The sequence below is a fragment of the Mesoplodon mirus genome (genome assembly GCF_964341445.2).
Source record: "Mesoplodon mirus genome assembly, chromosome: 11".
Lineage (NCBI taxonomy): Eukaryota > Metazoa > Chordata > Mammalia > Artiodactyla > Ziphiidae > Mesoplodon > Mesoplodon mirus.
In genome coordinates, this window is record NC_138987.1 from 96,084,813 (window position 1) to 96,156,901 (window position 72,089).

The following is a 72,089-nucleotide window of genomic DNA, read 5'->3' on the forward strand; positions in this document are numbered from 1 at the left end:
TATGCCTACTTTCTGCAGGGTTTTTATCATAAATGGTGTTGAATTTTGTCGAAAGCTTTCTCTGCATCTATTCAGATGATCATATGGTTTTTCTCCTTCAATTTGTTAATATGGTGTATCACGTTGATTGATTTGCGTATATTGAAGAATCCTTGCATTCCTGGAATAAACCCCACTTGATCATGGTGTATGATCCTTTTAATGTGCTGTTGGATTCTGTTTGCTAGTATTTGGTTGAGGATTTTTGCATCTATGTTCATCAGTGATATTGGCCTGTAGTTTTCTTTCTTTGTGACATCCTTGTCTGGTTTTGGTATCAAGGTGATGGTGGCCTTGTAGAATGAGTTTGGGAGTGTTCCTCCCTCTGCTATATTTTGGAAGAGTTTGAGAAGGATAGGTGTTAGCTCTTCTCTAAATGCTTGATAGAATTCGCCTGTGAAGCCATCTGGTCCTGGGCTTTTGTTTGTTGGAAGATTTTTTATCACAGTTTCAATTTCAGTGCTTGTGATTGGTCTGTTCATATTTTCTATTTCTTCCTGATTCAGTCTCGGCAGGTTGTGCATTTCTAAGAATTTGTCCATTTCTTCCAGGTTGTCCATTTTATTGGCATAGAGTTGCTTATAGTAATCTCTCATGATCTTTTGTATTTCTGCAGTGTCAGTTGTTACTTCTCCTTTTTCATTTCTAATTCTATTGATTTGAGTCTTCTCCGTTTTTTTCTTGATGAGTCTGGCTAATGGTTTATCAATTTTGTTTATCTTCTCAAAGAACCAGCTTTTAGTTTTATTGATCTTTGCTATCGTTTCCTTCATTTCTTTTTCATTTATTTCTGATCTGATTTTTATGATTTCTTTCCTTCTGCTAACCTTGGGATGTTTTTGTTCTTCTTTCTCTAATTGCTTTAGGTGCAAGGTTAGGTTGTTTATTCGAGATGTTTCCTGTTTCTTAAGGTGGGATTGTATTGCTATAAACTTCCCTCTTAGAACTGCTTTTGCTGCATCCCATAGGTTTTGGGTTGTCATGTCTCCATTGTCATTTGTTTCTAGGTATTTTTTAATTTCCCCTTTGATTTCTTCAGTGATCACTTCGTTATTAAGTAGTGTATTGTTTAGCCTCCATGTGTTTGTATTTTTTACAGCTCTTTTCCTGTAATTGATATCTAGTCTCATAGCATTGTGGTCGGAAAAGATACTTGATACAATTTCAATTTTCTTAAATTTACCAAGGCTTGATTTGTGACCCAAGATATGATCTATCCTGGAGAATGTTCCATGAGCACTTGAGAAAAAAGTGTATTCTGTTGTTTTTGGATGGAATGTCCTATAAATATCAATTAAGTCCATCTTGTTTAATGTATCATTTAAAGCTTGTGTTTCCTTATTTATTTTCATTTTGGATGATCTGTCCATTGGTGAAAGTGGGGTGTTAAAGTCCCCTACTATGAGTGTGTTACTGTCGATTTCTCCTTTTATGGCTGTTAGTATTTGCCTTATGTATTGAGGTGCTCCTATGTTGGGTGCATAAATATTTACAATTGTTATATCTTCTTCTTGGATCGATCCCTTGATCATTATGTAGTGTCCTTCTTTGTCTCTTCTAGTAGTCTTTATTTTAAAGTCTATTTTGTCTGATATGAGAATTGCTACTCCAGCTTTCTTTTGGTTTCCATTTGCATGGAATATCTTTTTCCATCCCCTTACTTTCAGTCTGTATGTGTCTCTAGGTCTGAAGTGGGTCTCTTGTAGACAGCATATATATGGGTCTTGTTTTTGTATCCATTCAGCCAATCTGTATCTTTTGGTGGGAGCATTTAGTCCATTTATATTTAAGGTAATTATCGATATGTATGTTCCTATTCCCATTTTCTTAATTGTTTTGGGTTCGTTATTGTAGGTCTTTTCCTTCTGTTGTGTTTCTTGCCTAGAGAAGTTCCTTTAGCATTTGTTGTAAAGCTGGTTTGGTGGTGCTGAACTCTCTCAGTTTTTGCTTGTCTGTGAAGGTTTTAATTTCTCCATCAAATCTGAATGAGATCCTTGCTGGGTAGAGTAATCTTGGTTGCAGGTTTTTCTCCTTCATCACTTTAATTATGTCCTGCCACTCCCTTCTGGCTTGTAGAGTTTCTGCTGAGAGATCAGCTGTTAACCTGATGGGGATTCCCTTGTGTGTTATTTGTTGTTTTTCCCTTGCTGCTTTTAATATGATTTCTTTGTGTTTAATTTTTGAGTTTGATTAATATGTGTCTTGGCGTATTTCTCCTTGGATTTATTCTGTATGGGACTCTCTGTGCCTCCTGGACTTGATTAACTATTTCCTTTCCCATATTAGGGAAGTTTTCAACTATAATCTCTTCAAATATTTTCTCAGTCCCTTTCTTTTTCTCTTCTTCTTCTGGAACCCCTATAATTCGAATGTTGGTGCGTTTAATGTTGTCCCAGAGGTCTCTGAGACTGTCCTCTGTTCTTTTCATTCTTTTTTCTTTATTTTGCTCTGCAGCAGTTATTTCCACTATTTTATCTTCCACCTCACTTATCCGTTCTTCTGCCTCAGTTATTCTGCTATTGATCCCATCTAGAGTATTTTTTATTTCATGTATTGTGTTTTTAATCGATGCTTGATTCATCTTTAGTTCTTCTAGGTCCTTGTTAACTGTTTCTTGCATTTTGTCTATTCTATTTCCGAGATTTTGTATCTGGGAAATAGAATCTTGGATCATCTTTACCATCATTATTCTGAATTCTTTTTCAGGTAGAGTGCCTATTACCTCTTCATTTGTTAGGTCTGGTGGGTTTTTATCTTGCTCCTTCTCCTGCTGTGTGTTTTTCTGTCTTCTCATTTTGCTTATGTTACTGTGTTTGGGGTCTCCTTTTTGCAGGCTGCAGGTTCGTAGTTCCCGTTGTTTTTGGTGTCTGTCCCCAGTGGCTAAGGTTGGTTTAGTGGGTTGTGTAGGCTTCCTGGTGGAGGGGACTAGTGCCTTTGTTCTGGTGGATGAGGCTGGATCTTGTCTTTCTGGTGGGCAGGTCCACGTCTGGTGGTGTGTTTTGGGGTGTCTGCGGACTTTTTATGATTTTAGGCCACCTCTCTGCTAATGGGTGGCGTTGTGTTCCTGTCTTGCTAGTTGTTTGGCATAGGGTGTCCAGCACTGTAGCTTGCTGGTCGTTGAGTGAAGCTGGGTGCTGGTGTTGAGATGGAGATCTCTGGAAGATTTTCGCCGTTTGATATTATGTGGAGCTGGGAGGTCTCTTGTGGACCGGTGTCCTGAAGTTGGCTCTCCCACCTCAGAGGCACAGCACTGACTCCGGGCTCCTCAATTTGGGATGATGTGTTGTCTATTCATGTATTCCACAGATGCAGGGTACATCAAGTTGATTGTGGAGCTTTAATCCGCTGCTTTTGAGGCTGCTGGGAGAGGTTTCCCTTTCTCTTCTTTGTTCTCACAGCTCCTGTGTCTCAGCTTTGGATTTGGCCCCGCCTCTGCGTGTAGGTCGCCGGAGGGCGTCTGTTCTTCGCTCAGACAGGACAGGGTTAAAGGAGCAGCCTCTTCGGGGACTCTGGCTCACTCAGGCCGGGCGGAAGGGAGGGGCACGGAGTGCGGGGCGAGCCTGCAGCGGCAAAGGTCGGCGTGACGTTGCACCAGCCCGAGGCGCGCCGTGCGTTCTCCCAGGGAAGCCGCCCCTGGATCCCGGGACCCCGGCAGTGGCGGGCTGCACAGGCTCCCGGAAGGGCGGTGTGGGCAGTGACCTGCGCTCGCACACTGGCTTCTTGGAGGCCGCAGCAGCAGCCCCAGTGTCCCACGCCCGTCACTGGGCTCCGCGCTTTCAGTCGCGACTCGCGCCCGTCTGTGGAGCCCCTTTAAGCAGCGCTCTTAATCCCCTCTCCTCGCGCACCAGGAAACCAAGAGGGAAGAAAAAGTCTTTTGCCTCTTCGGCAGCTCCAGAGTTTTCCCAGACTCCCTCCCGGCTAGCTGTGGCACATTAGCCCCCTTCAGGCTGAGTTCTCGCCGCCGGCCCCAGTCCTCTCCCTGCGCTCTGACCGAAGCCCGAGCCTCAGCTTCCAGCGCCGCGCGCCCCGGCGGGCGAGCAGACAAGCCTCTCGGGCTGGTGAGTGCCGCTCGGCACCGATCCTCTGTGTGGGGATCTCTCCGCTTTGCCCTACCCAGGTATGTGGGGAGTTTCTTGCCTTTTGGGAGGTCTGGGGTCTTCTGCCAGCGTTCAGTAGGTGTTCTGTAGGAGTTGTTCCACGTGTAGCTGTATTTCTGGTGTATCCGTGGGGAGGAAGGTGATCTCCGCGTCTTACTCTTCCGCCATCTTACCCGGAAGTCTACAGAAGATATTATTGAGAAAATTAGCAAAATATGATTAAGGTTTGTAGATTAAATAAGAGAACTGTACCCATGTTAATCTCCTGATTTTGTACATTTCTCTTGATTTTCACAATTGTACTGTGGTTGTGAAAGAGAATGTTATTATTTTTAGAAAACACACACACACACAAAACAGGAAATACTTCTCTGTTTTATGGAGATATTTAGGAGAAAATGAACAGCATGTTTTCTACTTCACTTTCAGATGACTCAGAAAATAAAATGTGTGAGAATATATATACCCAACTGAAAACATGTAAATGTACATTCATTCTCCAATTTTTTGATAGAGGGCCAAGGCTATTCCTTTTTTATTGGTTTCACTGACTATAGTTATGCCTCCTTATTCTGGAATACTCTTACATCTATACAGTCTAAGATAACCAGTTTTAGATTCTTTCAAATAGAGTCAGAGCTTAAACACATTTTTCAAGCAATCTGTATGTAGGGTCTGTATAGATTTTTAGGTTTTTTGCTAATCTTTTTCAATTCCTATTCGCATTTAATCCAATAACATCTTTTTAGTCACTCACTTTTCCAAGATGATTCACTCTTATAGAAACAACTCTTCATTGAATTCATATTTTATCCATTAGTGAAATGTTTGTTAACTATGTAGAGAACGTAAGGGTACAGGGCCTAAAATGTATCGACTAGTGACAATGTCTCTAGATAAATATTTTTGGAAGAAAGTTCCAAGGGATATTACTACTAATAAAATGAAAATAATGACGTTCACACCCACCAGCGCTGTGACGTTTCCAAGGCTGACCATAAAAGGCCAAAAAGTGGGCAGTGGCCTAATTCCTGGAAATCTTGACCCCTTCTCCAAAACAGTTGGAATAATCCTCCAACTTATTACCTATGAAATTATCCAGCCCATAAAAACTAACCACCACATATTTCAGGGCCTCTCGCCTTCTGAGATGGTCAATACTCTGTGGAGTGTGTTTCTCCCAGGGCCTCTCTTACCTTTTGAGACGGACTGCATTCTGTCTATGGAATGTGTGTCTCTCTAAATAAATCCACTTCTTACCTATAAAAATTAATTAATTGATAATGTTCCAAAAATGAAGTAAGGTGCAATGTTACATGGATCTCCCCATCACTCCCAACCAAGTGATAATAACAATGAACAGCATCAGTTGTTTTGTATACTGGGCAGACTGTTATGAACAATACTAATTAGAATATTTGGCACTAACCTATTAAGAAAAAGTTATAATTGAATCTCATTAGTCTACTCAGAAAATGTACCAAGCAGTTTTCTTTTTTCTTTGTTGAAGTGTAGTTGATTTCCAATTCTGTGTTAGTTTAATGTGTACAGCAAAGTGATTCAGTTATATATATACATTTGTTTTCAGATTCTTTTCCATTATAGGTTATTACAAGATATTGAATATAGTTTTCTGTGCTATACAGTAGGTCCTTGTTTATCTATTTTGTATATAGTAATGTATATCTGTTAATCCCAAACTCCTAATTTATCCCTCCTTCTGCTCAAGTAGCTTTCTAAGTGCCGGGAATATATCAGAGAACAAATTCTCTCCTCATTATGGAGCATATATTCAGATGTGGCAAGTCGGGGAAGGGAGATAATGACAGCCAGGAAAAAATATGCCAAATAAATAAGTAAATTATACTGTATGTTAGGAAGTGAAAGTTATATAGATTAAAAGCAAAGTGAATCCAGCAGTGGAAATATAAGGATGGAAAACTATTTTTTAAATAATTATGGGAAAGACTCGCTGAGAAGCTGACTGAGTTGCGATTTGAAGAGGGTGAGGGAATTAATGTTCTAGACAAAGGAAACAGCTAGTACAGTGGTCCCAAGAAAAGACTATGTTTGGTGTGCTTGAGGAATAACAAGGTGGGTGAAGATTAATGAGTGGAGAAGGAATAGAAGTAGATTCAGTGAACTAAGGAGGGTGGTGGTGGTGGGAGCTGGTCAGCCCCCTGCAGACCACTTTAAGTAGTTCAACTTTTACTCTGAGTGAGATAGAGAGCATTTGGAGAATTTCAAGTAAATGAATGACACAATCTGATTTAAACTGTAAAAGATTTACTCTAGTTATCTTGTTTAGAATAGATACTAGGAAGGGGTAAAGAGAGTTAGAAGGCTGAGGCAGGATTCTAGGCATCAGATAATGATGACTCTGACCAGGGTCATTGTCACAGATGGTTTATTAGTTTATTTCTAAACTAATGCAAATAGGAATCCCCAAAGAACTGGGTATAAGATATGGGAGAAAGAGAGGAAACAAGGATGACTTCAAGAATTTTTGTCAGAAGAACTGAAAGTTAGTGGTGTTTCCATCAAATATCTTTACTGTGACAGTGAGTGCTTGCTTTGGCAGAACATATACTAAAATTGGAACGAAACAGAGAAGATTAGCATGGCCCCTGCACAAGGATGACACACAAATTTGTGAAGCATTCCATATTTTTGGTGAAAGACTTGTACTCAGAAAACTATTAAGCACTGATGAAAGAAATCAAAGGTGACATAAACAGATGGAGAAATATGCCATGTCCTTGGATTGGAGAATCAATATTGTGAAAATGACTATACTACCCAAAGCAATCTACAAATCCAATGCAATCCCTATCAAACCACCAATGGCATTCTTCAGAGAATTAGAACAAAAAATTTTACAATTTGTATGGAAACACAAAAGACCCCAAATAGCCAAAGCCATCTTGAGAATGAAAAATGGAGCTGGAGGAATCAGGCTCCCCAACTTCAAACTATAATACAAAGCTACAGTAATCAAGACAGTATGGCACTGGCACAAAAACAGAAATATAGATCAATGGTACAGGATAGAATGCCCAGAGATAAACCCACACACATATGGTCACCTAATTTATGACAAAGGAGGCAAGAACATACAATGGAGAAAAGACAGCCTCTTCAATAAGTGGTGCTGGGAAAACTGGACAGCTACATGTAAAAGAATGAAATTAGAACACTCCCTAACACCATACACAAAAATAAACTCCAAGTGGATTAAAGACCTAAATGTGAGACTGGATACTATAAAACTCTTAGAGGAAAACAGGAAAAACACTCTTTGACATAAACCACAGCTCTTTTTTGACTCACCTCCTAGAGTAATGAAAATAATAACAAAAATAAACAAATGGCACCTAATGAAACTTAAAATCTTTTGCATAATGAAGGAAACCATAAACAAGATGAAAAGACAACCCTCAGAATGGGAGAAAATATTTGCCAACGAAGGAACTGACAAAGGATTAATCTCCAAAATATACAAACAGCTCATGGAGCTCAATATCAAAGCAACAAACAACCCAATTAAAAAATGGGCAGAAGACCTACATAGACATTTCACCAAAGAAGACATACAGATGGGCAAGAGGCATATGAAAATCTGCTCAACATCACTAATTATTAGAGAAGTGAAAATCAAAACTACAATGAGGTATCATCTCACACTGGTCAGAATGGCCATTATCAAAAAATCTAGGCAATAAATGCTGGAGAGGGTGTGGTGAAAAGGGAACCCTCCTGCACTGTTGGTAGGAATGTAAATTGATACAACCACTATGGAAAGCAGTATGGAGGTTCCTTCAAAAACTAAAAACAAAACTACCATATGACCCAGCAATCCCACTACTGGGCATATACCCTGAGAAAACCATAATTCAAAAAGAGTCATGTGGGCTTCCCTGGTGTCATAGTGGTTGAGAGTCCACCTGCCGATGCAGGGGACACGGGTTCGTGTCCCAGTCCGGGAAGATCCCACATGCCGCAGAGAGGCTAAGCCCGTGAGCCATGTCCACTGAGCCTGCGTGTCCGGAGCCTGTGCTCTGCAACGGGAGAGGCCACAACAGTGAGAGGCCCACGTACCGCAAAAAAAAAAACCAAAACAAACAAACAAACTCATTTTTTTAATATAAAAATAAAATATTTAGTATAGATCAGTCATAAATTAAATACACTTCAATTTTTGTTTTATCACTTCAGAGCTTTAAGTATATGCATAGATGTATGTGTACAAATACAAGTATTTTCAGATATTTGTAAAATTTTATCCTATTGTATCATAATATTCCTGCTTCCCTCACTTATAAAATAGTATGGGTTTTCCCAGTCAGTACATAGAAAGTGAATTTTTATTTTTAACAGCTACATACAATTCCATTGAATGGATGTTCTAAATTTTATTGACAATTGTCTCTTGTTAGACATATGCTTATTTGAAAACTTTCACTATCCTAAATGACTATGCATATTTACATTTGCATACTTGTCCACTTGTTTCCTCTGCATCTATGCCTATGAGTGAATTCGTAAATATCTTGGACTTAAGTGTTTAATAGTAAACACAGGGGGAAAGTCTGTGCTGTGTACATTTTGTACCCTTCTTACGGATATAAAAGGCTGAGGTTTTCTGCAAGTAACTGGGTGTGATGTTCCTGGTTTTTGCAACAGCTGCTTTCAAAAAGGGAAGAACATTACACCCTTCCGAAAAGAATCCATTTATGAAAACATTCATCTCTATGCTGACAAAATATAAAGCAATTTTACCAGAATGAACTTAGCTCACATACCACTTTTGGAATTCAACAGGAAGAATAATTTTGGTTGTCACCTAACTTACTACTCTTTTTTTTTTCTAGAAAGAATAAGAGAAATGATTCTTTTAACCATAAATAAGTGACAACATCCTTACACAGGGAATATTAACAATACAAAAAGATACAGAGATCTCAGAACCCCACCAAGTTATATTTGCCCACTTGTACTGGCACTTTATTAAGGATTTAAGTTTTGTTTGAAATTCAAATTTTCCCTTCTTTCCAATTTCTTCATCCGAAATGCAAGTTTCTGGCCTCTGGGTTTATGTTCTTCATGATGGAAAGGCATTGTATGATTTGCTTTCCCTTAAGGATTTCTGGGATCTCTTGATAAAGAGTTCAAAGAGTTTTCTACCTCTGAAGTAGGATATGCTTAAATGGAAAGGAAAGTGGGCATGGAGTAAAAATGTCACTGTGTCAATCCTTGTTCTTCTACATAATAAACAATGTTGGGTAAACCATTTAACTTATTTAAGCCTCAGTATTCTTATCTTCAAGATGAAGAAATTATTAATTATTTCACAAGGTAGCGGGCAAGAGTAAATGAAATGTACAGCACATTACCTGAGTAAAGAATGAGTCGTTTGCGACTGTTAGTAGACGAGATTAGCTTGCCTTTCACAAAAGCCTTAGTTTCCTTCTCTTTGTTCTTTTGATGTCAGAATTCAGTATTTAGTATTCCTCTTTGTCCCTGGGAACAGGTTTTCCTTCCTCATGTTCAATATCTGGTTTTTAGGGTAACTTTTCCTTAATTTTAAAAGAAGAAGTCTAATTCTTTCCAATTTTGATACCCATTTCCCAGACCTTATGATTTTGCAGAAAGGAAAAATACTTCTGCAATGTCTGCTTTCTGTTCTGGATATCCTATTCTGTAGCCCCCTCATACTGGCAATCCTGCTATTTTGTGCATGTATAACAGCACCAGCAAAATTTAATAAACCAAAGGAAGTGCCCTCTTTCCTGCATTCTTGCCTAATGGCTACAACTGGACTCTACTCCTGCCTCATATCCTATGTTTCTGTTTTTAATACTCAAGGGAACGCTTGCTCTGTCCTGTGTCCTAATCCTCTCTCATTTGGTCAGCCTGCTATTTCTCCCCACTTTGATCATTCTTATACCTTCACTATTTATTGGACCTAATTTTTAAATGACCTACTTTTATATCCTGCTTTTTTATTCTTTTAAATTTAAATCGTATATGCCTGAGTTTATTATTGTGTGCAACTTGACCACAAAATAATCCAGCTGTGAAAGCCAAAGCATCCAGCTCAGAAGACACTTTAGAAATGCAGTGAAATTCTACTATCTGGGAGGGTCTCTGGGGTCAACTTCTAATATAATAATATCTTCAGCATAAATATTTTCCATTTTTTTCCATTTTATTACTTATGTACTCATATAATTATTTAAAATAGGGTTATCTTACATTATTGGACTGGAATTTGTTTTGAACCTCCAAGTAGAGTACCAAGAACAGAGTTAATAAGTTCTGCTTTTTTAATGCTCTCATAAAACTTTTTTTGGTAACTCTCTAAGTTCTAAATTAGATAGTAAATTCTTTGAGGGCAGGGATCATATTTATTTTTATTTTACACTTATGACAGATTCTGGCATACACTGAGCTGCATTAACTAAATTACATGGACTAATAGATCCATTAAATGAAAATTTTCTGCATGGTATACTCAGACATTATCTTAGAACAAGACTCAAATGAGAGACTGTATAAAAAAAAACTTTTGAACAAAATATTTTGAAACTGCAATATATTCTTTTATTCATTTACTCAGTAAACATATTTTCATTTCGTGCCCAGTATTATGTGCCAGGCTCAAAAAAATTACTTACACTGGAGTGGTTTTTAGCTTTATCCTGTGACTTGTTTTGTTAAACTAAACTTTGTTTTTGATAATTTATCCTAAGATTCATGTTCTACATGTCTATTGATATTTTTCTATCTCTTGCAATTTTCCTTATGGGCCTTAATGACACAGTTTTACCTAGTATTTCATTCCCAAATCTTGACATTTTTAGAACTATGTTTTCCTTTACCTTTCCTGGGAGTTCCACATGCTATTACCTATTTATTTGGTAAAGAAATTTCTGCTAGTTTGATTATTAACAGACCTTAACGAGCTCATATGCAATTACTCTCTGATATGATGTTTGCGTTTTTGTCTAAGAATCATCTCATTAAGTTTTTTCATCATAATAGTTCATAATTCAGATATAGTTTTCCCCTACGTCAAGTTGCTTTCTGTGCATACATATTTTACTCTTATGTTTGAAGAAGTAAATTTTGATACATATTTCAATAATCATTTGATCCAGATGGTTAAATTTTATAAATATCTTCTCACCCAAAGGTGAAATTTTCAACATCTGAAAGTAATTCTAGTAAAAACTGTTGAAATGTATTTCTTACATAGTCATAAAGTAAATTGTAGGAAATGCTTTGGCAAAAAGTGACTAGAAGGTAAAAATTCATGTATGATTGGAAACTTTTGAAAGGGGCTGAAATCAGAGAAAAAGCAAATAAAAATCAGTGGAACTATTTTTCTAAATTAAAAATAAAAGTAAACAGTCAAAACATTCTAGAATATGTTTCTCACATACTGAGAACTAAGATTTACAGTGTTGCAGTGCCAAGTATAAACCTCAAATATGCAGGAAGATTTAAAAAGGTGTTTTTTAAGATGCAAGAAACTTGAATGAACTTTCAGGTACTGTAGCAGGATAGCAGGGCTCACACTTCTCCTTTCTCCTCTTATCAGTTCAACCGAGAAGGTCCTGAATTCAAACTCATGTTGACGGTGATTCCCTTTACTTCTCAGAAAAGGAGATTGGTTAAATTCATAAATCGTTTCTTGTTTCTTGGAGCCATATATGCATGGGCTATGTCAATAGAGTACTGAAATTAACAACCCTGTAGGGCTTTCATCTGCTCTACATTGCTGTTTTTTTCTCTTCACTTGTCTAGTGTCAAGTTAAGTAAAAAATTATCTTTCTTGTCTAATTTCTAAGACATTACAATTTGAACTTTTTTATGTTCCTTCAAGATACATATTATTCCTGTTTTTGAAACCACTAACCTTTAACTCTCCTTTCAGTCAAACTTTTACTGTATCTATTACTGGAAATTGCAGTGGCCAGTTGCAGGATAAGAGAAGTGTCATCTATCACATTTCTTTAGGACATTTTACAGGGGCTAGAAGAAAATATTTACACAATGGTCTGGTGAAAAAAAAAAGTGGGATGGGAATAATGGGAAGTGGCCCCTTTCTTGTAGGATTGCAGTGTAATTGCTTCTGAGATTAGTAAGAATGATGAATTGTTACACAATGGTGGGGAAGTTCTGAGTGGGTGACCCAGAGAGACATTGTCATTGGATTTTGTTCTGCTCTAGCTTATCTCCCCTGGCAATGATCATTGCTAAAAAGAAAATGAACAGATAGGAACCATTTTAAATGATCTCAGTCCTCACCTGGGCCCTCAGTTCTGTCAGTAGGCTCATTCTACCACAATCTGTGCTATGTCACTTTCTCATATTTCACAGGAAAAAAAATCACTTCACTGAAGTGCTTCTCACCAAATTCCTTATCGCCCTCTACATCACAAATCAAAAACCTCTTGCCAGTCCTCATTTTATTTGATATGTCAACATTATTTGACACATGGACTATTTTCTTTTTGTTTGTTTGTTTCTAATATTTTATTTTCTTGAGTATAGTGTTTCATTCTCCAGGATTTTCTCGTATATACCTGAGCATTTCTCCTCCCTTTTTTTTTGAAAACTTTTTCTGCTTTATTTAACCACTCCATACTGGAGTTTCTTGTATGTTCATCATTACCCATACTCTCGTGGTAAATGACCTCTTTGATTTCTGTGTCTTCAATTGCCATCTGCATACTCCCAAGCTTACATCTCCAGTCCAGATTTCTCCTCCATGATTCTTAATTGCACATGTATTGTTTACTCATTGCCTCCTCTTGGATTTTTCAAAGAGATTTCAAATGTCACACGTGCCATTTTGAACTTGTTACCTTTCATTCCAAATCTGCCCTTTTTCCATCCAGTGTCTTTATCATAGTTAATGATAACCTTATCTGTTGTGCAATCCATAAGCTTGAATTCTTTCACCCCTTCACCATCAATCATCAAAGTTTATCTTTTAGACTACCAGAATGTATTTTGCCCATATCCACATGTTTTTTTTCTCCCTCTATTCTTGGATCTCAAGAAGACGTAATAGAATCACTGATATCCTTGAGCTATGGCACATTGTCATTATCCGTACATGTGTACACCTTATTTATTTAGTCAGTCAGTCGTTTATTTCTAGGAATAATGAAATGCTGTTGAACCCACCACTACATCCAACATCCATACCACATGTCATTTATTCCTGAGCATCATTAAAGCCTCCTATCTTGCATTATTACATCTACTTTTGCCCTTTTGCAAGCTCTTTTTATAATGTAGCCAGAGTAATTGTTGAAAACAGAAATTTGACCATATTACTATCTTGTTGGCTACCAATCAGGATCTTCTTTATGCCCTTAAGAAAAAGTTCTTAACATGGCTTTGAGTGTTCTGTGAGATCTGTCCCTGCTCTGCCTCTAAACTCATCAAATGCCAATCTCATCCTCAGTTTCTATGTTGCAGCCATACTGCATTTGTAACTCCTTCAGTGAAACAGTCTATTTCTTACCTCATGAACTAGAAACATGCTTTCCCTTCTGCCTGGAGAACGTTCTGTTCTCTTACGGTAGCTATATAACTCATCCTTCAGAGCTCACCTTATAGGACACTTTCCCTAGGATGTCATACAAACCCTCTAGAATTGGTTGTAAGAGGTTAAGTCCACTTGCTGTGTTCTTGCCCTCTATATCACGTAGAACAATTTATTTGCTTATGTTTATGTCTATCATCCCTCCTAGACTATATGCTCAATAAAATGAGAGGCCTTGAATGAATGAATTCCTACTGTATCCCAAGAAGCTAACAGCATTTAATACAAGTAGACATTTAAATATATTTGTTTATTAAATGTAAAAATATAAAATATGGAGTGGAAACCATATTGTATTGAGTTTAGCTGGGTGAAAGGAAAAGCAAATTGTGAACAAAAACTGCTTTCTCACAAAGAACTCTTAAAAAGGAAAAGCTGGAGTTGCAAGTCTTTGCTGAAGGATATTGGGAAACTCAAATATCAAATGCTGAGGAATGTCAAGTACGAACATGAAATCTCAGCTACCAGGAATAGATCAGAGTCTAGAGTTAAAGCAAAGAGTTTATATTACAGGATGTGTGGTGGGAAAAGAGCAAGAAAAGATTGAGAACAAGAAGAAAGGTCAGTGTCAGATTATCCATAACATATTCAATAATTGCTGTGTACAAAAAGTGTAGTTGTGTTTGACTAGCTTAAAGAACAAATGCGGGCTTCCCTGGTGGCGCAGTGGTTGAGAGTCTGCCTGCTGATGCAGGGGACACGGGTTCGTGCCCCGGTCAGGGAAGATCCCACATGCCGCGGAGCAGCTGCGCCCGTGAGCCATGGCCGCTGAGCCTGCGCGTCCGGAGCCTGTGCTTCGCAATGGGAGAGGCCACAGCAGTGAGAGGCCCGTGTACCGCAAAAAAAAAAAAAAAAGAACAAATGCAAGGCTAAGCAAATGATAATTTTCAAGGGGATAGTGAACATGGAGGGGCATCCATAACGTAATTTGGTAGAGAAAAATAATTCATACTCAATATGGGTGTAATCTAGGCCAGCTGTAAACCATAAAAGTGTGATATTAGGTAGGTTAGCCATGGCAATTGTTGGATGGAGTAGAGAGAAAGATATCCAGTCTGTGGCTGGTGATAAAATGGTACAAAGACAACATATTGCTTTTGTCTCATAAATATCTGTTGGAAGGCAGGACCCCCAGTTTTGAAGCACTCATTGATTTGGAGAGGAAATCAAGATAGTAAGTGAAGCATAAGTGGATCATCTGGAACCAATTACTGGAATTGGTACATGACAAAAACTATCACAAAGCATGAACAATAGCAGAAGTCCATTTACTAGAATTAGGGGAAAAGAAAACCGATGTATGATGGAATCAAAGCCAACTATTAGTCAGTAAGCAGCCTGTAATGAACTATTTGTACACAACAAGCATCACATTATGCCAACATCCACACTTTATATGTTCAATGTAAATGATGAGTTTACAAGTGTGAAGCTTAAATTTGTACTCAATGTGCTAGAATATTAGGGAAAATAATATGAGAAAAGGACAATATTGAGTTAATTAAGGTGAAGAGCACAAAGGAGTCAGAACACATTGCACTCTGGGGTTTTTAGGGGAAAAAAATCAGATATGAGGGGCAAAGAACTTTCAAGAAAAGTTGAAAAATAATAGCTGAAGAATTTGAAACCAAGGGAGTCCTGGCACTCTGTCACAAAGGATAGTTAGGTCTAGATGACCATTCTCCATGAACTGCAACAGAAGACTAGGTAATTAATGGACTGTTTATTCAGTTATTGGTAGTGCCTAAAAAAGGAAAAATTGATAAGCATTACAAAGAAACTATAACTCAGGCAAATTAGAAAGAGAACACAGATATTCTCAACAATTGGGTGGTGGAAAGCTGAGTAAGGCATGGGTGTGTTCCATGGTTTGTATAATAATACTATAAATTTGTAATTTGTATGTAGAGATTTTTTTAAACAGCAATACAGAAGTTTATTTCATTGTAAAAACACTAGGTGATTCTAACAAAGCTAATGACTTCATTTAGAGAAGGAATAAATGGGAGAAAGGACACAAGGACTTTGCTAACAAGCCCAAAATCTGTTCCAAAATCCAAAATGAGTTCCAAAATCTGGTACCACCTCTTTCTCTATTCCTGTTCCTTCTTCCCTTTGCCATGCACAAGCCCATATAAAAATATAAAAGTTTTCCTACCAAATTATCTTCTAACTTTCAGGTCCACTCAAAAATGTTCACATCTTCAGTTTTCCCCAAAATGGTTCTCATTGAAGGGTTTGCCTTGCACCATGTATTGCTGTAAACCTGAAAGATGGGGCTAATGCTAGAGTTTTCCCTTTTCTTTTTTTTTTTTTTTCTAAATATCCCAATAACCTGCACAGTAGGTATTAATCACACTGTTTTTTTGTTGTTGTTGTTGTTTTTTGTTTTTTTAAAGAAGATGTTGAGGGTAGGAGTTTATTAATTAATGTATTTATTTTTGCTGTGTTGGGTCTTCGTTTCTGTGCGAGGGCTTTCTCTAGTTGTGGTAAGCGGGGGCCACTCTTCATCGCGGCGCGGGGGCCTCTCACTATCGCGGCCTCTCTTGTTGCAGAGCACAGGCTCCAGACGCGCAGGCTCAGTAGTTGTGGCTCACAGGCCTAGCCGCTCCGCGGCATGTGGGATCTTCCCAGACCAGGGCTTGAACCTGTGTCCCCTGTATTAGCAGGCAGATTCTCAACCACTGCGCCACCAGGGAAGCCCAGTTTTCCCTTTTCTTTATCCTCCATCAAAAAGCATTCACTGCGACTTCTCTGTTGGTGTAGTGGTTAAGAATCCGCCTGCCAATGCAGGTGACGTGGGTCCGAGCACTGGTCCGGGAAGATCACACATGCCGCAAAGCAACTAATCCCGTGCGCCACAACTACTGAAGCCTGAGTGCCTCTTGCAGAACAACTAAGCCTGTGTGCCACAACTACTGAAGCCTGCGCGCCTAGAGCCCATGCTCCACAACGAGAGAAGCCACCACAATGAGAAGCCCGCGCACCGCAACAAAGACCCAATGCAGCCAAAAATAAATAAACAAACAAACAAACAAATAAATAAGTTTATTTTTTTAAAAAAGCTCACTAAGTTTTTCTAAACAGCTTTATTGAGGTAAAATTGATATACACTACTCTGCACATATTTAAAGTGTTCAGTTTTTTATTTTTGATAAACAAGTGTGTACCTGTGAAACTATCAACACAATCAAGACAATGAACATATCAATTACCCTCTGAAAGTTGTGTCATTTTTACCCCTTGGTGTAATCCCTCCTTTTCACCCTTCCCAATCTATCCCTAAGCAACCACTCCTTCCAGTCACAATAGATTAGTTTGCATTTTTCAGAATTCTATATAAATAAGATCGCAAAGTATAAGATTCATTGCTGTTATAACACGTATCAACAGTTCATTCCTTTGTAATGCTAAGTAGTAGTCCCACTGTTCGTTTACCCATTCACCAGTTGAAGGACATTTGGTTTGTTTCTAGTTTTTGTCCATTACAAATAAAAGTGGTGCAAACATTCATGTACAAGTCACTAAATGGGTATATGTTACCATTTTTCTTAAGTAAAACCTTAGAAGTTTGTTTAGTGTTCAAAAAATAATTGCCAAATTATTTTTGAAAGTGCTTACATCATTTAAATTCCATTAAGACTGTAGTATCTAGGAATCCTTTGCCTAGCCTAAGTTCACGAAGATTTTCTCCTCTGTTTTCTTTTAAAAGTTGTGTAGTTTTAGGTTTCATATTTATGTCTATGATCCCTTTTAAGTTAATTTTTGTATATGGCTTAAGGATTGAAATTTACATTACTGCATATGGATAGCCAATTGTTCAGCACCATTTGTTGACAATATTATATACTTTGTCAAAAATCAGTCATGGTTATGCTAATACAACAGTGTCTTTATTATGGCAGCTCTATAAATAAGTCTCAAAATAGGCTAGTGTTAATCCTCCAATGTGTTCATCACTTTCAAATTTGTTATGGCTATTCTAGACCCTTTGCAGTTCCAAATAAAATTTAAAATCAATTTTCCAGTTTTTATGAAAAAATGCCCACTGGGATATTGGTTCTGGTTACATTGAATTTAGAAATCAAATTGTGAAGCATTGAAATCTTAATAATATCTTCTAACCCAAGAATGCAGTATACCTCTCAAATTATTTAAGTCTTCTTTAATTTCCTTCAGGAATATTGTGTAGTTTAGAGTATATAGGACTTTCACATTTTTGGTCAAATTTATTCCTAAATATTTTGTATAATTTTGATACTACTACAAATGGAATTTATTTTTTCAATTTTAATTTCTGATTTTTTTGTTGCTTGATTTTTGTATATTGATCATGTATCCTGCAACCCTGCTAAACTCAATTACTAGTTCTAGTGGTCTTTTTGTAGATTCTATTAGATTCTTTTCTATTAGATTGTAATCATCCTACACAGACGATTGTGTCATCTGCAAAACAAGACTGTTTTACTTCCTTTTCAATATGGATGCTTTTATTTCTTTACCTTGACTGATTGTACTGGTTAGTATCTCCAGTACCATGTTGAATAGAAATGATTAAAATGAACATTTTTGTCTTTTGATCTTAAGGAGAAAGCATTCAGTCTTTCAGCATTAAGTATGATTTTAGCTGTAGGTTTTTCATAGGTGCCCTTTATGTACCTAGTTCACTATTATTCTTAATATTGGCAATTTATGCCTGTCTTTTTCCTAATCAGGCTAGTTTTAGTTTTAACCATTTTATTTGCATTCTCAGGGAACCAGGTTTGGGTTTCATTTATATTCTCTATTTTTCTGTTCTTTATTTCATTGATTTCAGCTTTGATCTTTAGTAATTTCTAACTTCTACTTACTGGGTTGAATTTTCTCTTCTTTTTTCTAGTTTCTTAAATTGATGCCATTAATTGAGACCTTTCTTCTTTTTTAATGTAGGTGTTTAGTGTCATAAATTTCCCCTTAAGTACTGTTTTAGTGACATCCCACAAATTTTGATGTGTTGTATTTTCATTATTATTCATTCCTAAATATTTTTAAATTTCTTTTTTGATTTTTTCTTTTTGAACCCAACAGCACATTAAAAGGATCATACACCATGATCACGTGGGGTTTATCCCAGGGATGCAAGGATTCTTCAATATATGCAAATCAATCAATGTGATACACCATATTAACAAACTGAAGAATAAAAACCATAAGATCATCTCAATAGATGCAGAAAAAGCTTTTGACAAAGTTCAGCACTGATTTATGATAAAAACCGACCAGAAAGGAGACATAGAGGGAACTTACCTCAACATAATAAATGTCACATATGACAAACCCACAGCCAAGATTGTTCTCAATGGTGAAAAACTGAAACCATTTCCACTAAGATCAGGAACAAGACAAGGTTGTCCACTCTCACCACTATTATTCAACATAGTTTTGGAAATTTTAGCCACAGCAGTCAGAGAAGAAAATGAAATAAAAGGAATCCAAATCAGAAAAGAAGAAGTAAAGCAGTCCCTATTTGCAGATTACATGATACTATACATAGAGAATCCTAAAGATGCTACCAGAAAACTACTAGAGCTAATCAATGAATTTGGAAAAGTAGCAGGATAAAAAATTAATGCACAGAAATCTCTTGTATTCCTATACACTAATGATGAAAAATCTGAAAGAGAAATGAAGGAAACACTCCCATTTACCACTGCAACAAAAAGAATAAAATACCTAGGAATAAACCTACTTAAGGAGACAAAAGACCTGTATGCAGAAAACTATAAGACACTGATGAAAGAAATCAAAGATGATACAAATAGATGGAGAGATATACCATGTTCTTGGATTGGAAAAATCAACATTGTGAAAATGACTATACTACCCAAAGCAGTCTACAGATTCAATGCAATCCCTATCAAACTACCACTGGCATTTTTCACAGAACTAGAACAAAAAATTTCACAATTTGTATAGGAAAACAAAAGACACCAAATAGCCAAAGCAATCTTGAGAAAGAAAAATGGAGCTGGAGGAATCATGCTTCCTGATTTCAGGCTATACTAAAAAGCTACAGTAATCAAGAGAGTATGGTACTGGAACAAAAACAGAAATGTAGATCAATGGAACAGGATAGAAAGCCCAGAGATAAACCCATGCACCTATGGTCACCTTATTTTTGATAAGGGAGGCAAGAATATACAATGGAGAAAAGACAGCCTCTTCAATAAGTGGTGCTGGGAAAACTGGACAGCTACATGTAAAAGAATGAAATTAGAACACTCCCTAACACCATACACAAAAATAAACTCAAAATGGATTTCTTCTTTGACCACTGGATTATTAAAAGTGAGCTATTTTGGCTTCCAAATATTTGAGGTTTTCCAAAGATATTACTGTTATTGATTTCTACTCCCATGTGATCAGAGAAGATATTTTGTATGATTTGAATTACTTTAATTTGTTGAGAATTCATTTATGCCCCCAAACATTATCTTAGGAAGTGTTCCATATGCACTTGAAAAGAATGTAAGTTCTGTTGTTATAGGAAGAAATATTCTATATATGTTGTTCAGGTTATGTTGATTGATAGTATTGTTCAGTTCTATTCCTACTGATTTTCTTCCTACTTGTTTTACAAATTGTTGAGAGACATTTTGAAATCTCCTACTATAATTCTGGATTTGCTATTTCTCCTTGCAGTTTTATAAGTTTTTGCTTCATGGATTTTGAAGCTCTGACGTTAATTTCACAAACATTTAGGATTGATACGCACTCTTGATAAATGCACCATTTATCATTATGAAATGATTTTCTTTATTTCTGGACATATTTATTCTCTGAAATCACTTTGTGCTAATTTTAACCTAGTTACTCTGTCTTCCTTTAAATTGGTGTTAGCATGGCATGTCTTTTTCCAACCTTTTACTTTTATTCTACTTTTTCTTTATATTATTTAGACATTATATAGTTGAATTTTGATTTTTAATCCAGTCTGCCAATTTCAGCTTTTTAAGTGGGTGTGCTCTATTTACATTTAATGTGATTATAGATACAGTTGGGTACAAATCTACTATCTTGCTCTTTATTTTCTACTTCTCCAATCTATTCTTTGTTCATTTTCCTTCCTTCCTTTTATGCCTTCTTTTGGATTAATTAAATACTTTTTATGATCTCATATTATCTACTTTATTGGCTTATTAGCTGTAACTCTTTGTTTTATTATCTTAGTGGCTGCTTTAGGTTTATAGTATACGATTTTAGCTCACCATAGTCTGCCTTTGACTACTTTACATAGAGTAAATAAACTTTATAATAATATTCTTTCATTTGTGTTTTCACCCTTTGTGTTATTTTCATACATTTTCCTTTTACATGTTATCAGCTCACCTTGTATAGCTGTTATTCTTGTTTAAACAATCAATTATTTTAAAAATAATAATGATAAAAACCACATATTTACCTATGTAGTTGCCATTTCTGGTGCTCTACATTCCTTGTGTTGAACCATATTTCTATCTAATGCCATTTTTATTCTGCCTGAAAGACTTCCATTAACATTTCTTGTGGTGTGGGTCTACTGGTGATGAATTATTTCAGCCTTTTAAAGTGAAACAAAAAATCTTAAAATTTGTATGGAAACACAAAAGACCCCGAATAGCAAAAGCAATCTTGAGAAAGAAAAATGCAGCTGGAGGAATCAGGCTCCCTGACTTCAGACTATACTATAAAGCTACTGTAATCAAAACAGTATGGTACTGGTACAAAAACAAGAAATGTAGATCAATGGAACAGGACAGAAAGCCCAGAAATAAACCCACACACCTATGATCAAGTAATCTATGACAAAGGAGGCAAGATTATACAATGGAGAAAAGACAGTCTCTTTAATAAGTGGTGCTGGGAAAACTGGACAGCTACATGTAAAAGAATAAAATTGGAATGCAGCTTCTTAACACATTGATTGAAAGTCTTACCTGAGCAGGTAACTTCTTGTAAAAGAATAAAATTAGAACACTCTCTAACACCATATATAAAAAATAAATTCAAAATTGATTAAAGACCTACATGTAAGACTGAATACTATAAAACTCTTAGAGAAAAATGTAGGCAGAACACTCTTTGATATAAATCGCAGCAATATCTTCTTTGATCCATCTCCTAAAGTAATGGAAATAAAAACATAAATAAACTAATGGGACCTAATTAAATTTAAAAGCTTTTGCATAGCCAAGGAAACCATCAACAAAACAAAAAGGCAACCTACTGAATGGGAGAAAATATTTGCAAATAATATGACCAACAAGTTGTTAATATCCAAAATATATAAACAGCTCATGCAGCTCAACATAAAAAAAAAACCAAAAAAAACCCCTTATTTAAAAATGGGCAGAAGACCTAAATAGATATTTCTCCAAAGAAGAAATACAGATGGCCAACAGGCACATGAAAAGATGCTCAACTTCACTAATTATTAGAGAAATGCAAATTAAAACCACAATGAAATATCACCTCACACCAGTCAGAATGGCCATCATCAAAAAGTCTACAGACAATAAATGCTGAAGAGGGTGTGGAGAAAGGGAACCCTCCTATGCTGTTGGTGGGAATGTAAATTGGTACAGCCACTATGGAGAACAGTATGGAGGTTCCTTAAAAAAATAGAGCCACCATGATCCAGCAATCCCACTCCTGGGCATATATCTGGAGAAAACCATGGTTCCAAAGTATACATGCACCCCAATATTCATTGCAATACTGTTTACAATAGCCAAGACATGGAAGCAACCTACATGTCCACCAACAGATGAATGGATAAAGAAGATGTGGTACTTATATACGATGGAATATTACTCAGCCATAAAAAAAGAATGAATTAATGCCATTTGCAGCAACATGGATGGACCTAGAGATTGTCATACTGAGTGAAGTAAGTCAGATAGAGAAAGACAAATATCATATGATATCACTTATTTGTGGAGTCTAAAAAAATGGTACAAATGAACTTATTTACAAAACAGAATAGAGTCACAGATGTAGAAAACAAACTTATGGTTACCAGGGGGGAAAGTGGGGGTGGGGGGAGGCGGAAGGACAAACTGGGGGATTGGGATTGACATATATACACTTATATAAAAAATAGATAACAAATAAGGACCTACTGTAGAGCACAGGGAACTTTTCTCAATACTCCATAATGACTTATACAGGAAAAGACTAAAAAAGAGTGGACATATGCATATTTATAACTTATTCACTTTGCTGTACACCTGAAACTAACACAACATTGTAAGTCAACTATACTCCAATAAAAATTTTGAAAAAGAAAAGAAATGCAAGTGCTGTCTGTAGGTAATCTGCACAAAATTATTCATTAGACACATTTGATTATGCAAATAATATTAAAAGTTGTTATAACAATCAAGCTTTAGTGATTTAATTATATTTTGCCTATTTTACTTTAATTTTGACATAATTTAACTACAAAACAATAGCTATTTTATGCTTCTAATATATTAGTCCAAAACAAAGTGCAGAAATTTAAAATATTCAATCCAATAACAACAGTATATGAGTCAATATTTCCCCTTTAATTTTTATAAATCTGTAGTGAATGTTTCTCAGTTTTCTTTGGTTGTTTCATGTCCCAAATGGAAGAAAACATCAGCACGAAAGAGAACATCCCTCTTTTGATTACTTCCCTTTTCTGGTTGACTCCACCTCCATTATGAAGTCTTTCTGTTTTTTTGTGGCTGTGAAATGATTTTTAGAATTCTTAGTGGTCCTCTTCTTTAGGAGACCATTCCTAGGGAATAATACAAGAAGATTTAAGTATCATAAAACTTTGGAATGGACAAACTCAGAATGGTGCTACATGAAAACTCTGGATGTGCTGGTAAAAGCTTCTCATTTGTTCTATTTACCCTTTAATGGAGTATAGCAATATTCTGGCAGTCAGTGGATCTGATTTTATAGTGATGGGCATCAGGAGGGTAAGTTATAGGAAAAGGGCAATAAGCCTATAAGGCAGTACGTTTTATCTTCCATAGATTCGAAATTGAAGATGTGAGATAAGGATTAGATTTGGCATCAAGTCTGTAAAACTGCTGAGGTGCAATTAAGTAAGGAACTAAAATTAACTGAATTGTATTGAGTTTGAAACTAACAGTCGTTAGAAAAATAGAACAAGTAGGAATGCATATTGATTGAAAGTTGACTCCCTAGAGAACATTTAGAATAACACACCTGAGTGTTGAAATCTACTTCGTAACCTATGTAGATGCATTAAACTTATTTAGCATTCTTACTCTTTTTTTTTTCAAGCTTTTAGACTGAGGTATAACATACCACATGAAAACATAGGTCATCAATGCACAGTTCAGTGAGTTATCGCAGAGAGGTGACTATCATAGCATTTTTACTTTTAAATTACTGTTGGGTGAGAGTAAGAAGGAGAATTGAGTGATAGAGCATTTTATGCTATTTTTGGAGATAAGGCCCAATAGTGGGGTTTTCAAATATGACCTTTGTCACTTTTTCCTCCAATGTATGGTTCAACTACTATTTAGCAGGCACTGTGCCTGGTACTGGTGAAACTGGTGAACATGATGGATATAATTCATTCCCTCATGGAACTTGTCATCTAATAATGTGGATCCGGTAGGCTTGGAGATGAGGGTGTCAGTGGTTGAATATTGCTCTGTGCCTGAAGGGAGAACTGCCCGCTTCTAAGTTTCATCAATGCCTTTTCCGTTTTCCAGGTTTTAAGGCTCAATCTTGCAATGCTTTTTCCATCCCCAACTCTCTTCTAATTCCTCACCCCTAGATTGCCTATAAACATGAACGTTTTCAAAGCTATTTCACTGAGGCTGTATGATCCTGGGTATGAATTTTTCCTGTCTGCCTTGCCATTTAGGGGGAAGGAGATTCTGTCTTGGTTTGATCTTCTTTGTTAACCTCAAACCTCTGAAACCATCTGTCTCCTCCAAAGCCTCTTTTTGGGAAGACTCTACTTTTGCTCTCTTTTGTCTTTTCACAGAATTTAGAAGATGTTCTGCCCACCTAAGTCCCTTCACTATTGCTGTGGTCTCAGTTCTCAGTGCCTGTTTGGTCACCAGTTCCCTTGGTGAGTACATGGTCAGATTTACTCACAACCTTAGCCCACTGTGGCAAGAGTCACTAAAAAGCAAATAATTCTCCTGAAGGCTAAATAGCATCTAAAAACATGCTTCATGGTTTCAAAGTAGAAGATAATAGGAAAATATCTCCATTTCACTTTCCATTTGAGTCAATAAGTTTCAGTCAGATTTTTAACTAGCATTTTTAAAATTCATGGTATTTCCCATATATGTGTGAAATAGGCACTAAGTGCCTTACAGCTGCTCTTTTCATCCTCACCCTCAGCCTTCTATCTACTGATCTTAGGATTCTGGAGAAACCTACATAGCTTATCCCTATAAAATTTTGTAATATCTTTTTTTATAGTAAACTATCCATGAGAATATATAAATTGACGTTATAAAGAATATCAGCCATTAAATAAAGATATCATACAGTATTGGATTACCCAGATTTACTGGTTTTATGTCATTGCTTAATTTGAAGCCTGTGATACTGATATTTGTTTTTTTAATTTCTATGAAATAATATTCTCCCATTTTACCATGGATAGGTCCAGAAATATTTCTTGAATCTGGCTTTGAAAAATAAATAAGTAATCTAAAGACTAATAGTTTTCTACTTGCTCTTTGGATCTTGATCAATTGCTGCCTTTACCTATTGTTACAGGAGGAACAGACAAGGAGCTGAGGCTGACAGCTGGTGAAAACAAGTGTTCTGGGCGAGTGGAGGTGAAAGTCCAGGAGGAGTGGGGAACTGTGTGTAATAATGGCTGGGACTTGGCCGCAGTCTCCGTTGTTTGTAGGCAGCTGGGATGTCCAACTGTTATCAAAGCCACTGGATGGGCTAATTCCAGTGCAGGCTCTGGACGCATTTGGATGGATCATGTTTCTTGTCGAGGGAATGAATCAACTCTCTGGGACTGCAAACATGATGGGTGGGGAAAGCATAACTGTACTCACCAACAGGATGTTGGAATCACCTGCTCAGGTAAGACTTGCATAAGTCAAGCCTTAACATGAAATGCTTTGTGAAAAAAAATCTATGGGTTAAAAATTAAAAGGAGCCAGTTTTCTGTAAGTAATCTAGTCCATGTATAAAATTACCCAATCCATTGCTAAAAGACCAGAAAACACATGACAAGGCCCATATTTAAAAAAAAATCAAAAGAGATTTTGAATACTACAATCAATGAGGAAGTGACTAGCTTCAATTTCATATTAAGTAATCCTACTATAACTTTCTACTTCTACATAAAAATATCATGATATCTAAGTTAATTCCTTATCCCCTTTCCCCATAAAATGATGCTTTCATGCATTGGCCCATAAATCATGACCCTTTTGCCCATTAATTGATAATCAACTTACTCTATCAGGAAATAAATATTCTTAGCACTAATCATTTTTTGTTGGAGGAAGGATGTTTTCCAAAGTAGAATTGCTTCTTCCACTGTACAATGCTATTCATTTACTATTACAAGGTAGTTTTAATTTATAAAACATTTTATAAGTTTCATCTCACTTGTCCTTACAATAGCCCAGACCTTTCTGCTGACAAATCCCAAGGTCATGTTTCTGACCCAGTTCAGATTCCTGGGCTTCCAATTTCTCTTTGCTCATGTCATTGACCTTTATGCAACTTTATCACCACCCAGCCTTTCTATTAGAGATCATCTCCTCCATAGGACTGATTTTAGAAAGGACTAATCTCTATCCAGGCATGGTGGTGTAATGGGAGCAACACAGGCTAGTATCTAGAAAATTGCTCAGCTGCTCATTAAAGCTATTATTTTGAGCAAGTTGCTAAATCTTTCTAAACTCCAGTTTCTGAGCACCCAATGATATAATACATGTAAAGCTGCTGGTACACTGGTAGGTAATAGGTGTTAAAAATTAACATTAGTTTCCTCGTGGCTCACTGCTTCTCATTACCTAGACAACTCATTTCTCTTTCTTCTTCCTTCTCTTCCTCCATTCTTCTCCTCTTCCTCCTTCTTCTTCTCTTCTTCTTGTCTTTTATTGTTAATCATTTTGCAGGGAAAGATAAGAAATAACAATTGTAACATCTACAGCAAAGTTAAAAATGATAATAAATCTTGCCAGGTTCTTACTATAACTATTGCTGTCTATAGAGTTGACTGTTTAAGCTAAGACATCAGTGTAGTACTTTTAACTCGTGTTCTGTTTTTCATACCTTTACATAAGGATCCTTTATATAAGGATGACGATAATCAAACTTGGTTTTTGAAGTTTATACACCTAAACCTCCAACCGATGTGTAATGATAGAAAGGAATGTGTAGCCACTCAGGGACTCATGAGTTTCATGAGGTTTCTGAATTCATATTTCTGAGGTTTCAGAGTCTGTATTTCTGAGATTCTCTACCCTGGTCAATGCTCAATCCTCAGAGCATCTACTTGGGAAATTCTATTATTGGGAAATTCTATTATTATCACATGCATAATAGTAAAGAGGATAGACTCTGGTGCTAGATTGTTTTTTTGTTTGTTTGGGTTTTTTTACATTGTCTCTACTGTTTTCTGGGTGTTTGATCCTGTGTCAATTATTTAACCTCAGTTTGCTTATCTGTGAAGTAGAGATAGTGGTAATGACACATAATGCTTAATGTTGTTAAGACTGAAGATAGCATATGTAATACATTTGGAACAGCATATGCACATTTTGATTGTAAGCTATTATTATTATTCATGATACAAAATCTTGTTGAGTGGAGGTCCTTGTCTGGAGTTCAGTGCTTTTAAAATTGAATTACTTTTTCAAAAAAGAACTTCTAAGCATTTTATTCAACCACAAACAGTTTCTGGTTTTTAGGTGTCCCAAAATTTCATCCCAAGTCTCTTTTTCTCAGGTATTTTAGTCATCATAGAAAATCTAAGGATAGCATATAGAGAGAATTTTCTTTATGAAAAAGCCATTCTTTGCTAAAAATGGTAACAGGAGCTTCGGGGGAGGGAAAATAAAGCTTTGATTCAGAAAAAAAATGGTAAGAAATAAATTATCTTGATTAATTTTTCCCCCAATTTTTAATGTTTTTTCTTTAAATTGTTTATTTATTTTTGGCTACATTGGGTCTTCATTGCTGTGCATGGGCTTTTCTCTACTTGGGGCGAGCAGGGGCTACTCTTTGTTGCAGTGCGCGGGCTTCTCATTACAGTGGCTTCTCTTGCTGTGGAGCACAGGCTCTAGGCACGCGGGCTTCAGTAGCTGTGGCATGCAGCTTCAGTAGTTGTGGCTCACGGGCTTAGTTGCTCCACAGCATGTGGAATCTTCCCGGACCAGAGCTCAAACCTGTGTCCCCTGCATTGGCAGGCGGGTTCTTAACAACTGTGCTACTAGAGAAGTCCTAATGTTTAATGTTTTTGTATACCATTTTGCAAACTATCATGCATGCTTATGCATTTTTTTTTGCTTTTTCCTGTTTTCTAATTTCAAATTCAACTTCAAGCAATCATTCATGCTCTAAACTGATGGTCATAAAAAAAGATTAAAATAAAAATTTTAACTGTTCAACAAATGACTGGTTTTTCATTTTTGCTTCTTTTTAGTATGAACAAATTTTATTTTTTCAAGCTTTTTAAATAAATACTTTGAGGCAAACATATCTATTTCTACATAGAAGTGTTTATTATGCCTCAGTAATGGAAGGAAATAAAACAAAACACAAAGTAAAGTTTAATCTGTAAAAGATTTTTTTACAGATTAATCGTTGGTTGGTTTTCAAAAGATTAAAATTCTCCAAAATGTGAACGGGGCAGCATCCAAAATGAAGCATCATTTTTAAGGATAAGATCAAATCTCAAGTGACTAGAGGAATATTATTTTCTAAAATCACTTCTGAATAAATATTACTTCTGAATTCTGGTCTTTTCTCCACTCTAGATGGATCTGATTTGGAGATGAGGCTGATGAATGGAGGAAACCGGTGCTCAGGAAGGGTAGAGGTCAAATTCCAAGGACAGTGGGGAACTGTGTGTGATGATAACTTCAACATAGATCATGCTTCTGTGGTTTGTAAACAACTTGAATGTGGAAGTGCTGTCAGTTTCTCTGGTTCAGCTAATTTTGGAGAAGGTTCTGGACCAATCTGGTTTGATGATCTTGTATGCAATGGAAATGAGTCAGCTCTCTGGAACTGCAAACATGAAGGATGGGGAAAGCATAATTGCGATCATGCTGAGGATGCTGCAGTGATTTGCTTAGGTAAGGACTGGCCTGTGTTTTTTTTGTTCTCCATGAGAGGACAAAAAAAGGGGATAAAAGTCTCAAAAGGCTGAACTCCTAATGAAGTCTGCTTCTTTTATCGCCTTATTATTACCTAATTTCAGGATGCAGTTCTGATACCTGTGGAATTTTTACCTTAACTGTAATTAGGATAAATAGGTTAGGGGGGAATGATGACAGTGAAATTGAGATCCAAGTCATGAGGGTAGAAGGAAGTGTTTAGAGAATAGTCCACTCCCCCCATCCCTCCAAAAAAAGGAAAAAAAGTTAACTGTTAAAAACAGGTTAAAATTTTGCTTTCTGAATGTTTTGAAGCACCCCCCTTATCACCCTCTACCTACAAAAGTCTCCTCTTTAGCCATTTTGACCCACCCTTTCTTAAACCCACCTTTTCTTAAATTCACAGAATCAAATGATTAAAAAAATGGGTTTCCTATTAAAACTTCATTTATACTAGTGCTATGTTGTGAGCAGGCACACTGTGTCTGTCTAGAAACTTTCATGTTTCACACTTGATTATGGGACAGGGACGTGGCTCTGTGTGTACAAGACTGTCACTCTCCTTTCTTCACTTGAGTGCCGAGTTTGAAGAAGACCTAGTAAGTCTTGAACCCCAGGAAATATTTAGGAAACTATAACTAGGGTAAAAATGTCCCTGTATTCACCAGGTATTTTTTTTTCAAATGAATGAAATTCAATTCAAACTAACTTTAAAATGAGAGAATACTGGCTCAGAAAACTGGGAAATCCAGGAGGTACAGTTGGCTCCATCCAAGCACTGTGCGGCTTGCAGGATCTTAGTTCCCCGACCAGGGATTGAAGCCCGGTCACAGCAGTGAAAGCATGGAGTCCTAACCACTGGACAGCCAGGGAATTCCCAAATTGGCTTTTTTCTTGTTGAATAATGTGACCATCTATAGTCTAAACCACAAAGAATGGGATTCCTACAGAAAAGATGGATTCTGTTAGCTGAAGAAAGTGAAAGGGATTTGGCGTAGAAAAAACACAGTATGTACCTTCTGTTTCCCTTTACCCATCAAAATCTTTCTAGGTCCCCAATCAGCATGTTTCTTCTCAGTGTGTTTTATACATGCTGAGTAATCACAATAAACAGCATTGTGACAACAAAAACCAAAACTGCCTGAGGAAAAAAACAATTTATTTATTATAGGATATTACTTAGAATCAAGTTCTGTTCTTTGAGGAATATGGATTGGGGGAAGTTGAAAGTAGTAATGGTGAGGTCCCTTTTCTCTTTGCTTTGCTTTTAAACTACAGAAGTGGTCAGAAAGGGGTCAGGCATGTAATACAAACAAGGTAGTCTGGGTAGGCAATGAAGTCAGAGGCAAAGGTGAGTATTGAGGCAAACAGGAGTGTTTAGGTCCCACCTAGACACCTGCCAATATATATTTAAAAGGGAAAAAAACCAAACAATTCCAACAAAAAATCTGTGGTGATCAAACAAGCAGATCTCTAGATAAATTTCAGTCCCTGGGCCTCCTGTTAGGAACTCTTCCTATAATGCATGCTCTCCATAGTGAAAAGCCATGTCTTCTTTTTTGTTTTTTAATTTTTATTGATTGATTGATCTTTTCCATTATGGCTTATTACAAGGTATTGAATATAGTTCTCTGTGCTATACAATAGGACCTTGTTGTTTATCCGTTCTATATATAATAGTTTGCATCTGCTAGTCCCAAACTTCCAATCCGTAAAAAGTCCTATCTTCTTGCCTGATCCACTCCTCCTTCCATCTTTAACGATTTTCAGTCGTAATATATCACTGTTTTCTCTATCTCTCCTTATATCTCCCCCCTTAACTCATCTCAGGTACAGCTGTTTAGAGTGCCTTCATTCTTGTTTCTTTATTACTGACTTGTTTTGTTTCCCTCTTACAGAGGGAGCAGACCTGAGCCTGAGACTGGTAGATGGAGTCACTGAATGTTCAGGAAGATTAGAAGTGAAATTCCAAGGAGAATGGGGGACAGTGTGTGATGATGGCTGGGATAGTAACGATGCCGCTGTGGCATGTAAGCAACTGGGATGTCCAACTGCCGTCACTGCCATTGGTCGAGTCAACGCCAGTGAAGGAATTGGACACATTTGGCTTGACAGTGTTTCCTGCCATGGACATGAGTCTGCTCTCTGGCAATGTAAACACCAAGAGTGGGGAAAGCATTATTGCAATCATAATGAAGATGCTGGTGTGACGTGTTCTGGTAAGTTAAAACAAAACAAAACAAAAAGAAAAACAGAGGAGGAAGGACCTGTATTCTTTAGGAGTAGGAATAGGTGTGACATGTGAGAGAGAGAAATATCTAATAATTTCCTTGTTGGGAATTCTTTTACAGTTGTGAGGAATCTTCAACACATTCTTTATATGACTAGTTTGGTGGGTTGTCTGACTCTATTTTCTATAATAATTTTTCCGGCTGCTGTTAGGGACCACACTTCAAATTCTAAATCTACCTGGAGCTCCAAAAGACAAAATGATATAGGTCTTTTCTTTATATCTGATTTGCTTGTATTTTTTTAGTCACTGACTAGTTTTATTAAGTTTTGAAACTGTAATCCCATTTCTAACCAAATTCATGGTCTATACTGACTCTTCAAAAAGCCAGGAGATGGGTAAGCCAGAATTTCCAGTGTCTCAGTATCTGGGAAGGAACAAGATTTAAAAAATACCCTTTGGGAGCTAACCTCCATATGTATCTATGGCCTAAGTTTATGTTTCTTTTGCAGATGGATCAGATCTGGAACTGAGACTTAAAGGTGGAGGCAGCCACTGTGCTGGGACAGTGGAGGTGGAAATTCAGAAATTGATAGGGAAAGTGTGTGACAGAGGCTGGGGACTGAAAGAAGCTGATGTGGTTTGCACACAGCTGGGATGTGGATCTGCACTCAAAACATCCTATCAAGTTTATTCCAAAATTAAGCCAACAAACACATGGCTGTTTTTAAGCAGCTGTAATGGAAATGAAACTTCTCTTTGGGACTGCAAGAATTGGCAATGGGGTGGACTTAGTTGTGATCACTATGATGAAGCCAAAGTTACCTGCTCAGGTAAGACTTCAATCAATGTGTTAAGAAGTTGCATTCCAATTTTATTCTTTTACATGTAGCTGTCCAGTTTTCCCAGCACCACTTATTGAAGAGACTGTCTTTTCTCCATTGTATATTCTTGCCTCCTTAGTCATAGATTAGATGATCATAGGTGCATGGATTTATTTCTGGGCTCTCTATCCTGTTCTGGTTATCTATGTGTCTGTTTTCTTGCCAGTACCATACTCTTTTGTTGACTGTAGCTTTGTAGTATAGCCTGAAGTCAAGGATCCTGATTTCTCCAGCTCCGTTCTTCTTTCTCAAGATTGTTTTTGGCTATTTGGGGTCTTCTGTGTTTCCATACAAATTTTAAGTTTATTGTTTGGTTCTGTGAAAAAACGCCATTGGTAATTTGATAGGGATTGCATTAAATTTGTAGATTGCTTTGGGTAGTATGGTCATTTTAACCATATTGATTCTTCCAGTCCAGAAACACAGTATATCTTTCCACCTGTTTGAGTCATCTTCAATTTCTTTCATCAGTGTCTTATAGTTTTCTGAGTACAGGTCTTTTGCTTCCTTAGGTAGGTTTATTCCTAGGTATTTTATTCTTTTTTATGTGATGGTAAATGGGATTGTTTCCTTAATTTCTCTTTCTGATAGTTCATTGTTAGTGCATAGAAATGCAACAGATTTCTGTATATTAATTTTGTATCCTGTAACTTTACTGAATTCGTTGATGAGTTCTAGTAGTTTTTTGGTGGCGTCTTTAGGGCTTTCTATATACAGTATCATGTCATCTGCAAACAGTGACAGTATTACTTCTTCCTTTCCAGTTTAGATTCCTTCTATTTCTTTCTCTTGTCTGATTGCTGTTCCTAGAACTTTAGATACTATGTTGAATAAAAATGGCAAGAGTGGGCATCCTTGCCTTTGTTCCTGATCCTAGAGGAAATGCTTTCAGCTTTTCACCATTGCGTTTGATATCAGGTAGATTGCCTATCTACACTTCACTTAGTTCTTATTCTGGGGTTTTATCTTGTTCCTTTGTTTGCAACATGTTCCTCTGTTGCCTCATTTTGCCTAACTTGCTGTTTTCAGTTCTACATATCTGGTAGATTGGTTACATTTCCCAAACTTAGAGAAATGGACTTTTGTGGGAAATGTCCTATGCTTTCAGCAGCACACTCCCCTCTGGTCACCAGAGCTATATGCTCTAGGGGTGCCCCCCATGTTGACTGTACAAGTCCTTCTGATGTGTTTGGCATGGGGTAGCTGGCTGCAGAGACCAGGGGTGTCCCAGGACTAGTGCTGTTTCACTGTGGGTTGAGCCAGGTTCTACAATGGGTGATTGCAGAGCCAGGGTTCTCAGATCGAGTGTCATACTGCTGGTGGGTGGAGCTTTTTCCTGACATAGCTGGCTGTGGGTTCCGGGATGTCCCAAAGCTAGTGTTGGCCTGCTGGTGAGTGGAGCTGGTTACTGGGGCAGATGGCTGAGGGGTCCAATATGTCTCAGGGTTGGTGTCCACCTGCTTATCAGTGGGACCAATGTCCAAGGGATCCTGGAGCTGGTGCCCACCTACTGGTGAATGAAGCCATGTCCTGGGGCTAATGCCAGCCACTGGAAGGCAGACAGGTCCTGGGGTCCCAGCTATAGGGCCCAGGAATCCCAGAGCTGGTGTTGGCCTGCTGATGGACAGGGCCAGGGTCCCAGAGGTGCTGGTACTGGCCTCCTGGTGGGTGGGCTGTGTCCTGACAAGGCAGGTTGTGGGGCTACAGTGGTCCTAGGGCTGGGGTCTGTCCACTGGGGGATAAGGCTTGTCCCAGAGCTAACACCAGCCCTCTGGTGGGTGGGGCTGGGTCCCAGGGTCTCTGGCTGCAGGGCCCAGGGGTCCAGGAGCTGATGTTGGCCTGCTGGTAGGCAGGGCCAAGGCCCAGGGTGTCCCCAGGCTAGTGTCAGCTCACTGCTGGGTGGAGCCGGGTCCCAGGGGCTCTGGCTGCAGGGCCCTGGGGATCCCAGGGTTGGTATGTCAGCCCTCTGATGGGCAGGGCTGGAGCCCAGGGATTCCTGGGGATGGTGCCTGCCCACTGTTGTGTGGGGCTGGCTCCTGGGCCCTCTGGTAGGCAGGGCCATGTTCCAGGGTAGCTGTGGGCTCAGGATGTCTCAAGGAAGCCTGCCTGCTGGTAGGGTCAGTAGTGGGCGAGGGGTGTCACTGCCTGATAAATTGGTTGGTCTCAGGTGTCTCAGTACTGGTGCTGACAGGCTGGTGAGTGGGTCTGGGTCCTGGTGCTAATAAGCTAAAAAGAGGATTCCAAAAATGACTTTTTCTAACACCAGTATCCTTGTGGTAGAATGAGCTCCCCAAAATGACTGCTGCCAGTGTCTGTGTTCTCAGGGTGAACTGCAGTCACCTCCTGCCTCTTCGGGGGGCTCTCCAAGATCAGCAGGTGCATCTGACCCAGGCTCCTTTCAAATTACTGCTTCTGCCCTGGGTCCCGGAGAGGGTGAGATTTTGTGTGTCCTTTATGAGTGGAGTCTCTATTTCCCACAACCCTCAGCTCTCCCAAAAGTAAGCCCTGCTGGCCTTCAAAACCAAAAGTTCTGGGGGTGCAGGACCCCTGCGCTTGTCTTCCTGGTGCAGGATCCCTGGGCTGGGGAGCCCGATATGAGACTTAACTTCTCAAGTTGGATGCTTAATTAATTTTGATTCTTTCCTGTTTATTAATATAACCATTTGAGGTTATAGGTTTTCCACTGAGTGTACCAGTAGCTGTATCGTATAATTGATGAATTGATGCTCTGTGAATCTGGGACACAGAACTTCCTATGATTGTTATGGGGTCACTGTGAATTGCTCTTTTTAGTATTATAAGGTTTCCATCTTTTATGGTTGTACAATTTTTTTTTCTGGCTATGCCACACAGCTTGTGGGATCTTAGTTCTCCAACCAGGGATTGAACCCGTGCCCTCGGCAATGAAAGCGAGGAGTCCTAACCACTGGACCGCCAGGAAATTCCCCAAAAATTTTTGTTCTGAATCAAGTTTGTCTGATATTAATATCTCACCTGTTGCTTTATTTTCTATTCTCTTACTTTCAATCTTTACAAATAATTTTGTTCCAGGTGCATCACTTGTACTCATAATAGAATTGGGATTCATGTTGAAAAGGACTCTGATAGAGTTACTTTTTTGGAATGGGAGATGCATTTGACCTTAACTTAGTCATATTATGCATTATTATGTTGTCATATTATATATACATAATATTTATTGTCGTGTAATATGCTACAACTGAAAACATATTTCACTCTATGACCTTTATGGGGCCTTTGCATGTGTTTGGGACTGTATAAGCATATTTGTATGTCTGATAATTTCCTTCTAAATTTAGAAAGGGTTGTCTATTTTCCTATTAATTTATTTTATTTAATTAGTTTGAAGTTCAGCTGCAACTACAAGAAAAACCACCTGAGTGGCTAAAGAGAAAAAAATTTTTTTTCCTCATTTAAAATAAGTCAAATAGGTAAGAAGTTTAAGGCTGTTTGGGTGGTGCTGTGGTCACCAAGAAACACCTCGAGTTGTTCTTCTGCAGTAATTATCAAATCCTACTGGACAAGGATAATGAGTTACCCTGCAAGTGATGAAATGTGTTGGTGAGCCAGTTTGATAGACCAGGTTCTGCCCTCTGAGAAGCTGCTGTCTGCGCACTGTCCTTCATGAGTCCAGGTGCTCTTCTCAGGGCAGTACTTCCTAGTGCATTTTTCTCATAGTCAATTCTAAGTTCAGTTTGGAGAGTATACCTGTCCGGGGGCTGCACAGCTTTCACAACCCACTTTCTGCTGATACTGATTTAGGGACCCTTGGATTGCTTTTAGGGTTGAGTAATCATTAGCTGATGTCGGCTGTCCTCAAAGTCAGCAAAACATTCTCTCCAAACTTAGTAGGCTTCTAGTCTGTTTGCTTTTTTTTTTTTTTTACAACTTTATTGGAGTATAATTGCTTTACAATGGTGTGTTAGTTTCTGCTTTATAACAAAGTGAATCAGTTATACATATACATCTGTTCCCATATCCCTTCCCTCTTGCATCTCCCTCCCTCCCACCCTCCCTATCCCACCCCTCCAGGCGGTCACAAAGCACTGAGCTGATCTCCCTGTGCTATGTGGCTGCTTCCCACTAGCTATCTACCTTATGTTTGGTAGTGTATATATGTCCATGCCTCTCTCTCGCTTTGTCACAGCTTACCCTTCCCCCTCCCCATATCCTCAAGTCCATTCTCAAGTAGGTCTGTCTTTATTCCTGTTTTACCCCTAGGTTCTTCATGACTTTTTTTCCTTTCTTAAATTCCATATATATGTGTTAGCATACGGTATTTGTCTTTCTCTTTCTGACTTACTTCACTCTGTATGACAAGACTCCAGGTCTATCCACCTCATCACAAATAGCTCAATTTCGTTTCTTTTTATGGCTGAGTAATATTCCATTGTATATATGTGGCACATCTTCTTTATCCATTCATCCGATGATGGACACTTAGTAGTCTGTTTGCTTTAATCCAATGCCATGTGAAAGTAACAAAAAAGAATAAATTACATACTTTGATCTATCCTGTGACCAGGCCCTTCCTCTTAATTTATTGGCCACTGCCCGAAGGTCACTTGAAACCCTGTGTTTGGAAAGGCAAGACCTAAATCCTGTCTCTGCTGGTAAGCTCATTGTCTTTGTATGCAGAGCATCAATTTTATTTTCTGCTAAATCCGCAGTTTTATCACCACCTTAATTTAGGGGACAGCATACGTAGGGGCTTTTCTTCTTCAATCCTGTTAAGTTCCAAATTATAGGACTCTCAATTAACTACCTATAGTAGCTGCAGGCAGAAGATGTCTCCCTCACGAAGTTAGTATTTATCCTTCCATTTCTTCTTGCAGTCTAGCTTCTTCTAGTCCGAGCTTATCTCTCTCTTAAGTGTTAAAAGTGGCAAGGAGGATTCATGCCATGTCAACATTCTGATATTTTTCTTTTTTTATACCTTGATAAAAGTATACTTTTCTTTTTTTACACTTTTCCCAATATGTTCTCAAATTTTCCAGCTTTAGTAAGCACATGGTTTTCTTTTCAAGGTGACATTTGTCCAAATATCTTACCATGGATAACATGACTTATTAGCTTTCCAGCCTACAATATCTGAGTCATTAGTATATTCTGCCCATGAATTCCATTCAACCACATCCAAAATTTAGGTTTTATTACTAGAGTACCTCACTTATGATAACACATTCTGAATTATTTAGGATTCTATTAAGCTGCCTATAATAGAAATCGCAAATAGCATAAATCTGCAACTTAAGGTGGGCCCCTCTCTTTACAAAATTATATTTTTGTTTGTTATCTGCCGTATGTGCACTTTGCTTCCTTTTGTAAACTCTCTTACTATATTTCTGTAGCTTTTTGGAAGCTCTTCTATTGATACTTATTTGGGGGCCTAGATTTTAGCTCTCTCCTTGTTTTTCTAGAAATAGAGTTTGTAATTTTATTTTTTGATTTACTTGATACTTTCAGAAGATTTCCAGGAAAAAAATTACAGAAATACTGTCTCTGTGCCTGTCAAGTTCAAATTACGAATTCCATAATCTGTTCAAATTCTTAGACTTTTATAAAGCACAAGGCTTTATGGCTGATAGGGGCCAGAACTCAGTAAACCTGGAAGACTAGAAAGACAAAGTAACAATTTATCCCTGACACGTAGTTTAGATAAGCCAGCTACAAAGAAGTCTAAGAATTTTGGCCACAAAATTGCTTTGAATCCCAGACATTTTGTTTGTGATGACTGTATATTTGCTGTAGAGGACATCTGAACCTAAGAAATGGTTCATTTGAGTTGTGTTTTATTTTACTAAAGTCTAAAAAATAATTTTGAGACTAGAATGATTTATACTTCTTCAGAGTCTGGAAAGGAATAAATGATGAAAATGTATCAATGCTTCTTTAAAGCATATTGTATATTTTATCTATGACTAAACTAAAGGAAGAAACTCTAATTAATTATTTCTTATATTTGTTCTTCATTTCTCCATTTCTTCATTTATTCAGTTCTACAGAAAGAAATGAATACAGATTTAGTTATTGATGTCAGGGAAAGTTTAACTTATTGATTAAAGGAGCTAAATCCAGGCACAAAAATTCAATTAATGGCTTTTATGTTAAAATGCACTCATAGGTTTAACAGGAAAAAAAATCCCTTAAAGGGGTAAATTACCAATATTCTAACCATGTGCACAGAGTAAATGGTATAAGGAAGCCAATCTGTGGTACAGATTAATGTGTTACAAGCAGATTCATGGAATAAAGGCTGAGGATACAGTCTCCAAGGCATTTCTGGGTGGAAGAATTTCTCTTTTGCCCTGGACTCAAATATTTTATGACAAAGGAAATAAGAGGAGACTTACAGAAGGGACTTGTTTTCAAGTGCTTCACAAGTTTTCACCATTAAAGAGAAAGTTATTTGTTTTTGCTTTTTTTTGGTTGGGGGGAGGTTGTTTTTTCACCTGTTGCGTTTTATTTTGTTTGAGATTGATCTAGATGAGAGAGCAAGAGGTTAAAAGAAAGCCAAATTTGGCTGAATCTAAGAAACTGTTTTTATTCAAAGGTTTAGGTCTGTCCAAAAGTGGAATAGGATTATATGAATATTAGCTAATGATATCGTGGAGGAATTTCATGCTCAAATAATGATTCAACAAGATTAAATCAAGGACTTGACTCAAGAATCTTTCATTGTTTGTGTTGTAGAGGCATTATTTGCTTTAAAGTCTTAGCTGTGTTTAGAAAGCAGCGTGTTCTTCAACTCAAATTTGGATGGAACTTGCTTTGTACATATTTAATGGATAAGTGGTGAAATTTTTGCATGCTGAGTTATTCTATGCTTCTATAATAGAGAATATAGTCAGATCTAGAACACTTTAGGAAATTGGCGAAGGCTGATAGTATATCTGTGTCATGCTGATAGTAATGTTGAGGGATCGTAAAAATTAGTGATATTTAACAGCAGGCATCTCTAAAAAACTTATGCCTTTTAGAAAGTCCAATTTCATATGCATTTCCTTTCTTCCCTCTCTTTTAAGATGAATTAAAGAAATAGTTTGTATCTCGCACGTAACTTGAATTACTGCTGAGTATGTTAGAAGAAACTCACACTTATCTTGATGAGTGTGCTCTCAACCTGGCAAAGAATGTCCTTAAAACCTGAGCCCCATTTCTTCAGTTTTATTTCTGGTGTGTCTTTTCTTTACGTTTTAAATTCCAACCATGGTAAATTATCCATAATTTCTCAATTACATCATGCTATTTCATGACTGTATTCTTTAAATGCCATATCACACATTATTTACTTGGCAAACTCCTCATCTTTTTATCAGACTCAGTTCAGATTTAATAGAGCTGATGACTCCTTCATTTGTTAGTTTTGTATCTAAAATATGTATCTAGTTTTGGACTCAAATTATTATTTGAACATGTGTATCTTCTACTAAATTATGTGTTCTTGAAGGAGAGAGCAATTAATGAGAAACTGAGCAGCCTTGAAAAGAAGTAATTTTTTCCCAGGTACATAAGGTTGGGAAATACATAATAAGTAGAGAGAAAAGTGTCTGCAGAGGTACAGAAGCTTGAGAAAGCATATTTAGGCTAGGTATCAGGTATGATTGGTAGAGTAATAGATGTTAAGGCTTTTCAGGTGACATCATAGAGTATTTTCAAGTATGCTAAGAAAACAGTGCTTATTATCCCCCCTTAATTTGAATAGATGGGTGATATTGGGGAAGCTGCCAAAGCTCTCTGTGCTGCAATTTGCTCAAAAGAAAAAAATGGTGATAATAATAATATCTACTCCCTCATGGGAATTACACAGCAAGTGATCAATACATGTTAGCTACTTTGGTTATGATTATTATTAGTAGTATTAGAATTATCTATCCTCACTGATAGACTGAACTCTGTGCCCATCCAAATGCCTAAAATATTGTAGGTTCTTAATAATATTTGTTAAAAAAAATAAATTATTGTATAAGTAGTAAAGAAACACTGACTTACCTTGAAGACAAAGAAATTACGTGAAAATACTTGAACTTTAATAATACACTCATGGTCATGGTGTAGATTTATTGGAAAGAGGATTTAGAAGCTAGGAGACCACTTAGGAAGCTATTGCAGAAGTCTACATGACAGGGCTTCCCTGGTGGCACAGTGGTTAAGAATCCGCCTGCCAATGCAGGGGACACGGGTTCGATCCTTGGTCAGGGAACTAAGATCCCACATGCTGCGGGGCAGCTATGCCCGTGCGCCACAACTACTGAGCCTGCGCTCTAGAGCCCATGAGCCACAACTACTGAATACCGCGTACCTAGAGCCTGTGCTCCACAGCAAGAGAAGCCACTGCAGTGAGAAGCCCATGCACCACAACGAAGAGTAGCCCCCACTCACCGCAACTAGAGAAAAGCCCACGTGCAGCAACGAAGACCCAACACAGCCAAAAATAAATAAATTAAATAAATAAATAAAAAGTCTACATGACATATGATGACAAATTACATCAAAGTAACTATAAATATGGAGGAAAAATATGCTGGAGGACTGACACATACTGGTGGCTTCTACATGTGCAGTGTATTGTAGGGGATCAAGATCTAGGCTCTCTAGTATACTGCCTGGCTTCAAATCCTGGCCGTTCACTAATTTGCTGTGCGACCTTAGCAAATTACTACAGTTCTCTCTGTTTTAGTTTCCTTGTCTGTAAAACTGGAATGTTATTAATAGTTATATCCTAAGGCAATTGTACGGGTGAAATAACGTTTGTTAAATACTTACTAAAATGCCATATATATATATATATATATATACAAAATAAGTGATCACTTTAATATTCACTACCATCATTATTACCATTATTTATGGGGAGATAAAAAGGGGGTTCAATTTCAGGTGATTCTAATTTGGTCCTGGATACCATTAATTGAGTAAGGAATACCATGGGCTTGTCAGTACATAATTCATTCAGTTTTGAACACCTTAAGTTCCAGATGTCCAAGTAGATCTGTTTATAAATATAAATTTAAAGAGAAATGTATAGATGAAAACATATTTATTAGCAGTTAAGAGAAGCTGTCCATTGAGAAGATGAGAAAGGAGGATAGAACTTTGGTTGGGGAACACGTGAAAGGTTCTGATAAAGGAGGAGAGAACAGGAGAAAAGGAGCGTCTCCTGTCAAGTGTGATAGGGGAGAAGAGGTCTGCTGTTCATTTTGGAAACAGGAAGTATTGATATATTAAAAATCCTTACCTAGAACCATTTGAAATGGTTGGGGCAGACCACTTGGGTGAAGGACTGCATATAGGGCTAAAAAGTAGAGAGAATGGACACCCATTATCTGTGGTCTCCAATGTGATGCACAATATAGGCAAAATACTGAAAGGAAAGAGTAATCATGCTCCAGGAATTACAGGTTCCAGGAGGCAAAGTTCCAGAATTGTCTCCGATGAAGTGGTCCAATGAAAGATGGGGAGGTCTGGACTCCAGGCAGAAAAGCCAAGAGGAAAGAATAGCTTCCCTTTCTCACTTTTCACTCCCTGCCTCACTCTCATCATGAAGGAAAATCTTGGAATCATGTTCTCTCTCACTGAAATATTATTTTTCAGCCCACAGGGAACCCAGACTAGTCGGAGGGGACATTCCCTGCTCTGGTCGTGTTGAAGTGAGACATGGCGACACCTGGGGCACCGTCTGTGATTCTGACTTCTCTCTGGAAGCGGCCAGTGTGCTATGCAGGGAATTACAATGCGGCACAGTCATCTCTATCCTGGGGGGAGCTCACTTTGGAGAAGGAAACGGACAGATCTGGGCTGAAGAATTCCAGTGTGAGGGGCACGAGTCCCATCTTTCACTCTGCCCAGTAGCACCCCGCCCAGACGGGACTTGTAGACACAGCAGGGATGTTGGAGTAGTCTGCTCAAGTGAGACCCAGAGTACAAGTTCAATTGTTCCCATACTGTGAAGAGGGTAGGGTTAGGTAGTCACAGACATCTTTTTAAAGCCCTGTCTCCTTTCAGGATATACAGAAGTTCGCTTGGTTAATGGCAAGTCCCCATGTGAAGGAAGAGTGGAGCTCAAGATTCTTGGGACCTGGGGTTCTCTCTGCAACTCTCACTGGGACATGGAAGATGCTCATGTTTTCTGCCAGCAGCTTAAATGTGGAGTAGCCCTTTCTACCCCAAGAGGAGCACCTTTTGGGAAAGGAAGTGGGCAGGTCTGGAGGCACATGTTTCACTGCACTGGGACTGAGCGGCACATGGGAGATTGTCCCATGACTGCTCTGGGTGCATCGCTATGTTCTTTGGGGCAAGTGGCCTCTGTAATCTGCTCAGGTAAGAGAAAAAGGGCAGCCAACGATGAATCTCTCCCATGGTGGTGTGCCTTAAGAGAGGGTGTAACTATAGTGAAGAACAGAAGTAAAAGGGAATGATCCATTTTGAGGGATCATGAGAAGTGTGCCAGAATATTAACTTCATTTATCTTTTTAGAGGGAAAGTAAACTTAATTTGCATGGACCTCATAATTATTTAATGCTTACCATAAATAAATAAATATAAATATATATATATATATATATATATATATATATATATATACTATATATATATATATATATTCTCAGAGTACCTGATTCATTCCCAGCCTGGTTGACCCATCCACCTTTCTCTAAAGCTATGTTTGTCCTAGCTCACCTATTTAACACTCCAGCTGACCTCCTTTCTTCACTCCAACTTTTTGTATCTCTTGTGATTGATGACGTTTGGTGTTTGCAGGAAACCAGAGTCAGACGCTACCCCCGTGCAATTCATCATCCTCGGACCCAACAAGCTCTATTTTTTCAGAAGAAAGTGGTGTTCCCTGCATAGGTAAGAATCAGTGACCAGTCTATGAAAATGATCTCAAAATCCTTAGAAATGCATTTATATTTTATTTTCTCTTTGCAGGGAGTGGTCAACTTCGCCTGGTAAATGGAGGCGGGCGTTGTGCTGGGAGAATAGAGATCTATCATGAGGGCTCCTGGGGCACCATCTGTGATGACAGCTGGGACCTGAATGATGCCCACGTGGTGTGCAAACAGCTGGGCTGTGGAGGGGCCATTAATGCCGTTGGTTCTGCTCATTTTGGGGAAGGAACAGGGCCCATCTGGCTGGATGAGGTGAACTGTAATGGAAAAGAATCTCGTATTTGGCAATGCCACTCCCATGGCTGGGGGCGGCACAACTGCAGACATAAGGAGGACGCAGGAGTTATCTGCTCAGGTAAGTTCTGCATAATTACAATTGATTATAATTATATAAGAAAGGACTGAGGTGGGGTAAAGGGTAGTGAAGGATATTAATCTGAGCAAATTCCCTAAAATACAGGTTCAGAGGGAACACTTGTGAGATTCAGGCTGCCAGAAGTGTGGATTTGATGAATGAGTACTACCTCATGTGCAAGGTAGTATAATATCAGAAAGAGAAAAATTCAGAAGTGAGTTTGCATATCATGAAAATGACAGCAAAACTAATCATAAGTTCTTTTATAAACATATGTGGAGCTGGATATTGGGTAAGGATTTAGTGCACCACTTGATGATAGCTGTATTAATAAAGTAGATTAAAAAGGACAGCAGAAATACATTTGGTGCCACATTCTACAGAGAAAAAGATAATCACCATGCCCAAGTAATTTTTAATGACAGATAAATTACCATAATAGGACACTGCTCTTGTTTTGTATACATGGTAAGATTTTAGAAAGCATTGTGAAGTACAGAAATGTACTCAGTTGTAATGTATGGGGAAGAAGAGTGCTATGACTTAGGGAAGTGAAAAATTCTATATGCCAGAAGAGATTTTGCTACCACTCACATTCAGTGACATAAATCTGGTAGAGGACATACACAACAAAACTGTGAAGTGTCAGAAAGGGAAATATTTCATTTTAAGGAAATGTATATAAAACATTGGTTTTAGTGGCTGAGTATCTCAATAAATTTTAACTATCAAGGACAACTGCCAAAACATGAACAGAATAGGGTTAGAAAGCTAAAATTACAGTAATTTAGGGAGAAAAAATTCCAAACTACGTAATTCATAAAAGGCTCTGAGCCTTTGATTAAGATTTAGAAGTCAACTTAGAATCACTGTTGGCATTTTAAAGAGGTCTCTAATTACAAAATCCAAGACTAGAAAACCAGAAATATTTATAGAACAAATACTATATTTTAACAAAATCTACCAAATATCCAGAAGTTTCTGAAGAATTACTAGTAATGAAATTACTAGTGTATCGTGACTATTTTTAAATCCATTCTCACATCAGAGTAAAGGGAGAGAGTCCTCTGAATCTTCAGAAAAGATTTAAAACTGCTAACTCTCTATTTCACCCCAGAGTTCATGTCTCTGAGACTCATCAGTGAAACCAGCAGAGAGACCTGTGCAGGACACCTGGAAGTTTTTTACAATGGAGCTTGGGGCAGCGTTGGCAAGAGTAACATGTCTGCAGCCACGGTGGGAGTGGTATGCAGGCAGCTGGGCTGTGCAGACAAAGGGAGCATCATCCCTGCATCTTCAGACAACACGATGTCCAGACACATGTGGGTGGACAATGTTCAGTGTCCTAAAGGGCCTGACACCTTATGGCAGTGCCCATCATCTCCATGGAAGAAGAGACTGGCCAGCCCCTCGGAGGAGACCTGGATCACGTGTGCCAGTGAGTATCCGTCGGACTATATGAAACTTCCATTCTGTAGTTCCACTAGCATCTCCTGATCTAACTAAGCAAGAATGAGTAAACTTTGGTTAAGCTTTATTCTACCTGGATAATGTAATGGGTTGTATTTAATTTGGCCTGCAGGTACTCAGGGTCAGTGATCATTTCCCCCAAAACTATCACACTCTGACGGTCTCCTCAAAGTTTTATTCAGTTGCTATCTCTGTGAACAAATGAGGAGAAGAGAATATGTAATTCAGCATTTGACTATTGAATCGCCCCATTTTTCTTTCAAATAGTATCTCGTTACACTTAATATAAAGAGAGAAGCAGTCAGAAAGATGAATCCTGAATTATTTTCCCATTCTACACCTTTTTAAACTGGAAGAAGATTTCTATCTACCTGGCAGTTTGAGAGAATTTAACATGATATATGTACAATGTTAACTTTATCTATTTGACATTTCCTAAGTCACACTAACATTCTTTAAAAAAAAATTTTATTGGAGTATAGCTGATTTACAATGTTGTGTTAGTTTCACGTGTCACACTAATATTCTTATGTCCAGGATGAAATACACACAGTTTGCTGGAGGGACATATGCTTTCATAAAAGATGAATTTTGTAAAAATGTAAAATTTAGGGCTTCCCTGGTGGCGCAGTGGTTGAGAGTCCGCCTGCCGATGCAGGGGACACGGGTTCGTGCCCCGGTCCGGGAAGATCCCACATGCCGTGGAGCGACTGGGCCCGTGAGCCATGGCCGCTGAACCTGCACGTCCGGAGCCTGTGCTCCGCAAAGGGAGAGGCCACAACATTGAGAGGCCCGCGTACGGCAAAAAAAAAAAAAAAAAAAAAAAGTAAAATTTAAAATACACATTAAATAAGCAAAGTTTTAAAACAGATTTTTTAACATTGTAATCCTTTTATTTTTAAACATCTTTATTGGAGTATAATTGCTTTACAATGGTGTGTTAGTTTCTGCTTTATAACAAAGTGCATCAGCTATACATATACATAAATCCCCATATCTCCTCCCTCTTGCATCTCCCTCCCACCCTCCCTATCTCACCCCTCTAGGTGGACACAAAGCACCAAGCTGATCTCCCTGTGCTCTGCGGCTGCTTCCCACTAGCTATCTATTTTATATTTGGTAGTGTATATATGTCCATGACACTCTCTCACTTCATCCCAGCATACCCTTCCCCCTCCCTGTGCCCTAAAGTCCATTCTCTACGTCTGTGTCTTTATTCCTGTCCTGCCCCTAGGTTCTTCAGAACCATTTTATTTTTTTATTCCACATATATATGTTAGCATATGGTATTTGTTTTTCTCTTTCTGACTTACTTCACTCTGTAGGACAGACTCTAGGTCCAACCACCTCACTACAAATAGTTCAATTTCGTTTCTTTTTATGGCTGAGTAATATTCCATTGTATATATGTGCCACATCTTCTTTATCCATTCATCTGTCAATGGACACTTAGGTTGCTTCCACATCCTGGCTATTGTAAATAGAACTGCAATGAACGTGGTAGTACATGACTCTTTTTGAATTATGGTTTTCTCAGGGTATATGCCAAGTACTGGGATTGCTGGGTCATATGGAAGTTCTATTTTTCGTTTTTAAGGAAACTCCATACTGTTCTCCATAGTGGCTGTATCAATTTACATTCCCACCAACAGTGCAAGAGGGTTCCCTTTTCTCCACACCTGCTCCAGCATTAATTGTTTGTAGATTTTTTGATGATGGCCATTCTGACTGGTGTGAGGTGATACCTCATTGTAGTTTCGATTTGCATTTCTCTAATGATTAGTGATGTTGAGCATTCTTTCATGTGTTTGTTGGCCATCTGTATATCTTCTTTGGAGAAATGTCTGTTTAGGTCTTCTGCCCATTTTGGGATTGGGTTGTTTGTTTTTTTAATATTGAGCTGCATGAGCTGCTTGTAAATTTTGGAGATTAATCCTTTGTCAGTTGCTTCATTTGCAAATATTTTCTCCCATTCTGAGAGTTGTCTTTTCATCTTGTTTATGTTTTCCTTTGCTGTGCAAAAGCTTTTAGGTTTCATTAGGTCCCATTTGTTTATCTTTATTTTTATTTTCATTTCTCTAGGAGGTGGGTCAAAAAGGATTTTGCTGTGATTTATGTCATAGAGTGTTCTGCCTATGTTTTCCTCTAAGAGTTTGATGGTGTCTAGCCTTACGTTTAGGTCTTTAATCCACTTTGAGTTTATTTTTGTGTATGGTGTTAGGGAGTGTTCTAATTTCATTCTTTTACATGTGGCTGTCCAGTTTTCCCAGCACCACTTATTGAAGTGGCTGTCTTTTCTCCATTGTATATTCTTCCCTCCTTTATCAAAATAAGGTGACCATATATGCCTGGGTTTATCTCTGGGCTTTCTATCCTGTTCCATTGATCTATCTTTCTGTTTTTGTGCCATACTGTCTTGATTACTGTAGCTTTGTAGTATAGTCTGAAGTCAGGGAGCCTGATTCCTCCAGCTCCATATTTCTTTCTCAAGATTGCTTTGGCTCTTCGGGGCCTTTTGTGTTTCCATACACATTGTGAAATTTTTTTTCTAGTTCTGTGAAAAATGCCAGTGGTAGTTTGTTAGGGATTGCATTGACTCTGTAGACTGCTTTGGGTAGTACAGTCATTTTCACAATGTTGATTTTTCCAATCCAAGAACATGGTATATCTCTCCACCTATATATCTTTAATTTCTTTCATCAGTGTCGTATAGTTTTCTGCATACAGGTCTTTTGTCTCCTTCGGTAGGTTTATTCCTAGGTATTTTATTCTTTTTTTTTGCATTGGTAAATGGAAGTGTTTTCTTAATTTCACTTTCAGATTTTTCATCATTAGTGTATAGGAGTACAAGAGATTTCTGTGCATTAATATTGTATCCTGATACTTTTCCAAATTCATTGATTAGCTCTAGTAGTTTTCTGGTAGCATCTTTAGGATTCTCTATGTATAGTATCATGTCATCTGCAAACAGTGACAGCTTTACTTATTCTTTTCTGATTTGGATTCCTTTTATTTCATTTTCTTCTCTGACTGCTGTGGCTAAAATTTCCAAAACTTTGTTGAATAATAGTGGTGAGAGTGGACAGCCTTGTCTTGTTCCTGATCTTAGTGGAAATGGTTTCAGTTTTTCACCATTGAGAACGATGTTGGCGTGGGTTTGTCATATATGACTTTTATTATGTTGAGGTAAGTTCCCTCTTTGCCTACTTTCTGGAGGGTTTTTATCATAAATGGGTTTTGAATTTTGTCAAAAGCTTTCTCTGCATCTATTGAGATGACCATATGGTTTTTATCCTTCAGTTTGTTAATATGGTGTATCACATTTATTGGTTCGCATATATTGAAGAATCTTTGCATTCCTCGGATAAACCCCCTTGATCATCATGTATGATTCTTTTAATGTGCTGTTGGATTCTGTTTGCTAGTATTTTGTTGAGGATTTTTTTTGTGTGTGTGTGGTCCGCGGGCCTCTCACTGTTGTGGCCTCTCCCATTGCGGAGCACAGGCTCCAGACCAGTGCACCACCAAGGAAGCCCTCTCATAACGTTTTGGTCAGAAAAGATACTTGATACGATTTCAATTTTCTTAAATTTACCAGGGCTTGATTTGTGTCCCAAGATATGACCTATCCTGAAGAATGTTACATGAGCACTTGAGAAGAGAGTGTATCCTGTTGTTTTTGGATGGAATGTCCTATAAATATTAATTAAGTCCATCTTGTTTAATGTATCATTTAAAGCTTGTGTTTCCTTATTTATTTTCATTTTGGATGATCTGTCTATTGGTGAACGTGGCGTGTTAAAGTCCCCTACTATTATTGTGTTACTGTCAATTTCCCCTTTTATAGCTGTTAGCATTTGCCTTATGTATTGAGGTACTCCTATGTTGGGTGCATAAATATTCACAATTGTTTTATCTTCTTCTTGGATTGATCCCTTGATCATTATATAGTGTCCTTCTTTGTCTCTTGTAATAGTCTTTATTTCAAAGTCTATTTTGTCTGATATGAGAATTTACTCCAGCTTTCTTCTGATTTCCATTTGCATGGAATATCTTTTTCCATCCCCTCACTTCCAGTCTGTATGTGTCCCTAGGTCTGAAGTGGGCCTCTTGTAGACAGCATATGTATGGGTCTTGTTTTTGTATCCATTCAGCCAGTCTATGTCTTTTGGTTGCAGCATTTAATCCATTTACATTTAAGATAGTTATCAATATGTACATTCCTATTACCATTTTCTTAATTGATTTGGGTTTGGTATTGTAGGTCTTTTCCTTCTCTTGTGTTTCCTGCCTAGAGAAGTTTCTTTTCTTTTCTTTTTTTTTTTAAAGAAGATGTTGGGGGTAAGGGTTTATTAATTAATTTTTTTTTTATTTTTGCTGTGTTGGGTCTTCGTTTCTGCGCGAGGGCTTCCCCTAGTCGTGGCAAGTGGGGACCACTCTTCATCACGGTGTGCAGGCCTCTCACTATCGTGGCCTTTCTTGTTGCAGAGCACAAGCTCCAGACGTGCAGGCTCAGTAGTTGTGGCTCACGGGCCTAGTTGCTCTGTGGCATGTGGGATCCACCCAGACCAGGGCTCAAACCTGTGTCCCCTGCATTGGCAGGCAGACTCTCAACCACTGTGCCACCAGGGAAGCCCTAGAGAAGTTTCTTTAGCATTTGTTGTATAGCTGGTTTGGTGGTGCTGAATTCTCTTAGCTTTTGCTTGTCTGTAAAGGTTTTAATTTCTCTGTCAAATCTGAATGAGATCCTTGCTTGGTAGAGTAATGTTGGTTGTAGGTTTTTCCCTTTCATCACTTTAAATGTGTCCTGCCAGTCCCTTCTGGCTTGCAGAGTTTCTGCTGAAAGATTAGCTGTTAACCTTATGGGGATTCCCTTTTATGTTATTTGTTGTTTTTCCCTTGCTGCTTTTAATATTATTTCTTTGTATTTAATTTTTGAAAGTTTGCTTAATATGAGTCTTGTCATGTTTCTCCTTGGATTTATCTTGTATGGGACTCTCTGTGCTTCCTAGACTTGATTGACTGTTTCCTTTCCCATATTAGGGAGGATTTCAACTATAGTCTCTTCAAATATTTTCTCTTCTTTCTCTGGGACGCCTATAATTCATATGTTGGTGCATTTAATGTTGTCCCCAAGGTCTCTGAGACTGTCCTCAATTCTTTTCATTCTTTTTTCCTTATTCTGCTCTGTGGTAGTTAATTTCCACTATTTTATCTTCCATGTCACTTATCTGTTCTTCTGCCTCAGTTATTCTGCTATTGATTCCGTCTAGAGAATTTTGAGTTTCATTTATTGTGTTTTTCATCATTGTTTGTTTGCTCTTTAGTTGTTCTACATCCTTGTTAAACGTTTCTTGTATTTTCTCCATTCTATTGCCAAGATTTTGGATCATCTTTACTATCATTACTCTGAATTCTTTATAGGTAGACTACCTATTTCCTTTTCATTTGTTAGGTCTGGTGGGTTTTTACCTTGCTCCTTCATCTGCTGCGTATTTCTCTGTCTTCTCATTTTGCTTAACTTACTGTGTTTTAGGTTTCCTTTTTGCAGGCTGCAGGCTCGTAGTTCCCGTTTTATGTGGTGTCTGCCCCCAGTGGGTAAGGTTGTTTCAGTGGATTGTGTAGGCTTCCTGGTGGAGGGAACTGTTGCCTGTGTTCTGGTGGATGAGACTGAATCTTGTCTTTGTGGTGGGCAGGACCATATCCAGTGGTGTGTTTTAGGGTGTCTGCGATCTTATTCTGATTTTAGGCAGCCTCTCTGCTAATGGGTGGGGTTGTGTTCCTGTCTTGCTAGTTGTTTGGCATAGGGTGTCCAGCACTGTAGCTTGCTGGTTGTTGAGTGGAGCTGGATCTTAGTGTTGAGATGGGGATCTCTGGTAGAGCTTTCACCGTTTGATATTACATGGAGCCGGGAGATCTCTGGTAGACCATGTCCTGAATTCAGCTCTCCCACCTCACAGGCACAGGCCTGACTCCTGGCTGGAGCACCAAGGGCCTGTCCTCCACATGGCTCAGATGAAAAGGGAGAAAAAGAAGAAGAAAGAAAAATATAATAAAATAAATTAAAGTTATTAAAATAAATAAAATATCATTAAAAATTAAAAAATTAAAGTCATGAAAGAAAGAAAGAAGAGAGCAACCAAACCAATAAAGAAATCCGCCTCTGACAACAAGTGCTAAAAACTATACTAAAAACAAACAAACAAAAAAGACAGAAAGCAGAACCCTAGGACAAACGGTAAAAGTAAAGCTATACACATAAAATCACACAAAGAAGCATACATACACACACTCACAAAAAGAGAAAAAGGAAAAAACAATGTATATCTATACATAAAGAAAAAGGAATAAAGCAACCAAATCAATAAACAAATCTACCAATGATAATAAACTCTAAATACTAAACTAAGGTAAACATAAAACCAGAAACAAATTAGATGCAGAAAGGAAACCCCAAATCTACAGTTGCTCCCAAAGTCCACCGCCTCTATTTTGGGATGATTATTTGTCTATTCAAGTATTCCAGAGATGCAGGGTACATCAAGTTGATTGTGCAGTTTTAATCCACTGCTCCTGAGGCTGCTGGGAGAAAATTTCCCTTTCTCTTCTTTGTTTGCACAGCTCCTGGGGTTCAGCTCTGTATTAGGACCCACCTCTGCGTGTAGGTCACCTGAAGGCGTCTGTTCTTTGCTCAGACAGGACGGAGTTAAGAGTAGCAGCTGATTCAGGGGCTCTGGCTCACTCAGGCCAGGGGGAGGGAGGGGTACGGAGTGCGGGGCGAGCCTGTGGCAGCAGAGGCCAGTGTGATGTTGCACCAGCCTGAGGTGCACCGTGTGTTCTCCTGCGGAAGTTGTCCCTGGATCACGGGACCCTGGCAGTGGCGGGCTGCACAGGTTCCTGAGAGAGGAGGTGTGGCTAGTGACCTGTGCTTGCACACAGGCTTCTTGGTGGCGGCAGTAGTAGCCTTAGCATCTCATGCCCGTCTCTGGGGTCCGCGCTGATAGCTGCGTCTCACACCCGTCTCTGGAGCTCGTTTAGGTGGTGCTCTGAATCCCCTCTCCTCACGCACCCCGAAACAATGGTCTCTTGCCTTTTAGGAAGGTCCAGACTTTTTCCTGTACTCCCTCCCGGCCAGCTGTGGCGCACTAACCCCCTTCAGGCTGTGTTCACGCTGCCAACCCCAGTGCTCTCCCTGGGATCTGACCTCGGAAGCCCGAGCCTCAGCTCCCAGCCCCCCCACCCCCGCCCGCCCCAGCGGGGGAGCAGACAAGCCTCTCGGGCTGGTGAGTGCTGGTCGGCACCGATCCTCTGTGCTGGAATCTCTCTGCTTTGCCCTTTGCACCCCTGTTGCTGCGCTCTCCTCCGTAGCTCCGAAGCTTCCCCTGCCCACCCACCGTCTCCACCCACGAAGGGGCTTCCTAGTGTGTGGAAACCTTTCCTCCTTCACGGCTCCCTCCCAGAGGTGCAGGTCCCGTCCCTATTCTTTTGTCTCTGTTTATTCTTTTTTCTTTTGCTGTACCCAGGTACGTGGGGGAGTTTCTTGCCTTTTGGGAAGTCTGAGGTCTTCTGCCTGCATTCGATAGGTGTTCTGTAGGAGTTGTTCCACATGTAGATGTATTTCTGATGTATCTGTGGGGAAGAAGGTGATCTCCACGTCTTACTCCTCCGCCATCTTGAAGGTCTCTCCTTTATTGGAGTATAATTGCTTTACAGTGATGTGTTAGTTTCTGCTTTATAACAGAGTGAATCAGCTATACATATACATATGTTCCCATATCTCCTCCCTCTTGAGCCTCCCTCCCACCCTCCCTATCCCACCCCTCTAGGCGGCCACAAAGCACTGAGCTGATCTCCCTGTGCTATACGGCTGCTTCCCACTAGCTATCTATTTTACACTTGGTAGTGTATATATGTCCATGCCACTCTCTTACTTCATCCCAGCTTACTAACACAGAGATTTTAAAAAGAGTTTCAAATCTCTCTTTTCCCCTGTGACCTCCTGGGAGTTTTATCTTCTCAGAAATGATCTAGGTGTCTCTCTCTGGCTTTTCAGACAAAATAAGACTTCAGGAAGGAACCACTAATTGTTCTGGACGTGTGGAGGTCTGGCACGGAGGTTCCTGGGGCACAGTATGTGATGACTCCTGGGACCTTGACGATGCTCAGGTGGTGTGTCAACAGCTGGGCTGTGGCTTAGCTTTGGAGGCAGGAAAAGAGGCGGCGTTTGGCCAGGGGACGGGGCCCATATGGCTCAATGAAGTGAAGTGCAAGGGGAATGAGTCCTCCCTGTGGGATTGTCCTGCCCTGTCCTGGGGCCACAGTGACTGCGGCCACAAGGAGGATGCTTCTGTGAAGTGCTCAGGTGAGTGCAGGGAGTCTGGATTGAGCTTGGAATCTCTGGCAACAAAGAGAGGGTGGGCGGTGACGTGCATTATGGAAGGACTGGAAGTACCAACCCAGGGATCTAGTGGGGAAATAATCATGATGTTTCAGTCTGAAGAATGATGAAAACATGTGTTGTTATACATTGGCCTTCACCGAGGACAAGCACGTAACTTACATGTATCCGTGTGCAGAGAGACGAAAAACTAGGCGCCTCTAGTTTTGGGTGGGAAAGAGTAATTTTCTTGGTTGAGAGGCTAAAGCCTCAGACAGGAAACAGACATAGGGGTTCCATATATCACTCCCAGAACTGAGTCTCTCCTCTTTTCTCCTACAGAAATTGCAAAGAATGAAGGATCACTAAATGCCACAGGTATACAAGGGGTTTATGAGCATGGGACGAATTGTCTGCATTATTTAGAATCCCTCTTATTAAGAGGTTTTGGGTCAGAAGTTCTGAGGATTTGAAATTTACTTCAGCAATCCTGTATCTGACTTAAGAGGGGGATAGTAACTGGTGACCCAGGTCTTTTAGCTAAGATGTGATTACCTCTTGTGATGTTTACCTGTGCTCAGGTCACTCATCCGTTGTTGCACTTGGGATCCTTGGGGTGATTCTGTTCGCCTCTCTCACCGTACTCCTCTTGTGGATTCAGAAGCGAAGACAGAGACAGCGGCTTACAGGTCTGAGCCAAATTATGTTGTCTCTAACATTTCTATGGGATAAGAAGTTTCTTGGGATAATAAAACAAAAAAAATTAGATTCAGGTATCAAATGGCCAGAAGGAAGAAACCTAGTAGAGCTCTAAGCAGTTTCCCAAAAGAGGGGACAAGAATTCACAGAAGAAAAGGGGCACTGCTTGTATTGATGATTGCTATACATTATCTACATGTATAATTGGGACATTATAGAATTGATAGTTTAGAATGAGTATGCTTGTATGGTTCAGGATGACTCCTTTACTGCCCAAACATTTATTTGCTCCTACTATATACTTATTACTAATTTCACTGTTCTGTCAAGAAATGTGCTAGGTTCTGAAGATGGTTCAGACTCAGATAATCAAATGTTTTTGTCTTCGTGGAATTTCCAGTCTAGTGGAAAAGATATATATTTAAACAAATAAATTTCAATGCATTATTGTACAGTAGTATGAATAAGGAACAAAGGGACACAGAGAATAATTTACTGAAAGGGGAAGGGGAGTATTGGAGGCTTCTAGGAGGTTCCGAGACAAATTTTGAAGACAGAGATCAAAGAACTGGGTAAAGTGCATTCCAGGGAAAGAGAAAAAAATGTACAAGTGTAGAGAAGCTTAAAGGATGGAACGTTTATTGTTTTGGGGGGAAGTAAAAGTTGAGTTCAAGGAGAGAAGCTCCTGATAAGGCTGAAGAAGAGGGAAGAAACAAGTAATGAAGTTCTGTATTGCCCAGTAAGAAGGCTAATCGTCATTAAGGAGTACAGTGTAGGGGAGCAAAGTAGTCAGGCAGAGGCTCTTACAAAGTTCTGTTTGGCAACGGGATGTCTGAGGGGTTGAAAGAAAACCACATTACTGACAAGGATAGGATTTTGAAATTGTTGAGATGAAAGATAAAAGGACTTTATAGGGCTTCCCTGGTGGCGCAGTGGTTGAGAGTCCGCCTGCCGATGCAGGGGACGCGGGTTCGTGCCCCGATCCCGGAAGATCCCACATGCCGCGGAGCGGCTGGGCCCGCGAGCCATGGCCGCGGAGCCTGTGTGTCCGGAGCCTGTGCTCCGCAACGGGAGAGGCCACAGCAATGAGAGGCCCGCGTACAGCAAAAAAAAAAAAAAAAAAAAAAAAAAAAAAAAAAAAAAAAGGACTTTATAGTGAGAATGAAAGGGAAAGGATAAATTTTATAAAGATGCTACATAAATCTCCAGTGAATTACAGAAGACTGCTGGCTGCCTTGGGGGAAGAAACTGGGTTGTTATAAGATGGCAACTGGGGACACGGTTTAGCCTCACCCTATTATGTTTGAGTTTGTGGCATCATGAGGATAAAGCTTGGTAGTAGAATGGAATGGAAACAAGACTAGGGCATGGGTAATGATTAGCTGTGTTTGCACTGCTGGGAAAAAGCACACATAGGGAAGGAAAGTTTTATTATGGCCTTCTGATCCCTAAACTACAACCTCTGTTGCCAGTTTTCTCGAGAGGAGAGAATTCTGTCCACCAAATTCAATACCGGGAGATGAATTCTTGCCTGAAGGCAGATGACCTGGACCTACAGAATTCCTCAGGTCTGTGAGTTCTTTGAGAGTCTGTAGCCCTGGGGTTCAGACCAGTAGCTGCAGTTGAGGCTGAGGCATTCTACTTTACATAGTAGTGGAAAGAAATCTCAGACATAATAGGAAGTCTGTGATGTACAAAAGGAAGAAAAGCAGGAATGAACTAAAAATTATTCTTAGAGAACTTAAAAATTGCAGTCATGAGGAGACCTCTGGGTAAGAGGTCCATGATTATTTCTGACAGAGGAAACATGTAATAGAATATTATGACTTGGACCTCTTTTTATTAAAACAGAAATTAATCTTCTAAAAGTTAAACTTTTCATATCTCTTTCATAGTTTCTTCCATTCCCACTCCCTGCTACTTTCCTTTCTCTAACTTATATTTATTATATTTTTCTAAAAATTTAAACTTTCTATGTCTTCGTCCCCTCAGAAGCCATCCCTAGTCACAGGACTAGCCTTATTTCCCATTACATAATAATTCTTTCTTTGTCCTCTGACTTCTATTTAGCACCAATTCTACCTCTAGGAAGCGTAACTCTGCTGGGTTGTAAGAAATATCGCAACAGTCACTTACTCTATGAAGGCTCAGTGCCTTCTCAATAGTCCTTACCTTCTGAGAGGCACCTGCCTCACTTCTTCAATCCAAGGGATTTGGTATTTGCCAAAACTAACGCAGGGAAATATATATAAGGCATAGGAAAGACTTTCTGTGCCTCTTAAATCACACTGTTTGTCTTCCTAATTGTGAACATTGTTTTGTTTCATTTTTAACATCTTTATTGGAGTACAATTGCTTTACAATGGTGTGTTAGTTTCTGCTGTATAACAAAGTGAATCAGCTATACATATATATATATATCCCCATATCTCCTCCCTCTTGCGTCTCCCTCCCACCCTCCCTATCCCACCCCTCTAGGTGGTCACACAGAGCTTCTAAGGCACTTGAGGGGAAGTCTGATTTATTTCCCAGTAATTATTTTCTTCTTTTCAGAAAATTCCAATGAGTAAGATGGTTTTAATGATGCTGGACTAATTTCTGTGTCTAAATCTCTTCCTATTTCTGGATGAAAAAAAGGAGACTACTCTGAGGTACAATGAAAAGGAAAATGGGAATTATAACCCAGTGAGGTAGGTGAGAAGAATTTATTCATCATTGTTCAAAACAGATTCCTTTTGAGGATTGAGAACACCTCTGGTATTAAAAAGAAAGAAAGAATGTATATACACATATATTTCCATCTATATGTTTATGTTTATATGTATATCCATACTCAGAATATGCAACAACTTTTTATAAGTATGACTCTTGTCCATCCCTTAGTTACATATATTTTAAGCAATAGCAATTGTACATCATGTTGCTAAGGAGAAGCTGCGTAAGTAAATATGAATAACTTTTCTAAAGATATTATAGGAGTCATTTCAGAAAAGAGATGAGACATATCTACAGTTGCATAATGCCTGCTAGGGTAAAGATAGTATAAGATACTATAGGAGTATAGAAAGCTTGCCTGAGACAGTTTGGAGAGACTGTGAAGATGTGATGTTCAAGATAAACATCAGATGTCTGAAAGATAGACCATTCTAGGGAAAGGACATAGCATGTACAAAATGTGGCATAGAAGAGAATCACACCTTTGGGGAACAGTAAGTGTTTCATTCAAAAATATATTATGTTAAAAAAATATTGAACATATTTGTGGTGACAAGTGGTGTCCTGAGCCCTGAAGATACAGATATAAAAGATGCTATTGACAATGACATGATTGTTTAATGAAAGATCTCACAGTCTTTGTGTGGGAGTGTGGAGAGGCTATGTGGAGGGAGGGGAGTGATGAGAATCTAGGCGGGGAAGTCTGGGTAGAGCCCAATGACAAATGGTCTTATCTGTTGTATTTCATGTTCATACTTTATTTTAGGGACTGTTGGGGAGATGGTGGGCTTTGGAAGATAAAGCTGGGGCAAGATATGATCAGATTTGCATTTTATAATTTGCTTTCATGAGGAAAGTGTAAAAAAAAGTGAATAAGGCAAAAAATTTAAGTTATACATCAAAAATAAAAGATGGTGAAATGAGTTAGTGGGTACATCTCTATTTTTAAAAATTAATTAATTTATTATTTATTTTTGGTTGCACTGGGTCTTTGTTGCTGCACGCAGGCTTTCTTTAGCTGCGGTGAGCCGGGGCCACTCTTCATTGCGGTGAGCGGGCTTCTCACTGTGGTGTCTTCTCTCGTTGCTGAGCACGGGCTCTAGGTACACGGGCTTCAGTAGTTGTGGCACACAGGCTCAGTAGTTATGGCTCGCGGGCTTTCTTGCTCCACAGCATGTGGTATCTTCCTGGACCAGGGCTCGAACCCGTGTCCCCTGCATTGGCAGGTGGGTTCTTAACCACTGTGCCACAAGGGAAGCCCCACATTTTCTATTTTTTAAAACGATTTTGGGAGGACTACACATTTGGAAATGATATATGGCAAAAGTATGGGGGTTTTTGTAGGGATATTTTACATGACATATAAGAAATACAGATTGAGACAGAAAAAATTTGGAATTCTTAAAAGTATATAAATGTAAAGTGTAATATCATATTTATATACACATACACATAGAGCTGTTATAAATTGTATACAGGATAAAGTGTTAATGTATGTATACAAAACATATATAGTATTATATATATATATATATACATAAAACCAATTGTTAAGACAAAGACAACATGTAATAAATAATTGGGCAAAGTTATGAAAAACAGTTCACAAAAAATGAATTTTAAATGACTACTAAATTTTTTTTGTAAATGCTCAGGTTCACAGTATGTCTGGGAAATTCAAATTATGATTAACAATGAGATATTGCTTTATATAAATCAGACAAACAAAAATTTAAAACAGCACCAATATTTCTTGTTGGTGGGAATACAGAGAAAAATGTAATTTCAAACATTGCTGTTAGAAATGAGAAGTGTGGTAGCCTTTGGAGAAAGCAATTTGGAAACTTCTATTAATTTTAAAAAAAGTACTTCACGGATCCTTTGATCCAACAATTCTACCCCTAAAAAGTTCTTCCATACAGATAAAGCTATTAGTATGTAAGAACAAATATACAAGGGTTACTTTTTGCAGCCTTGTTAGTACTGCCCAAAAGTTGGAAACAAAATGAATGCCAATCAGTGGGGTAGTGGCTGGAAAAATTATAGTGCAGCCAACTAAAAAAGGAAAAATCATGCACAAAATTTAATAATATGATTCCAATTTTGTGTTCATGTTATTGCATATAATTAAACATAATATTTACATCTATAAAGTTATCCTGTGTATACATGTAAAGAAACATTTAAAAATTCTAACAGTTTGTAAACTAAGGACTGTGAATGACTTTTTACAAAATTTTTATTGGAGTATAGTTGCTTTACAATGTTATGTTAGTTTCTACTGTACAGCAAAGTGAATCAGCTATACATATACATATATCCCCTCTTTTTTGGATTTCCTTCCCATTTAGGTCACCACAGAGCATTGAGTAGTTTTGACTGATAATCTCAAATATATGAATATTATTCTGATGTAATAAATAATGATTAAACTACCTTTTCCTTAAAGAGTAATCACTACTGAACCACTGCTTCAGAATCACATGGGGGTGCTTTTCAAAATGGCATTTCTGCACTGTAGTTCTCTGGAATAGAAATAATTCTTATGCACACTGAGGTTTGAAAATCTTTGCATTTAAGTCTTCTGTTCAGGAAAGTAGTATGATTTTTAATATATGTGAGTGAGCAAGCATGTGTGTGTGTGTGTGTGTCTGTGTGTCTGTGAGAGAGAGAGAGAGAGAAAGAGAGGGACAGATGTAATGTAATACATTATATTACATTATAATGTAATTCTTCTAGCATGTGCGTATGAAGAGAAAAGTAACACTTTTTCTATTTATGTCTTTAGTTCAGCATTTAAGGTACCTTGATGAAGACCTGGACTATTGAATGAGCTAGAATCTACTTGTATACTGAAGATTACAGTACAGTCCTTTGTCTCTTAGTGTTCCAAAGACTGCTGATGAATTTCTAAAAATTAAATTGGTGAATGTGACTACTAAAAATTGTATGTAAGACTTTCAAGGGTATTAAAAGGAATACCCTTTTAATAAATAAATAAAAAGGAATATTGCTGATTTGAATTTGTCTTCACTTCTTGTTCTTGATGTTATGAATTTCTGAATGGGCTTTCTGACTTTTTTAGGATTTTATAAATATGTATTTTTATTTGACAATGTTTTCATTTGCATGTATCTTTTTCTAGTTTGGTTTAAGTAATAATTTTCTTCTTATTACCAAATCAAACTTATTTTTCCTGTACTTTTTTTAATGAAGGGAAAGTTAATGATTTTTGAAGGTTTTATTAATAACGTATGGTTATCTCTACAACGCATAACGCTCTTGGGTTCTTTCACTTCTTTCTGTCACTGTAATTCTGATCACTGACAAAAAATGCACAGCAAAGCCTGCTAAAGGTACAAAGACTCAATGGCTCACTTCCTCGTTTCTTAGGGCAGCATAACTAAAGCTGAAATGAATGCATAAATTATGTCTTTTCTATATAAATATACCTCTTATAGTGAAAGTTTATATTTTACTAAAAATCACTTATCCATGTAACATATTAATATAAGGAAAGGTTAACATTTAAAGAAAGATATATAGTAATTCAAGACTGTTTAGAGTTTATTGACTTGTTAAATATCCAAGTGTTGGATGCAACTCGATTTCTAATCCTTTTTCACTATCTGAGTACTGCATGCACCCTTTTCTAGCACTTAGGGCTTCAAAGCAGGTATCATGTAGAAACATGACATTTGGCCCATTTCCCTTTTCTTTTGCACCTCTTGTCAATTTCAAAGACAGATCTTCCTCGACTTACAATAGGGTTGCCTCCTGATAAACCCGTGGTAAATTGAAACTATCCTAAATCGAAATACTTTTAATACTCTTAACCTCCCGAACAAGACAGCTTAGCCTAGCCTACCTTAAATGGGCTCAGAACGCTTACATTAGCCTACAGTTGGGCAAAATCATCTAATACAAAGCTTGTTTTATAATGTTGGACACCTCACATAATTCATTGAATGATGCACTGAGAACGAAAAACGGAATTGTCTCCGGGTACAGAACGGTTGTTCGCCTTTGTGATGGTGTGACATTGGGAGCTGTGTCTCGCTGCCACCACTGCCCAGCGTCACGAGAGTATCCAGCAGCATGTCACTAGCCCGGGAAAAGGTCAAAGTTCAAAACTAGAAGTACAGTTTCTACTAACTGTGTATCGCTCTGTCCCATCTCTACACGTGCTTGGGTTCTTTTATCCTTAATCCTATTTCAAAATCAAATTTATAACGACTGACTGGAAAAGATTCAGCGTCACCTTTCCTTTTACTGTTGAGCACGTAATGTGAGGGCTTCATCCCTGAGTCAGTTGAAAGAGGAACATCACAGAAATAGACAAAAAGGAGAAACATTTCCACCTACAGGAACTAATGAGTGCTCAGAATGAAACATAAGTTTGATATATGTTCTCCCCAGAGAGAAAGCTCAGAGACTTCGCTGAGAGGAAGGGGAGGTGTCATGCAGAACATGAGGGGGCTGTCCCACTGGGACCACATTTGTGTATGATGTCTCAAACTATCTAGTGCATGGACTGTGGACCTGACGAGAGCTGCCAGCTTATGGGCAGAAAAACCCAAAGGTGAAGGATAGAGAATACTCACCTGGCCTTCCTAGATGGCCCATCTTTATAATACTGTCATCTTTATCCTTATATACAGCACAGAGAATATCTGTATCTGAGCAAGACTAAGATAAAGTTCTCTGGGTCAGAGACAAATACCTGGAAACTCTTTCACAGATCCTCAGATTCTATAGGGTTTCCCATATCCTTATACCTAGGCATTAACCTCAGCTCTGTTAGGGCCCCAAATACTTCCTCAGGCTCACAGGTATACCAGGAATGGACTTCCTAGCCCAGTCCTGACCTGTGTCCCCCAGGTATTTCTATCATACGTGAAAGTGCGAGTTTTAAGAACTCTTAGCCCAGGGTCATTGAAAAGTCTCTAAAGCACAGAGAAGAGGAATTGTTTCCCCAGACCATGTAGTAAGGAACATATTTTTCAGTACCTCACATGTTAATGGAACCCCTCCCTTCCATATCTGTATATATATATTTTCTAGGCTCCACATTGAGATAATGTGTTCATTAACCTCACTGAAAAGGGGGGAAAATAAGAAAAATACATTGAAAAGGATGGTCATTGCAGATAGGACATATAGCCAAAAGGCCACATTTAAGGGTACACTGGTGCCTGATTCAAACTCACACATGAAGATGCAAATAAGGATAAAGGAATTCTCTGCCCCAGTTGTGTCACCTTCTGAGTTATCAGGATGATGAAGCCACAGAAACAATGGGAATAATGAATGTCTCCGTTGAATTAGCCAGGCCTTATCCTATATATATCATAAAGGAAATGTTTAGTAAAATCAGATAGCTTCATTTCTATGAAAGCCTCAATGGTTCCTTAACTCCAGCACATCTTCCTCCTCCAAAATAGCCCTTTCCTCCTTATGCAGAACTCTGTTCAAATATTTTTATCCTTTTTCATATAAAGTCTGTTTATTTCTCCTTGTATGAACATCAGGGGAAGATAGCATTTAAATAATCATGAGTGAGATATTTTTAAAGTATATAAATATTTGCCTTTCCATTTAAAAATGATGTTTGAAATTTTAAGATTAATGACTCAAAATACTAATATAAATAGCTAAAGGAGTAATATGTGGGTTTGTTGATTTTAAATGATATATGAAGATCACAGGGAAAGACATTAATAGTACAATGGAACCATCCATTTTTTATTTTTATATTGAGCATTATTTTATCAAGGGAGTGGCAACTGAGGGGTTTCTGGAAGTTTTAGTCCATAACATCCTTAGCATAAGAAACAACTCCTTTTGACTTCGGAAATTTTTTATACAAGTATAAGGGAAGTAACCAACCACTGTCCATGAAGAAAACTGTCTATTCAAGGCTATCTTGAATTTCAATTTATGTCCCAGAGATTGGGTAGCAATGTGGGGTTTTTTTGTTTTTGTTTTTGTTTTGTGGTACGCGGGCCTCTCACTGCTGGGGCCTCTCCTGTTGTGAAGCACAGGCTCCAGACGCACAGGGCCAGCGGCCATGGCTCACAGGCCCAGCTGCTCTGAGGCATGTGGGATCCTCCCGGACCGGGGCACGAACCCGTGTCCCCTGCATCGGCAGGTGGACTCTCAACCACTGAGCCACCAGGGAAGACCAGCAATGTGTATTTTAAAATAAATATATTAGGCATATTCCTTGCCAGGGAGCATCTTTGAAGAGCAATGGTTTCCTGGGCAGGAAATTAAGGCTAGAATGTTGGTGCCCCACACATGAAGATATGTAAGTTGAAGTAAGCAAGATTTGAAGGCAATGAATGAAAAACTATTGTGATGGTAGTATTCTTTTAGAAAGCTAAGAGGATAGTTTCCATTCTTGGAATTAGTTTCTAGAAGAATGAACTCATTATAGTATGTGACCAATGTTTAACCCTCCTGACCCAGCACCCTGAAGAATCCCTGTGAAGAAAAGAAATAGAAGTAGCTAGAGGAGTCCTGTGGTGTGATCACTAGGTTTTCTGCTGAAGGTAAACAGAGCGCTCCCCTTTGCACTACATAGGCAACAGAGCTGCATTTCCTCTCATCAGTTCCTCACTGCTTCTGTCTCCTTTTATGCTCTAACTGGTGGGGGCTGGAAGACTTACAATTTCCCACAATCACTTGCAGGAAGAAGCTGAGGTAAATTCCACCAATGATAGGTTCTCCTATTTAGGGGAGATTTAGTTTTGCAGGGGCCTTTGCACTTGTCTGAAAATTGCTAGCCTTGGTGTTTGTGCATCCTTCAGAAGTGGTTTCCTGGGGTATTTGAAACTTTCTGATGATGATTTTGTAAGCACTTGATTTCCTGTAGTAAACCACTTCCTGCTTTAAATACCTACAGGGCTTTTTGTCTGATGTCTGATTTTAGAACCTCAGGTCTCCTTGAATTCACTTAACCCTTAGAAAAATTACATTTCAGGAGCAGGACAATCTGGCTTTTGAGTTGTATCCTCTCACTCCAAAGTAGTGAAAGATGAAGAATAAAACAACGTTTACAAAGAATTTGTTGGGCAGGTAGACCAATGAGAGAGACAGACAGACAGACAGAGAGACAGAGACAGAGAGAGAGACAGAGTAAAAGAAATTATACTCAAAAAGAAATAATCAGAAACTTAAGAAACAAAACTACAAAAGAAATGCACAAGCCTAGAGATGAAGAAAACAAAAAATAAAACTTTTGAAACAATCAAGCTATTAAGAAAAATCAATAAAATTTAATAAATAGGGACTTCCCTGGTGGCGCAGTGGTTAAGAATCCGCCTGCCAATGCAGGGGACACCGGTTCAATCCCTGGTCTGGGAAGATCCCAATGCCGTGGAGCAACTAAGCCCGTGCACCACAACTACTGAGCCTGCACTCTAGAGCCCGCAAACCACAACTACTGAGCCCATGTGCTACAACTATTGAAGCCCGCGTGCCTAGAGCCCGTGCTCTACAACAAGAGAAGCCACCGCAGTGAGAAGCCTGCGCACCGAAAAAAAGAGTAACTCCCACTCTCTGCAACTAGAGAAAGCCCACATGAAGTGAGGAAGACCCAACGCAACCAAGAAATAAATAAATAAATTTATTTTAAAAAATTAATAAATAACATATTTTTAAAAGTACAATAAAAATAAAATGGAAAATAAAAAAGAAGAAAGGTGCCCCCAGAAACTGCAGGAGCACCTATGAAGAGAAAAAGAATATACAAACATAGAAAGTGACACACACCCCCCAGAGAAACAGATGCAGACAGAAAAGACCAACATCCCACGGACATTTTGAATATCACCTTAATAGACATCCACACAGTTTTACAAACACCAAAATGAACTGTGATTTCAACAGCTCTTTATCACAAATTATTATAATTATTAGACAATGAAGGGACTTTCCCAGACTATTTTAACTTCCCACTCAATGTGGAAATTCCTCACCTAACAGTTCTGAAAGGTAGCGCCAGATTTTTCTTTAATATTTCTACTGACAGTTTGTTTCACCTCAAAACAATCTATTTCATGTCTCCAGTCCAGGTATCTCTCTCCTCTTCGCCCCTCCACTCCTCTATCCTCCCCTCCTTCCCTTCCCCCAACTCCTTCTTTCTTTGTCTCCCTCCCCCTCCTCCTCTTTCTTCTCTTGTCCATCCTTCCCCTGCCCCCTTCGCTTCCTCTGTGTCTCTCTCTTCCTGTCTTTCTCTTTCCGCCTCCCTCTCTCCCCACCCCCCTCCAGTTCCTTATATGCTTCTCCAACTAGAGATTCCAAGTAGATGCCTTAATGACCCATCTGGATGAACATATTGCACTTGGTTAAGAGAGGTGAACAGAGGTAAACAGGTAAACATGATAGGTAAAGCTGAGGGAGAATTATTCTAGGAACTTACATGAAAAGAAAACCTGATGTGGGAGAGGAGTGATAAAAATTAGTTTCACTTGATAATAAAGAAGAAATGTTTGGGGGCCATGAAGCTTTGGGTAGAAAAATAAAATCTATAGAAATTCCTTCTCTGGGCATCTGTCTCTGTGAAACCATGTTCCATTCCAAGATGGGAGAGAAGCATGGCGCTGATATAAGAAAACAGTGCAATGTGGACAGAATATTTCAGAATGTTCAGATGAGTTTGCTACAAGATCATCTTAGATGGAGAGAGAAAAGTCTCAGCTATGGTCCTGGATTAAGTGACTGCTTGGTCTTTTAAGGACCATGAGTTTTTCTTCCCCTGCAAGAATGACTATATATGTTGCTTTAGGAGAATAAGATAATGTAAGTCACTCGCCTAGGATTTCACCTGGAAATAGGAAATTCTCTTGAGATTTAAGTTGAGTAAAAACAGTTGAGTGTAAGAAGCTATCAGTTCAACAAAAAATTCCTGTAGCACAGAACTTTTCTGAGAGTCTCAACATATTTATTATCTTTTTTTCCAGTATAAACACAGATAATGAGGGTCTCAAAAGACCTCCCCCATCTGAGATAGGATGTCACAGGACTCCTTGCAGGCTTAGCCACTCTCAAACTGATGGCCCAGGGGCACAGATCTCAGCCTCAGAATCCCTGGGCTCTCTTGTTACCCTCACGAATAGTGGGGGATCTTCTCTCATCTCATCTTCCTGCCCTCCAAGAACTTCGGTCCTTGGTGACTCCAGGGGACAGCCTGAAACACGAAGAAAAGTGTTTGATTCTACCTGTGACCCAGAAGAATGATAACACTCATTTTAGAGAGCAGAAGTAATGGAAGAGATGCAGACTGTAAAAATTTCTGTACATCATCAGACACTTAGAACCATCCTGTCATGACAGGACTTTATGACTCTTGGCCCATAGTCTGGGGAAAACTTGTAACAAGAGACTACTATTTCTCAAGGTGAATACACAAGAAATGGGAAGGAGGAAAACACAGCTCCAAAATAGTCAGTCCTCAGTGACAGACCAACCTTTTCTTTGTGACTTGTCCTGATTTCTGAAGTATCTATGCAGATAATCCCAAATTTTATAATGCTTGTTATATAACGGGAGTTGCTACATGAGCTATAAAAAAACGCCAGTCTTCACCAGAAGGCTTACAACTTTTCACCTCATACAGAAAAAAGAAAACAACAGCTTTCTAATCTGCTAATTTAAAAATATTATGGCTGATATTTTCTACACGAGCTCTCATGCTTCTATCTCTAAGGTCCTATGGGTTTCTAAAGAAATCTGGATTAATGTTCTCCCCCATCTAACCCAAGAAACTATATATCTGTAAGGAAGGTCAATCTAGTATATTAGGGACAATGGCCCTCGTAATGTAAGAAATGTCACAAAATGTTCATATTCTGGCATTTCACCAGACACGCTATACTTTGGTTCACATGCAGAATTAGTGCAAAAATCATTTGACAGTGCATGGAACTAATATTCAAGTTTGAGAAGTATGGTCATAGAAGCACAGCATCAGTGACTGAGAACAGGGGTGGAAGGGAGGTGTAACCACAGAAACCGAGATCTATCCAGCCTCTGTGAGGACACAGAAATGACAGAAATGTCTTGAAAAGGGCAAAGTTGATGTATGAGAGAGATAGGAACCCACTCAGATTTTCTACTCTCAGAAAGGATAGCTGTACTTTCCTTGGTCACTTAGAGAGGCCTAGGTGACAAACCTGTACCCTTCCATGAAGGAGATACCCACTTCACTCATTGCTGGAAAAGGAACACTAATTTGACTTCTTTGAAATCATCACTTGGGGAATTGTGTTCTGACTTCGGACTCTAAGGCAGACAAGGGTCTCAAGGACAGTGGCAGAAGTGAAGTGCAACATGAAATAGGGAAATGGAGACATTTATACAGATGATTGTGAGTTACAGTGACTTCATGTGAAGTTTGGGGCAATTGACTTAAACTTTTCCAACTACAACAATAAAGTATGTATTCTCATTTATATAATGGCAGTGTGGGGTTAGATGCTCTGGTTGCTTACAATTAAAAGCATGTTCTACTTTATTTTACCTCAGAGAAATCCAATAACCTTTTACAGACCAGGCATTTTAATTTTGTGTGAGGGAAACCTGGTCAGACTATGTGTAGGACATCTGACGTTCATATTGAAGGAGTGATATGGTTGATTCAGAGAACCGAAGGAGTCCTCTCCCAGTGATGTCACAAGAGAGCCATAGAACAGCACGAAGAAGAAAGGAACTGCCCTTACCTGGAGAGGCAAGTCACCTGACATACACAATCTGCGGGAATTATGGCCAACAGGTGGTCAGAATGTCCCCTAGAAAAACGGACTTTCAGTCTCCCCAGGGTGTTTGTATGATGATCTATCCCATCACTTATCCCACAGGGTTCCTTATATCCTTAAGCCTAGGCATGATGTAGGCTCAGGCAGGGCCCCTGATACTTGCTCATACTCCACAGGTACACCAGGAATGGACTTAGCCCAGTCCTGACCTGTGTTACCCAAGTACTTCTATCACATATAAGATTATAATTCTAAGACCTTTAGCCCTGGGTCATTGAGACCTTGGAGATCAGAGAAGAGTAGACATTTTTCCTCGTGTTCCCCGCATTTTAACATATTATATATAACATATATAATATATTATACATATATAATATAACATATATAACATATTATATATAATATAACATATATATATAACATATTATATATGTTATATATTATATAAAATATAATGTAACATATAATAATAACACCTTCTCCTCACTCCATACACACATTCCCTCATTATAGTTGGCCTGTGTCCTAAAGCCCACCATGGCACTTACATTTCTTTACATGTTGGTCTATCTCAAGTAAAAAGGAAGAAAACATGACAAAGAGAAAAAATACGAAGAGCATAGCAAACAAGGCATAGAGCCAAGGAACACCATTTGGTAATAAACTGGCCCCTGGTACAACTTCTGCCATCGAGATCTGAGGACACGGAATTCTCTGCCGCAGCTCTCTCGTCTCCTAGGTGATAAGGGTGCTGAGGTCACAGCTTCAGGCACAATAGGAATCATGAAGATCTGGATGGCAATTGGCCAAGCCTCATCCTATAACTGCTAGATAGAAACAAGTAATCTCAGGGAACTTCACTTCCACCACAGCTCCACTGAACCAAAAATATTAGACAATCAGATTAGCTTGCCCAAGGTCAAACAGCTTGTGAGCAGCTGATGTGGCACTGAAAGCTGGCCTGCTGAGTCCCAGCTCCAGGCCTTTTCTAGTGCCCACAGTGCTGCCTGCCTTGCTGCCTGCCCGGGCCTGTGCTCTTGCCTGGCACTGATCTCAACTCCTCATTCTCTCCCTCAGCCATGCCCAGCTCATTTGTCACCCAGCCCTTCTGTTGCTAGTTTTCATTTTTTCATTCTTTCAAGGAGAACTGCTTCTCTCCTGGGTCTGGGGTCAGGGCTCTCCTAGGGCTGGTAGTGAGAGGCTGGCAGGCCTGATAGCTGACCACTCAGTAGTTACTTCCACTGCTGGGGCCCATATTTGGATACCTCAGCACTGACCCCAGATAAGCCACATGCTGCTTTCACCCTGTGCCTCTCTAGCCTCAAGGCCACCCCTAAGTAGAGGACTCACTTTCCTCTGCTTAGCTGGGCAGTAGGGGCTGCTGGGATGGCAAGAGTAGACCTAAGATTTAGAGGAACCCTGGGTCTCCCGTCTCTGCACTCCCAGGAGAGCACATCTCTTTCCCTAAAGCTTCCTGATTTAGGGCTCTCTGTGAATGCCCAAAACGTAATGTGAGCTCCAGCCCCAGGCCAGCCCCAGGCCCTCTGAGGGTAGATTTTACTACACATATTCAGAATGTCCCTGAAGTGTAAGATAGTAGTCCAGTTTCATTCTTTTGCATGTAGCTGTCCAGTTTTCTCAACACCATTAATTGAAAAGACTGTCCTTTCCCCATTGTATATTCTTGGCTCCTTTGTCAAAAACTAATTGACCATGCAAATTTAGGTTTATTTCTGGGCTGTCTATTCTGTTCCATTGATCTCTGTGTCCATTTTTATATCAATACCATACTGTTTTTATTAATATGGCTCTGTAATATAGTTTGAAATCAGGAAGAATGACACCTCCAGCTTTGTTATCCTTCCTCAAGATTGCTTTGGTTATTCAGGGTCTTTTGTGGTTTCATGCAAATTTTAGGATTGTTTATTCTGTATCTGTGAAAATTTCCATTGGAGTTTTCATAAGGATTGCAGTGAATCTGCAACTGCTTTGGGTAGTATTGACATGTTAATAATATTAGATCTTCCAATCCATGAGCACTGAATATCTTTCCATTTATTTGTGTCTTCTTCAATATCTTTCATCAATATCTTAGAGTTTTCAATGTACAGGTCTTTCATCTCCTTGGTTAAATTTATTCCTAGATATTTTATTCTTTTGGTGCAATTGTAAATAGATTTGTTTTCTTAATTTCTCCTTATGGCAGTTTGTTGTCAGTGTGTAGAAATGCAACTGATTTTTGTATATAGATTTTATATCCTGCAACTTTACTGAGTTTATTATTCTAACAATTTTTTGGTGAAGTCTTTAGGGTTTTATGTAGTGTCAGTTTTGCCTCTTCCTTTCACATTTAGATGCCCTTATTTTCTTTCCCATCGCAAACCATCCTCACACGTTTACTGGAGTTGAATCAAAAGAGAGAGACAGCTGGGGAGACAGGGGCAGGTAAGCCAAACAATGCCATTCTCCTGCATAAAAAACATTACTGGCTCATAATTAGCTACAGTAAATTTTCCAAAATTCAGTTATTTGCATTACTGCATAATGAACGTCTCCACACCTTTATTCTAACTGTATAATCATTTAACCAATATTTTCTTTACATTTACTACCTTTTTAACTTATTTTGTTCAAAAATAAAACATACATTGCTACCAAAGATATCCATGAAAAAATGGAAATTTTTCTAAACAATCTGTACAGTTATTTTTTAAAACTGCCCATGCTCTACCTTAAATCAAAATTTGGGAAACAATAAGCTACATTAGGAAACTCAAAGCCCTTAACTCAGTTTATGAAGCTCCATGTTTGGAATTTTAAATACTTTCTTTCTTCAGCCTCACTATTTCCTTACAGTCATTTTAGGAACAAGCAATATTGACCTGATCAGCATTCCCTAAACACATCAGATTCTTTTGCAATTTTGTGTTTTATACATGGTTCTTATCTCTGTAATGGCCCTCCTTACTCCCCAGTTCTTACCTTTTTCTCCCTCACTTCTCTCAACGTTGAATAAGTTGTAGTATTTTCACTCACATCAATTATCAATTCAATAAGTTAAACTTGGTTGGTGTACTTATCAGATATTTAATGAGGTAGAATCCTACTAGAAAATATCTATGTATTATTGACTTTGCACTGCTTAAAATAATTAAATTTAAAAATGAATAAATTTCTTATTTGAAAGAGTATATTTGTTTTTACTACCTCTTTTAATAGGTGCATGGCTTGAATGAATGTTATCTGATCTTGCTATCACAATTACTTTTTCCAGAAATGGTAAAACTAGAGTTGATTCTGTCCTGTGCACCACATATATCAAATACAAGAGAGAGACAAAAGCAACATTCTCTCCAGCTAACCAACACAAAGCTTTTGGAATCTCTAATGTCATTCAACCATCAAATGAGCACTAAGACAAATTCATTAATTGATGAGCCCGGTCTTTTTGCACATCAATTTTTACCTTTTTGTGTATCCTGCCAGAAAAGTTTGCCTGGATCTCTCCAAGTGGTAATAATTCTCTGGACCAGATCTAAGTTTTATTCCCTTGGCAGTTGCCCTAATTACGTTATACAGAAAAGTGACCCAGGTTAGAGAACACTCAGTTGCCAATGAGAGGCAATAAGATTAAATGAGAAGGAAGACCTATTTACTAAATGAGGATCAGACTCTCTGCAGCATAAAGCAAAGAGAAACCGTTTGATTGTGATCCAGAAGATCCTTTTGCTCTGAAGAGAGTTTGAAAGAATGACTTTGCATCACCTTCTGTGTGAGGACTCTTTTCCTGTCACTATCTCCTCCAACCTAGGTCTAAACCAACCCATTGATCCCATAGTCATCTCTGTGCCACAGTCAGGTAGATCAATCTAGGACAATGGGAAACATAGAGAAAACCACATTCATTTTCTCTATTTAGGTATAAGGTCAAAAATATAATTTACAAATCTAAATCAATATCCAAACTAAATCAAAGAAAATGAAGTGGAGATCTGTAGGATAAAATTCTTGTACCTCTACCCTCTATCAGTCGAGAAAAGAACCATACAGGAATAAACGTCTAGCAGTTTTCACAAGATGCTATGAAAATTATGTGATAGAACATAATATGTGATAGGGTAAAAAGGGTAGAAAGACTAAAGAAATGTAGCTTGTTAAATTGAGTGTTGATTTGGGTTTCTTATTGACTACAAATGGGTTAATTATTTGTGGGTGCCCAAAAGTTAGGATAAATAACTCATATCCATTGAGAAATGAGAAAGATTATGTAAATAGGGTAGAAAATATACTCACCACTATGGAATCAGTAAGAGGTTGAAGAAACAAGCAAAGAAGAAAGAAATGTTTATGTACATTTCTAGATATAAACAATAGGGAAGTTTAATATTATGTTTTACTACCAAGTCATCTCCTCTATTAATAAAAGCAAAGTACTGGGCTTCCCTGGTGGTGCAGTGGTTGAGAGTCTGCCTGCCGATGCAGGGGACATGGGTTCGTGCCCCGGTCCGAGAAGATCCCACATGCCGCGGAGCGGCTAGCCCCGTGAGCCATGGCCGCTGAGCCTGCACGTCCAGAGCTTGTGCTCCG

At 38.6% G+C, this 72,089-nt stretch overlaps 1 protein-coding gene across 2 annotated transcripts; it reads left to right on the forward strand.

Annotated features, from left to right (window-relative positions):
• Positions 1-23,535: 23,535 nt before the first annotated feature.
• On the forward strand, positions 23,536-59,743 carry CD163 (CD163 molecule). Of its 2 annotated transcripts, none has more exons than XM_082636549.1 (17): positions 23,536-23,632; positions 24,776-24,862; positions 25,525-25,845; positions 28,758-29,078; positions 30,998-31,318; positions 31,842-32,162; positions 41,829-42,143; positions 42,240-42,554; positions 42,996-43,088; positions 43,167-43,481; positions 44,599-44,919; positions 53,005-53,313; positions 53,671-53,706; positions 53,910-54,017; positions 55,500-55,595; positions 56,581-56,717; positions 59,531-59,743. In XM_082636549.1, the coding sequence occupies exons 1-16, from the start codon at positions 23,587-23,589 to the stop codon at positions 56,595-56,597; spliced, it is 3,342 nt and encodes a 1,113-aa protein (XP_082492675.1). In that variant the 5' UTR covers positions 23,536-23,586; the 3' UTR covers positions 56,598-56,717; positions 59,531-59,743. The 2 variants fall into 2 exon arrangements, with proteins under 2 accessions (XP_082492675.1, XP_082492674.1); XM_082636548.1 differs by having other exon boundaries at positions 56,665-56,717.
• The last annotated feature ends 12,346 nt before the right edge of the window (positions 59,744-72,089 follow it).

Excerpts from the sequence above, each read along its gene's own strand:
- CD163 (XM_082636548.1), top strand. The coding sequence starts at position 23,587 with ATGGACAAACTCAGAATGGTGCTACATGAAAACTCTGGATGTGCTG. Across the intron at positions 32,163-41,828 it reads AGCCAAAGTTACCTGCTCAG|CCCACAGGGAACCCAGACTA; the intron begins GTAAGACTTCAA and ends ATTATTTTTCAG. Across the intron at positions 54,018-55,499 it reads ACAGAGACAGCGGCTTACAG|TTTTCTCGAGAGGAGAGAAT; the intron begins GTCTGAGCCAAA and ends CTCTGTTGCCAG.